At 50.6% G+C, this 70748-nt stretch overlaps 2 protein-coding genes across 2 annotated transcripts; one reads left to right on the top strand and one right to left on the bottom strand.

Annotated features, from left to right (window-relative positions):
• Positions 1 to 40502: 40502 nt before the first annotated feature.
• COX6A2 (cytochrome c oxidase subunit 6A2) lies at positions 40503 to 41294 on the top strand. The gene is made up of 3 exons (XM_081088602.1): positions 40503 to 40821; positions 40933 to 41069; positions 41165 to 41294. The coding sequence occupies exons 1-3, from the start codon at positions 40737 to 40739 to the stop codon at positions 41246 to 41248; spliced, it is 306 nt and encodes a 101-aa protein (XP_080944728.1). The 5' UTR covers positions 40503 to 40736; the 3' UTR covers positions 41249 to 41294.
• Positions 41295 to 42265: 971 nt separating this feature from the next.
• On the bottom strand, positions 42266 to 70316 carry ITGAD (integrin subunit alpha D; the record flags this gene model as incomplete). The annotated part of the gene is made up of 30 exons (XM_081089749.1): positions 42266 to 42364; positions 42840 to 42950; positions 43210 to 43311; positions 43462 to 43575; positions 43867 to 43944; positions 44049 to 44156; positions 44319 to 44397; positions 47995 to 48078; positions 48179 to 48258; positions 48369 to 48482; positions 52559 to 52700; positions 52935 to 53008; positions 53784 to 53915; positions 54174 to 54328; positions 55072 to 55247; positions 55332 to 55462; positions 56103 to 56312; positions 56404 to 56544; positions 56711 to 56853; positions 57090 to 57222; positions 58363 to 58436; positions 58627 to 58777; positions 58895 to 59048; positions 61998 to 62143; positions 63125 to 63255; positions 65734 to 65848; positions 65962 to 66032; positions 66160 to 66263; positions 68276 to 68381; positions 70286 to 70316. The coding sequence occupies 30 exons, from the start codon at positions 70314 to 70316 to the stop codon at positions 42266 to 42268; spliced, it is 3489 nt and encodes a 1162-aa protein (XP_080945875.1).
• Positions 70317 to 70748: the final 432 nt, after the last annotated feature.

Below are 70748 nucleotides of genomic sequence, written 5' to 3'. Positions count from 1 at the left end.
GCTCTTCTGGGGGCACAGGCAGGGCCTGATTCTGCGTTTCTCTCTGGCCTTCTGGCAGAGCTGGATGGATGTCTGGGCCGCTCTCTTGCCTGGTGCCTTGGTGCTGAGATTGGAGTCCTGGCACCCACTCTGTGCAGCAGGATGTGGCATGCTGGGCGAGTTTCCATCAGGGAACCTGGCTTGTTCCTGAGACATCAGGGTGTGGCCCAGGCCATGGGTGCTGGAGCCAGAATGGGACTTGTTGTGCATCTGCTGGACACTGTGGGTGGCATCCCGGACAAAGCATGCGCATGCTGGCCGAGGGGTGCCAGTGACAGGAACTGACCGCCCAGGATTTAGCCCAGAAGGTGAGCAGGGGCTCCCCTCAGCTTTTTTGAAAGGAGGCGCTGGGGATGTCACCTGAGGTTTCCTGCCAGGTGACCCAGGGCTGAGACAGGGGTCTTGCACAGGCTTCCTCTTGCTGGTGGGGATGGGCATCGGCCGGGTGGGACGACGCCTGAGATACACCTCCTCTGGTGTGCGAGACTTTCGTGCCACGCGGGCCCTCTGTGTCTGCTTCCCTTTCTGGACCTTCAAGGGTCTGCAGGGGCCCCGTTCTGGGTGATGATCCGCCATTGGCCACACCGCCTAAGACCTTCAGGTCTTTCCTCCTGGGCTGTGGACTTCTGAAGCTCCTGCTGTGCTGGGTTGGCTGGGGCTCAGATCTCAGACCTGGTGCAGAACCAGGGCACTGACTGCAGAGCTGGAGCACTCTCAGGAAAGAAATGCTGTTCACCCTAACTTCAGCTAGAGCTAAAAGGAAACCAATGCAATGATTTTCACCCTAACTTCAGAGAGTGCCAAAAGGAAACCAATGCATTTCATCCTAACTTCAGGGAGTGCCAAAAGGAATGCAACGTTTTTCAACCTAACTTCAGAGAGTGCCAAAAGGAAACCAGTGTTTTTCACCCTAACTTCAGCGAGTGCCAAAAGGAAACCAATGCAATGGTTTTCACCCTAAGTTCAGCGAGTGCCAAAAGGAATGCAACTTTTTTCAACCTAAGTTCAGAGATTGCCAAAATGAGTGCATCCTTTATCATCCTAACTTAGGAGAGTGCCCAAACCAATGCAATGTTTTTCATCCTAACTCAGGAAAGTGCCAAAATGAATGCAGTGTTTGTCACCCTAACGGCAGAGTGCCAAAACCAGTGCAATGCTTTTCACCCTAACTTCAGAGAGTGCCAAAAGGAAACCAATGCTTTTCACCCTAACTTCAGGGAGTGCCAAAAGGAATGCAACGTTTTTCACCCTAACTTCAGAGAGTGCCAAAATGAGTGCAGTGTTTTTCATCCTAACTTCAGAGTGCCAAAACCAATGCAATGCTTTTCACCCTTACTTCAGAGAGTGCCAAAAGGAAACCAATGCTTTTCACCCTAACTTCAGGGAGTGCCAAAAGGAATGCAACGCTTTTCAACCTAACTTCCGAGAGTGCCAAAAGGAAACCAGTGCTTTTCATCCTAACTTCAGCGAGTGCCAAAACCAATGCAATGCTTTTAACCTTAACTTCAGCGAGTGCCAAAAGGAATGCAACGTTTTTCACCCTAACTTCAGACAGTGCCAAAAGGAAACCAATGCTCTCATCATAACTTCTGCGAGTGCCAAAACCAATGCAATGCTTTTAACCCTAACTTCGGAGAGTGCCAAAAGGAAACCAATGTTTTTCATCCTAACTTCAGAGAGTGCCAAAATGAGTGCAATGTTTTTCCTCCTAACTTAGGAGAGTGCCAAAAGCAATGCAGTGTTTTTCATCCTAACTTCAGAGTGCCAAATGAATGCAATGTTTTTTATCCTAACTTCAGAAAGTGGCAAAAGAATGCAATGTTTTTCATCCTAACATCAGAGAGTGACAAAATGAATTCTGTTTTTTATCCTAACTCCAGAAAGTGTCAAAACGAATGCAATGTTTTTCACCCTAACTTCATAGAGTGTCAAAAGGAAAACAATGTTTTGGGTTTGTTTTTTTTTTGCAGAATTTTATTAGTATGGAATAACAAGTATATAAAACAGAATTTAATAAAACATTTCACAAAGCAAAGGCACAAAGTCATCAGAAGAGTCCCCGTCCCGATTTCTACTGCAATAACACAGCTCAGGGACACAGTTTGGCCTCAGGGCCACAGGCACTGCTGACAAACTGCAGACCTCACAGGGGGCCCTGGCCCAGGTTCCCCAAGGCAGACAGGGGCACCGCCGGTAGAGCTTCATCACATAGCTTCCTATTTCCATTAGACTTGAAGGCCACTATTGCAACTAAGTTTCCAATACAATGGATTAAGCCTTACAAAAAGAAATCTACTTCCTTCGCCCATTCTATAAGTACCAAGTACAGTTTCGTCTAAAACTTCCACTTGCCATCGCACACGTCCCCCAGTGAAAAGTGCAGTAACTGGGACCCTGTGTCAGCAAGCCTTGCTGGACTTGCCACCATCTGAACACACAGCAGCAGGGGGGCTCTGGTCCACCAGAAACAGCTGCACCAGGTGTGTCGCCGTCCCAGCTCCATAGTCTCCGCCAGGAGGCCTCGAGGCCAAGGAGCAAGTCTTGGCTGACAAGGGGCGTCTCACTGGCCGTCGCTCTCTTCAGAGGAAGAGGAAAGCTGAGGGTCCTCTTGGAGGACAGCCCAGGGGCCCTGTGACAGAGTCCCTCTGACTTGTCTGAGGTGAGGAGGGCTCTGAACAGCAGACCTGGGCTTCTCAGCAGGAGAGCTGGAGGGAGCTGTCACCAGCCAGCAGCTCCACTGGCCTCCATGGAATCTCTTAAATGCCATTCTGATGGGCTGGTATGGAATCCTGGGACTTGGTGGGACCTGGCAGGGCTGCAGGGTCTTGGCCAGAGGGCCCACGTGCGGAGGCTGGAGGTCTGCTGTGTGCGTGCTCTTCTGGGGGCACAGGCAGGGCCTGATTCTGCGTTTCTCTCTGGCCTTCTGGCAGAGCTGGATGGATGTCTGGGCCGCTCTCTTGCCTGGTGCCTTGGTGCTGAGATTGGAGTCCTGGCACCCACTCTGTGCAGCAGGATGTGGCATGCTGGGCGAGTTTCCATCAGGGAACCTGGCTTGTTCCTGAGACATCAGGGTGTGGCCCAGGCCATGGGTGCTGGAGCCAGAATGGGACTTGTTGTGCATCTGCTGGACACTGTGGGTGGCATCCCGGACAAAGCATGCGCATGCTGGCCGAGGGGTGCCAGTGACAGGAACTGACCGCCCAGGATTTAGCCCAGAAGGTGAGCAGGGGCTCCCCTCAGCTTTTTTGAAAGGAGGCGCTGGGGATGTCACCTGAGGTTTCCTGCCAGGTGACCCAGGGCTGAGACAGGGGTCTTGCACAGGCTTCCTCTTGCTGGTGGGGATGGGCATCGGCCGGGTGGGACGACGCCTGAGATACACCTCCTCTGGTGTGCGAGACTTTCGTGCCACGCGGGCCCTCTGTGTCTGCTTCCCTTTCTGGACCTTCAAGGGTCTGCAGGGGCCCCGTTCTGGGTGATGATCCGCCATTGGCCACACCGCCTAAGACCTTCAGGTCTTTCCTCCTGGGCTGTGGACTTCTGAAGCTCCTGCTGTGCTGGGTTGGCTGGGGCTCAGATCTCAGACCTGGTGCAGAACCAGGGCACTGACTGCAGAGCTGGAGCACTCTCAGGAAAGAAATGCTGTTCACCCTAACTTCAGCTAGAGCTAAAAGGAAACCAATGCAATGATTTTCACCCTAACTTCAGAGAGTGCCAAAAGGAAACCAATGCATTTCATCCTAACTTCAGGGAGTGCCAAAAGGAATGCAACGTTTTTCAACCTAACTTCAGAGAGTGCCAAAAGGAAACCAGTGTTTTTCACCCTAACTTCAGCGAGTGCCAAAAGGAAACCAATGCAATGGTTTTCACCCTAAGTTCAGCGAGTGCCAAAAGGAATGCAACTTTTTTCAACCTAAGTTCAGAGATTGCCAAAATGAGTGCATCCTTTATCATCCTAACTTAGGAGAGTGCCCAAACCAATGCAATGTTTTTCATCCTAACTCAGGAAAGTGCCAAAATGAATGCAGTGTTTGTCACCCTAACGGCAGAGTGCCAAAACCAGTGCAATGCTTTTCACCCTAACTTCAGAGAGTGCCAAAAGGAAACCAATGCTTTTCACCCTAACTTCAGGGAGTGCCAAAAGGAATGCAACGTTTTTCACCCTAACTTCAGAGAGTGCCAAAATGAGTGCAGTGTTTTTCATCCTAACTTCAGAGTGCCAAAACCAATGCAATGCTTTTCACCCTTACTTCAGAGAGTGCCAAAAGGAAACCAATGCTTTTCACCCTAACTTCAGGGAGTGCCAAAAGGAATGCAACGCTTTTCAACCTAACTTCCGAGAGTGCCAAAAGGAAACCAGTGCTTTTCATCCTAACTTCAGCGAGTGCCAAAACCAATGCAATGCTTTTAACCTTAACTTCAGCGAGTGCCAAAAGGAATGCAACGTTTTTCACCCTAACTTCAGACAGTGCCAAAAGGAAACCAATGCTCTCATCATAACTTCTGCGAGTGCCAAAACCAATGCAATGCTTTTAACCCTAACTTCGGAGAGTGCCAAAAGGAAACCAATGTTTTTCATCCTAACTTCAGAGAGTGCCAAAATGAGTGCAATGTTTTTCCTCCTAACTTAGGAGAGTGCCAAAAGCAATGCAGTGTTTTTCATCCTAACTTCAGAGTGCCAAATGAATGCAATGTTTTTTATCCTAACTTCAGAAAGTGGCAAAAGAATGCAATGTTTTTCATCCTAACATCAGAGAGTGACAAAATGAATTCTGTTTTTTATCCTAACTCCAGAAAGTGTCAAAACGAATGCAATGTTTTTCACCCTAACTTCATAGAGTGTCAAAAGGAAAACAATGTTTTGGGTTTGTTTTTTTTTTGCAGAATTTTATTAGTATGGAATAACAAGTATATAAAACAGAATTTAATAAAACATTTCACAAAGCAAAGGCACAAAGTCATCAGAAGAGTCCCCGTCCCGATTTCTACTGCAATAACACAGCTCAGGGACACAGTTTGGCCTCAGGGCCACAGGCACTGCTGACAAACTGCAGACCTCACAGGGGGCCCTGGCCCAGGTTCCCCAAGGCAGACAGGGGCACCGCCGGTAGAGCTTCATCACATAGCTTCCTATTTCCATTAGACTTGAAGGCCACTATTGCAACTAAGTTTCCAATACAATGGATTAAGCCTTACAAAAAGAAATCTACTTCCTTCGCCCATTCTATAAGTACCAAGTACAGTTTCGTCTAAAACTTCCACTTGCCATCGCACACGTCCCCCAGTGAAAAGTGCAGTAACTGGGACTCTGTGTCAGCAAGCCTTGCTGGACTTGCCACCATCTGAACACACAGCAGCAGGGGGGCTCTGGTCCACCAGAAACAGCTGCACCAGGTGTGTCGCCGTCCCAGCTCCATAGTCTCCGCCAGGAGGCCTCGAGGCCAAGGAGCAAGTCTTGGCTGACAAGGGGCGTCTCACTGGCCGTCGCTCTCTTCAGAGGAAGAGGAAAGCTGAGGGTCCTCTTGGAGGACAGCCCAGGGGCCCTGTGACAGAGTCCCTCTGACTTGTCTGAGGTGAGGAGGGCTCTGAACAGCAGACCTGGGCTTCTCAGCAGGAGAGCTGGAGGGAGCTGTCACCAGCCAGCAGCTCCACTGGCCTCCATGGAATCTCTTAAATGCCATTCTGATGGGCTGGTATGGAATCCTGGGACTTGGTGGGACCTGGCAGGGCTGCAGGGTCTTGGCCAGAGGGCCCACGTGCGGAGGCTGGAGGTCTGCTGTGTGCGTGCTCTTCTGGGGGCACAGGCAGGGCCTGATTCTGCGTTTCTCTCTGGCCTTCTGGCAGAGCTGGATGGATGTCTGGGCCGCTCTCTTGCCTGGTGCCTTGGTGCTGAGATTGGAGTCCTGGCACCCACTCTGTGCAGCAGGATGTGGCATGCTGGGCGAGTTTCCATCAGGGAACCTGGCTTGTTCCTGAGACATCAGGGTGTGGCCCAGGCCATGGGTGCTGGAGCCAGAATGGGACTTGTTGTGCATCTGCTGGACACTGTGGGTGGCATCCCGGACAAAGCATGCGCATGCTGGCCGAGGGGTGCCAGTGACAGGAACTGACCGCCCAGGATTTAGCCCAGAAGGTGAGCAGGGGCTCCCCTCAGCTTTTTTGAAAGGAGGCGCTGGGGATGTCACCTGAGGTTTCCTGCCAGGTGACCCAGGGCTGAGACAGGGGTCTTGCACAGGCTTCCTCTTGCTGGTGGGGATGGGCATCGGCCGGGTGGGACGACGCCTGAGATACACCTCCTCTGGTGTGCGAGACTTTCGTGCCACGCGGGCCCTCTGTGTCTGCTTCCCTTTCTGGACCTTCAAGGGTCTGCAGGGGCCCCGTTCTGGGTGATGATCCGCCATTGGCCACACCGCCTAAGACCTTCAGGTCTTTCCTCCTGGGCTGTGGACTTCTGAAGCTCCTGCTGTGCTGGGTTGGCTGGGGCTCAGATCTCAGACCTGGTGCAGAACCAGGGCACTGACTGCAGAGCTGGAGCACTCTCAGGAAAGAAATGCTGTTCACCCTAACTTCAGCTAGAGCTAAAAGGAAACCAATGCAATGATTTTCACCCTAACTTCAGAGAGTGCCAAAAGGAAACCAATGCATTTCATCCTAACTTCAGGGAGTGCCAAAAGGAATGCAACGTTTTTCAACCTAACTTCAGAGAGTGCCAAAAGGAAACCAGTGTTTTTCACCCTAACTTCAGCGAGTGCCAAAAGGAAACCAATGCAATGGTTTTCACCCTAAGTTCAGCGAGTGCCAAAAGGAATGCAACTTTTTTCAACCTAAGTTCAGAGATTGCCAAAATGAGTGCATCCTTTATCATCCTAACTTAGGAGAGTGCCCAAACCAATGCAATGTTTTTCATCCTAACTCAGGAAAGTGCCAAAATGAATGCAGTGTTTGTCACCCTAACGGCAGAGTGCCAAAACCAGTGCAATGCTTTTCACCCTAACTTCAGAGAGTGCCAAAAGGAAACCAATGCTTTTCACCCTAACTTCAGGGAGTGCCAAAAGGAATGCAACGTTTTTCACCCTAACTTCAGAGAGTGCCAAAATGAGTGCAGTGTTTTTCATCCTAACTTCAGAGTGCCAAAACCAATGCAATGCTTTTCACCCTTACTTCAGAGAGTGCCAAAAGGAAACCAATGCTTTTCACCCTAACTTCAGGGAGTGCCAAAAGGAATGCAACGCTTTTCAACCTAACTTCCGAGAGTGCCAAAAGGAAACCAGTGCTTTTCATCCTAACTTCAGCGAGTGCTAAAACCAATGCAATGCTTTTAACCTTAACTTCAGCGAGTGCCAAAAGGAATGCAACGTTTTTCACCCTAACTTCAGACAGTGCCAAAAGGAAACCAATGCTCTCATCATAACTTCTGCGAGTGCCAAAACCAATGCAATGCTTTTAACCCTAACTTCGGAGAGTGCCAAAAGGAAACCAATGTTTTTCATCCTAACTTCAGAGAGTGCCAAAATGAGTGCAATGTTTTTCCTCCTAACTTAGGAGAGTGCCAAAAGCAATGCAGTGTTTTTCATCCTAACTTCAGAGTGCCAAATGAATGCAATGTTTTTTATCCTAACTTCAGAAAGTGGCAAAAGAATGCAATGTTTTTCATCCTAACATCAGAGAGTGACAAAATGAATTCTGTTTTTTATCCTAACTCCAGAAAGTGTCAAAACGAATGCAATGTTTTTCACCCTAACTTCATAGAGTGTCAAAAGGAAAACAATGTTTTGGGTTTGTTTTTTTTTTGCAGAATTTTATTAGTATGGAATAACAAGTATATAAAACAGAATTTAATAAAACATTTCACAAAGCAAAGGCACAAAGTCATCAGAAGAGTCCCCGTCCCGATTTCTACTGCAATAACACAGCTCAGGGACACAGTTTGGCCTCAGGGCCACAGGCACTGCTGACAAACTGCAGACCTCACAGGGGGCCCTGGCCCAGGTTCCCCAAGGCAGACAGGGGTAGAGCTTCATCACATAGCTTCCTATTTCCATTAGACTTGAAGGCCACTATTGCAACTAAGTTTCCAATACAATGGATTAAGCCTTACAAAAAGAAATCTACTTCCTTCGCCCATTCTATAAGTACCAAGTACAGTTTCGTCTAAAACTTCCACTTGCCATCGCACACGTCCCCCAGTGAAAAGTGCAGTAACTGGGACCCTGTGTCAGCAAGCCTTGCTGGACTTGCCACCATCTGAACACACAGCAGCAGGGGGGCTCTGGTCCACCAGAAACAGCTGCACCAGGTGTGTCGCCGTCCCAGCTCCATAGTCTCCGCCAGGAGGCCTCGAGGCCAAGGAGCAAGTCTTGGCTGACAAGGGGCGTCTCACTGGCCGTCGCTCTCTTCAGAGGAAGAGGAAAGCTGAGGGTCCTCTTGGAGGACAGCCCAGGGGCCCTGTGACAGAGTCCCTCTGACTTGTCTGAGGTGAGGAGGGCTCTGAACAGCAGACCTGGGCTTCTCAGCAGGAGAGCTGGAGGGAGCTGTCACCAGCCAGCAGCTCCACTGGCCTCCATGGAATCTCTTAAATGCCATTCTGATGGGCTGGTATGGAATCCTGGGACTTGGTGGGACCTGGCAGGGCTGCAGGGTCTTGGCCAGAGGGCCCACGTGCGGAGGCTGGAGGTCTGCTGTGTGCGTGCTCTTCTGGGGGCACAGGCAGGGCCTGATTCTGCGTTTCTCTCTGGCCTTCTGGCAGAGCTGGATGGATGTCTGGGCCGCTCTCTTGCCTGGTGCCTTGGTGCTGAGATTGGAGTCCTGGCACCCACTCTGTGCAGCAGGATGTGGCATGCTGGGCGAGTTTCCATCAGGGAACCTGGCTTGTTCCTGAGACATCAGGGTGTGGCCCAGGCCATGGGTGCTGGAGCCAGAATGGGACTTGTTGTGCATCTGCTGGACACTGTGGGTGGCATCCCGGACAAAGCATGCGCATGCTGGCCGAGGGGTGCCAGTGACAGGAACTGACCGCCCAGGATTTAGCCCAGAAGGTGAGCAGGGGCTCCCCTCAGCTTTTTTGAAAGGAGGCGCTGGGGATGTCACCTGAGGTTTCCTGCCAGGTGACCCAGGGCTGAGACAGGGGTCTTGCACAGGCTTCCTCTTGCTGGTGGGGATGGGCATCGGCCGGGTGGGACGACGCCTGAGATACACCTCCTCTGGTGTGCGAGACTTTCGTGCCACGCGGGCCCTCTGTGTCTGCTTCCCTTTCTGGACCTTCAAGGGTCTGCAGGGGCCCCGTTCTGGGTGATGATCCGCCATTGGCCACACCGCCTAAGACCTTCAGGTCTTTCCTCCTGGGCTGTGGACTTCTGAAGCTCCTGCTGTGCTGGGTTGGCTGGGGCTCAGATCTCAGACCTGGTGCAGAACCAGGGCACTGACTGCAGAGCTGGAGCACTCTCAGGAAAGAAATGCTGTTCACCCTAACTTCAGCTAGAGCTAAAAGGAAACCAATGCAATGATTTTCACCCTAACTTCAGAGAGTGCCAAAAGGAAACCAATGCATTTCATCCTAACTTCAGGGAGTGCCAAAAGGAATGCAACGTTTTTCACCCTAACTTCAGAGAGTGCCAAAATGAGTGCAGTGTTTTTCATCCTAACTTCAGAGTGCCAAAACCAATGCAATGCTTTTCACCCTTACTTCAGAGAGTGCCAAAAGGAAACCAATGCTTTTCACCCTAACTTCAGGGAGTGCCAAAAGGAATGCAACGCTTTTCAACCTAACTTCCGAGAGTGCCAAAAGGAAACCAGTGCTTTTCATCCTAACTTCAGCGAGTGCCAAAACCAATGCAATGCTTTTAACCTTAACTTCAGCGAGTGCCAAAAGGAATGCAACGTTTTTCACCCTAACTTCAGACAGTGCCAAAAGGAAACCAATGCTCTCATCATAACTTCTGCGAGTGCCAAAACCAATGCAATGCTTTTAACCCTAACTTCGGAGAGTGCCAAAAGGAAACCAATGTTTTTCATCCTAACTTCAGAGAGTGCCAAAATGAGTGCAATGTTTTTCCTCCTAACTTAGGAGAGTGCCAAAAGCAATGCAGTGTTTTTCATCCTAACTTCAGAGTGCCAAATGAATGCAATGTTTTTTATCCTAACTTCAGAAAGTGGCAAAAGAATGCAATGTTTTTCATCCTAACATCAGAGAGTGACAAAATGAATTCTGTTTTTTATCCTAACTCCAGAAAGTGTCAAAACGAATGCAATGTTTTTCACCCTAACTTCATAGAGTGTCAAAAGGAAAACAATGTTTTGGGTTTGTTTTTTTTTTGCAGAATTTTATTAGTATGGAATAACAAGTATATAAAACAGAATTTAATAAAACATTTCACAAAGCAAAGGCACAAAGTCATCAGAAGAGTCCCCGTCCCGATTTCTACTGCAATAACACAGCTCAGGGACACAGTTTGGCCTCAGGGCCACAGGCACTGCTGACAAACTGCAGACCTCACAGGGGGCCCTGGCCCAGGTTCCCCAAGGCAGACAGGGGTAGAGCTTCATCACATAGCTTCCTATTTCCATTAGACTTGAAGGCCACTATTGCAACTAAGTTTCCAATACAATGGATTAAGCCTTACAAAAAGAAATCTACTTCCTTCGCCCATTCTATAAGTACCAAGTACAGTTTCGTCTAAAACTTCCACTTGCCATCGCACACGTCCCCCAGTGAAAAGTGCAGTAACTGGGACCCTGTGTCAGCAAGCCTTGCTGGACTTGCCACCATCTGAACACACAGCAGCAGGGGGGCTCTGGTCCACCAGAAACAGCTGCACCAGGTGTGTCGCCGTCCCAGCTCCATAGTCTCCGCCAGGAGGCCTCGAGGCCAAGGAGCAAGTCTTGGCTGACAAGGGGCGTCTCACTGGCCGTCGCTCTCTTCAGAGGAAGAGGAAAGCTGAGGGTCCTCTTGGAGGACAGCCCAGGGGCCCTGTGACAGAGTCCCTCTGACTTGTCTGAGGTGAGGAGGGCTCTGAACAGCAGACCTGGGCTTCTCAGCAGGAGAGCTGGAGGGAGCTGTCACCAGCCAGCAGCTCCACTGGCCTCCATGGAATCTCTTAAATGCCATTCTGATGGGCTGGTATGGAATCCTGGGACTTGGTGGGACCTGGCAGGGCTGCAGGGTCTTGGCCAGAGGGCCCACGTGCGGAGGCTGGAGGTCTGCTGTGTGCGTGCTCTTCTGGGGGCACAGGCAGGGCCTGATTCTGCGTTTCTCTCTGGCCTTCTGGCAGAGCTGGATGGATGTCTGGGCCGCTCTCTTGCCTGGTGCCTTGGTGCTGAGATTGGAGTCCTGGCACCCACTCTGTGCAGCAGGATGTGGCATGCTGGGCGAGTTTCCATCAGGGAACCTGGCTTGTTCCTGAGACATCAGGGTGTGGCCCAGGCCATGGGTGCTGGAGCCAGAATGGGACTTGTTGTGCATCTGCTGGACACTGTGGGTGGCATCCCGGACAAAGCATGCGCATGCTGGCCGAGGGGTGCCAGTGACAGGAACTGACCGCCCAGGATTTAGCCCAGAAGGTGAGCAGGGGCTCCCCTCAGCTTTTTTGAAAGGAGGCGCTGGGGATGTCACCTGAGGTTTCCTGCCAGGTGACCCAGGGCTGAGACAGGGGTCTTGCACAGGCTTCCTCTTGCTGGTGGGGATGGGCATCGGCCGGGTGGGACGACGCCTGAGATACACCTCCTCTGGTGTGCGAGACTTTCGTGCCACGCGGGCCCTCTGTGTCTGCTTCCCTTTCTGGACCTTCAAGGGTCTGCAGGGGCCCCGTTCTGGGTGATGATCCGCCATTGGCCACACCGCCTAAGACCTTCAGGTCTTTCCTCCTGGGCTGTGGACTTCTGAAGCTCCTGCTGTGCTGGGTTGGCTGGGGCTCAGATCTCAGACCTGGTGCAGAACCAGGGCACTGACTGCAGAGCTGGAGCACTCTCAGGAAAGAAATGCTGTTCACCCTAACTTCAGCTAGAGCTAAAAGGAAACCAATGCAATGATTTTCACCCTAACTTCAGAGAGTGCCAAAAGGAAACCAATGCATTTCATCCTAACTTCAGGGAGTGCCAAAAGGAATGCAACGTTTTTCACCCTAACTTCAGAGAGTGCCAAAATGAGTGCAGTGTTTTTCATCCTAACTTCAGAGTGCCAAAACCAATGCAATGCTTTTCACCCTTACTTCAGAGAGTGCCAAAAGGAAACCAATGCTTTTCACCCTAACTTCAGGGAGTGCCAAAAGGAATGCAACGCTTTTCAACCTAACTTCCGAGAGTGCCAAAAGGAAACCAGTGCTTTTCATCCTAACTTCAGCGAGTGCCAAAACCAATGCAATGCTTTTAACCTTAACTTCAGCGAGTGCCAAAAGGAATGCAACGTTTTTCACCCTAACTTCAGACAGTGCCAAAAGGAAACCAATGCTCTCATCATAACTTCTGCGAGTGCCAAAACCAATGCAATGCTTTTAACCCTAACTTCGGAGAGTGCCAAAAGGAAACCAATGTTTTTCATCCTAACTTCAGAGAGTGCCAAAATGAGTGCAATGTTTTTCCTCCTAACTTAGGAGAGTGCCAAAAGCAATGCAGTGTTTTTCATCCTAACTTCAGAGTGCCAAATGAATGCAATGTTTTTTATCCTAACTTCAGAAAGTGGCAAAAGAATGCAATGTTTTTCATCCTAACATCAGAGAGTGACAAAATGAATTCTGTTTTTTATCCTAACTCCAGAAAGTGTCAAAACGAATGCAATGTTTTTCACCCTAACTTCATAGAGTGTCAAAAGGAAAACAATGTTTTGGGTTTGTTTTTTTTTTGCAGAATTTTATTAGTATGGAATAACAAGTATATAAAACAGAATTTAATAAAACATTTCACAAAGCAAAGGCACAAAGTCATCAGAAGAGTCCCCGTCCCGATTTCTACTGCAATAACACAGCTCAGGGACACAGTTTGGCCTCAGGGCCACAGGCACTGCTGACAAACTGCAGACCTCACAGGGGGCCCTGGCCCAGGTTCCCCAAGGCAGACAGGGGCACCGCCGGTAGAGCTTCATCACATAGCTTCCTATTTCCATTAGACTTGAAGGCCACTATTGCAACTAAGTTTCCAATACAATGGATTAAGCCTTACAAAAAGAAATCTACTTCCTTCGCCCATTCTATAAGTACCAAGTACAGTTTCGTCTAAAACTTCCACTTGCCATCGCACACGTCCCCCAGTGAAAAGTGCAGTAACTGGGACCCTGTGTCAGCAAGCCTTGCTGGACTTGCCACCATCTGAACACACAGCAGCAGGGGGGCTCTGGTCCACCAGAAACAGCTGCACCAGGTGTGTCGCCGTCCCAGCTCCATAGTCTCCGCCAGGAGGCCTCGAGGCCAAGGAGCAAGTCTTGGCTGACAAGGGGCGTCTCACTGGCCGTCGCTCTCTTCAGAGGAAGAGGAAAGCTGAGGGTCCTCTTGGAGGACAGCCCAGGGGCCCTGTGACAGAGTCCCTCTGACTTGTCTGAGGTGAGGAGGGCTCTGAACAGCAGACCTGGGCTTCTCAGCAGGAGAGCTGGAGGGAGCTGTCACCAGCCAGCAGCTCCACTGGCCTCCATGGAATCTCTTAAATGCCATTCTGATGGGCTGGTATGGAATCCTGGGACTTGGTGGGACCTGGCAGGGCTGCAGGGTCTTGGCCAGAGGGCCCACGTGCGGAGGCTGGAGGTCTGCTGTGTGCGTGCTCTTCTGGGGGCACAGGCAGGGCCTGATTCTGCGTTTCTCTCTGGCCTTCTGGCAGAGCTGGATGGATGTCTGGGCCGCTCTCTTGCCTGGTGCCTTGGTGCTGAGATTGGAGTCCTGGCACCCACTCTGTGCAGCAGGATGTGGCATGCTGGGCGAGTTTCCATCAGGGAACCTGGCTTGTTCCTGAGACATCAGGGTGTGGCCCAGGCCATGGGTGCTGGAGCCAGAATGGGACTTGTTGTGCATCTGCTGGACACTGTGGGTGGCATCCCGGACAAAGCATGCGCATGCTGGCCGAGGGGTGCCAGTGACAGGAACTGACCGCCCAGGATTTAGCCCAGAAGGTGAGCAGGGGCTCCCCTCAGCTTTTTTGAAAGGAGGCGCTGGGGATGTCACCTGAGGTTTCCTGCCAGGTGACCCAGGGCTGAGACAGGGGTCTTGCACAGGCTTCCTCTTGCTGGTGGGGATGGGCATCGGCCGGGTGGGACGACGCCTGAGATACACCTCCTCTGGTGTGCGAGACTTTCGTGCCACGCGGGCCCTCTGTGTCTGCTTCCCTTTCTGGACCTTCAAGGGTCTGCAGGGGCCCCGTTCTGGGTGATGATCCGCCATTGGCCACACCGCCTAAGACCTTCAGGTCTTTCCTCCTGGGCTGTGGACTTCTGAAGCTCCTGCTGTGCTGGGTTGGCTGGGGCTCAGATCTCAGACCTGGTGCAGAACCAGGGCACTGACTGCAGAGCTGGAGCACTCTCAGGAAAGAAATGCTGTTCACCCTAACTTCAGCTAGAGCTAAAAGGAAACCAATGCAATGATTTTCACCCTAACTTCAGAGAGTGCCAAAAGAAAGCAATGCACTTCATCCTAACTTCAGGGAGTGCCAAAAGGAATGCAACGTTTTTCAACCTAACTTCAGAGAGTGCCAAAAGGAAACAAATTCACTTCATCCTAACTTGAGGGAGTGCCAAAAGGAATGCAACGTTTTTCAACCTAACTTCAGAGAGTGCGGAAAGGAAACCAATGCAATGGTTTTCACCCTAAGTTCAGCGAGTGCCAAAAGGAATGCAACGTTTTTCAACCTAACTTCAGAGATTGCCAAAATGAGTGCATCATTTATCATCCTAACTTAGGAGAGTGCCCAAACCAATGCAATGTTTTTCATCCTAACTCAGGAAAGTGCCAAAATGAATGCAATGTTTGTCACCCTAACTTCAGAGTGCCAAATGAACGGAATATTTTTTATTCTACCTTCAGAAAGTGCCAAAAGAATGCAATGCTTTTCATCCTAACTTAAGAGAGTGCCAAAACGCAAGCAATGTTTTTCATCCTAACATCAGAGAGTGCCATAATGAATTCTGTTTTTTATCCGAACTCCAGAAAGTGTAAATGAATGCAATGTTTTTCACCCTAAATTCATAGAGTGTCAAAAGGAAAGCAATGTTTTTCATCCTAACTTCAGCGAGTGCCAAAACCAGTACAATGCTTTTCACCCTTACTTCATAGAGTGCCAAAAGGAAACCAATATTTTTCTTCCTAACTTCAGTGAGTGTCAAAAGGAATGCAACGTTTTTCACCCTAACTTCAGAGAGTGCCAAAATGAGTGCAGTGTTTTTCATCCTAACTTCAGGGAGTGCCAAAAGGAATGCAACGTTTTCAACCTAACTTTCGAGAGTGCCAAAAGGAAACCAATGGTTTTCATCCTAACTTCAGCGAGTGCCAAAACCAATGCAATGCTTTTAACCTTAACTTCAGGGAGTGCCAAAAGGAATGCAACGTTTTTCACCCTAACTTCAGAGAGTGCCAAAAGGAAACCAATGCTTTTCATCCTAACTTCTGAGAGTGCCAAAATGAGTGCAATGTTTTTCCTCCTAACTTAGGATAGTGCCAAAAGCAATGCAATGTTTTTCATCCTAACTTCAGAGTGCCAAATGAATGCAATGTTTTTTTATCCTAACTTCAGAAAGTGGCAAAAGAATGCAATGTTTTTCATCCTAACTGAAAAGATTGCCAAAACACAAGCAATGTTCTTCATCCTAACATCAGAGAGTGCCAAAATGAATTCTGTTTTTTATCCGAACTCCAGAAAGTGTCAAAATGAATGCAATGTTTTTCACCCTAACTTCATTGAGTCTCAAAAGGAAAGCAATGTTTTACATCCTAACTTCAGCAGGTGCCAAAACCAATGCAATGCTTTTCACCCTAACTTCAGGGAGTGCCAAAAGGAAACCAATGCTTTTCATCCTAACTTCAGCGAGTGCCAAAAAGAATGCAACGTTTTCACCCTAACTTCAGCGAGTGCCAGAAGGAATGCAACGTTTTTTTACCCTATCTTCAGAGAGTGCCAAAATGAGTGTAATGTTTTTCATCCTAACTTCAGAGAGTGCCAAAATGAATGCAATGTTTTTATCCTAACTTCAGAGAGTGCCAAAATGAATGCAATGCTTTTCATCCTAACTCCTGAAAGTGTACCATAATGAATATGTTTTCCATCCTAACTCCAGTAACTGTTCCATAATGAATTCTATGTATTTCATTCTAACTTCAGAAGGTATGCCATAATGAATTCTATGTTGTTCATCCTAACTCTAGAAACTGTGCCATAATGAATGCTATATTTTTCAATTTAACCTCCAGAAAGTGTGCCATAATGAAGGCAATGTTTTTCAACCTAAACTCCAGAAAGTGCCATAATGAATGCTTTGTTTTTCATCCTAACTCCGGAAAGTGTGCCATAATATATGCTATGTTTTTCATTCTAACTCCAGAAGGTGCCATATTGAATGCTATCATTTTTATCCTAAATCCTGAAAGCTTGCCATAATGAATGCTATGTTTTTCATCCTAACTCCAGAAAGTGCCAAAATGAATGCAATGTTTTTCACCCTAAAGTCAGAGAGTGCCAAAATGAATGCAATGTTTTTTACCCTAACTTCAGATAGTGCCAAAACGAAAGCAATGTTTTTCATCCTAACTTCAGAGTGCCAAAATGAATGCAATGTTTTTCATCCTAACTTCAGAAAGTGCCAAAATGAATGCATTGTTTTTCATCCTAACTTAAGAGATTGCCGCAGGAAGCAAATGGAGGAGGTATAGATGGACGTGGCCCATGCCTTGTCTCAGAGCAGATAAGGGTGAGCAGCTGAAATGTGTAACATACAGCCCTAATAAGCAGAAGATATTCAGCTGGGAGACAGTTTGCAGCCGGGAAAGACAGAGGATTCCCGGAGAAAGGGGACAGTTGGAGACTGCGGCTGAAATCTCTCCCAGAGTGCCGGCTCAGCTGCAGAGAACGTGCCATCTTGAGTGGCTGTTATTGGGAGCATATACATCCAAAGACCTGGCATCCATGGCATCCAGAGATCGGTTACTAACCTGGAAACAACGGACCCCAAGCAGCATGAACTTAGAGGAACCCTGCTTCTCCCCACGGAAAGCAGAGAGAGAACTACATAACCAAACATCTGGAGAAAAGAGATCATGGTGAAAGAAAGAACCAGCCCACATATGAAAGAAAAACAGGCATCACCAGAAAAGGAAATAAATGAAATGGAGGAAATGGAGTCAAGCAACCTGTCAGAGAAAGAATTCAGAGAAATAGCCATAAGGTGGATGCAAAGAATGGAAGACAAATTCAACAATATGTGTAAGAACCAAGAGGAAATGAAGAAAAACCAAGAAGAAATGAAAAATAACATCACTGCTATAAAGAACTCAATAGAAAGCATCAACAGTAGACTAGAAGAAGCAGAGGACCACATCAGTGAGCTAGAAGACAAGGTAGGAAAAAATACGCAAGCAGAGCAGCTTCTAGAAAAAATAAATTAAAAAGCAGGACGAGAGCCTAAGAACTCTGGGACAACATGAAACAAAACAACATTTGAATAATAGGGGTGCCAGAGGGAGAGGAAAATGAGCAAGGAATAGAAAACCTGTTTGAAAAAATAATGACAGAAAACTTTCCTGATATTGGGAAGAAAAAATTCACACAAATTCCAAGAAGCTCACAGAGTCCCAAACAAAATGAACCCCAAAAGACCGACACCAAGGCACATTATAATTAAATTGGCAAACACCAATGACAAAGCAAGAATCTTAAAAGCAGCCAGAGAGAGACAGAAAGTTACCTACAAAGGATCCCCCATCAGACTAACGACTGATTTCTCAACAGAAACACGTCAGGCAAGAAGGGAATGGAATGAAATATACAAAGTCATGCAAACGAAGGGTCTGAATCCAAGAATACTGTACCCAGCAAGGCTATCAATCAAAATTGAGGGTAAAATCAGGAGCTTCACAGACAAAAAAGGACTACGGGAGTTTATTACCACCAAACCAGCAATGCAAGAAATGCTGAAGGGTCTGTTGTAAAAAGAAAAAATAGGAAACGAAGAAGGAACATGGGTAAAGAATAAAAATGGCGAGAAACAAGTATTTATCAATAATAACTTTAAATGTAAATGGGTTAAATGCCCCAATCAAAAGACATAGGGTAACTGAGTGGATAAGAAAACATGACCCATATAGCTGCTGTCTACAGGAAACCCACCTCAGAAAAAAAGACACACACAGACTGATGGTGAAGGGATGGAAAAAGGTTTTTCAGGTGACTGGAAGTGGAAAAAAAGCCAGGGTAGCAATACTTATATCTGACATCTCAAAGTGAAGGACATAAAAAGAGATAAGGAAGGCCACTTCATAATACTAAAGGGAGCAATCCAACAAGAAGAAATAACTCTGGTAAACATATACGCACCCAATATAGGAGCACCCAAATACATAAGAAATCTTCTGGAGGAGGTCAAGGGAGAGATTGACAGCAACACAATCATAGCAGGGGACCTTAACACCCCATTATCACTACTGGACAAATCCTCTAAACAAAAACTCAGCAAAGAAACATCAATCCTAAATGACACACTAGATCAGATGGAATTAATTGACATCTTCAGAACATTTCACCCCAAAGCCACAGAATATACATTCTTCTCAAGTGCACATGGGTCATTTTCAAAGATAGACCATATATTGGGTCACAGGCAAAGTCTCTTCAAATTCAAGAAGATTGAAATCATATCAAGCATCTTCTCAGACCACAATGGCATAAAACTGGAAATCAACTACAGTAAAAACAATCCAAAAAAATCAAACACATGGAGACTAAATAGCACGCTATTAAACAATGACTGGGTTACCAGAGAGATCAAAGAAGAAATAAAAAACATCATGGCAACAAACGATAATGAAAACAAAACAATCCAAAACCTATGGGACACAGTGAAAGCAGTCTTGAGAGGGAAGTTCATAGCTCTACAAGCCTACTGCAAGAAACAAGAAACAATGAGAATAAATTACCTAACCCTACAACTCAAAGAGTTAGAAAGAGAGCAACAAGAAAAGCCCAGTGTAAGCAGAAGGAAGGAAATAATAAAGATCAGAGCAGAGATAAACAACATAGAGACAAAAAACAAAACAAACACAGTACAAATGATCAACAAAACCAAGAGCTGGTTCTTTGAAAGGATAAACAAGATTGATGAACCTCTAGCCAGGCTCACCAAGAAACAAAGAGAGAGGACCCAAATAAACAAAATCAGAAATGAAAGAGGAGAAATAACAACAGACCCCACAGAAATACAAAGGATTGTTAGAAAATACTATGAACAACTCTACTCCAACAAACTAGACAACCTGGAGGAAATGGACATATTCCTAGAAAATACAACCTTCCAAAACTTAATCAGGAAGAAGCTAAAAATCTCAATAGGCCAATAACAATGGAGGAAATGGAAGCAGTAATCAAAAAGCTTCCATCAAACAAAAGCCCAGGACCAGATGGCTTCACAGGGGAGTTTTACCAAACATTCAAGGAAGAACTAAAACCTATCCTCCTCAGACTATTCCAAAAAATTCAAGAAGAAGGACCACTTCCAAGCTCATTCTATGAAGCCAGCATTACCCTAATACCAAAACCAGATAAAGACAACACAATGAAAGAGAATTACAGGCCAATATCCCTCATGAACATAAATGCCAAAATCCTCAACAAAATCCTAGCAAATCAGATCCAGCAGTACATCAGAAAGATCATACACCATGACCAAGTAGGATTTATCCCAGGGATGCAAGGATGGTACAATATCCGCAAATCAATAAACGTAATACATCACATAAACAAATTGAGAGAAAAAAAATAATCATATCAATTGATGCAGAAAAAGCTTTTGACAAAATTCAACACCCTTTTTTAAAATTTTTTAAAAATATATTTTATTGATTTTTTACAGAGAGGAAGGGAGAGGGATAGAGAGCTAGAAACTTCGATGAGAGAGAAACATCGACCAGCTGCCTCCTGCACACCTCCTACTGGGGATGTGCCCGCAACCAAGGTACATGCCCTTGACCGGAATCGAACCTGGGACCTTTCAGTCCGCAGGCCGACGCTCTATCCACAGAGCCAAACCGGTTTGGCAAACACCCTTTCTTGATAAAAACTCTCAGCAAGGTAGGAATAGAAGGATCATACCTCAACATAATAAAAGCCATACATGACAAACCCACAGCCAACATCATAATCAATGGGCAAAAACTACAACCATTCCCCCTAAAAACAGGAACAAGACAGGGATGCCCCCTCTCACCACTCCTGTTCAGCGTAGTACTGGAAGTACTAGCCGTTGCGATCAAACAAGAAGAAGAAATAAAAGGCATCCAAATTGGAAAAGAAGAAATAAAACTGTCCTTATTTGCAGATGACATGATACTGTACATAGAGAACCCTAAAGACTCCATCAAAAAATTATTAGTCTTAATAAATGAATTCGGCAATGTAGCAGGATATAAAATTAATGCCAAAAAATCCATGGCATTTCTTTACACCAATAGTGAGCTTACAGAAAGTGAGACTAAAAAAGCAATCCCATTTACCATCACACCAAAAAAATTAAGATACCCAGGAATAAACTTAACTAAGGAGATAAAAGACTTATATGCAAAAAACTACAAGACACTGAAAAAAGAGATAGAGGAAGACATAAACAGATGGAAGGACATACCGTATTCATGGATTGGTAGAATCAACATCATCAAAATGTCCATACTACCCAAAGCAATCTATAGATTCAATGCACTCCCCATTAAATTACCAACAGCATATTTCACAGATCTAGAACGAACATTCCAAAAATTCATCTGGAATAAAAAAAGACCCCGAATAGCTGCAGCAATCCTGAGAAAGAAGAACAAAGTTGGTGGGATCTCAATACCAGATATCAAACTGTATTACAAAGCCACTGTTCTTAAACAGCTTGGTACTGACACAAGAACAGACATATAGATCAATGGAATAGAATAGAGAACCCAGAAATCTACCCAAACCATTATGCCCAATTAATATTTGACAAAAGAGGCAAGAGCATACAGTGGAGTCAAGTCAGTCTCTTCAATAAATGGTGTTGGGAAAATTGGACAGATACATGCAAAAAGATGAAACTAGACCACCAACTCACACCATACACAAAAATAAACTCAAAATGGATAAAAGATTTAAATGTAAGATGGGAAGCCATAAAAATACTGGAGGAATCCATAGGCAGCGAAATCGCAAACATATGCCGAAGGAATTTCTTCTCTGATAATGCTCCTAGGGCAATGGAAACTAAAGAGAAAATAAACAAATGGGACTACGTCAATCTAAAAAGCTTTTGCACAGCAAAGGAAACCATCAACAAAACAACAAGAAGACCCACTACATGGGAGAACATATTTGCCAATGTTATCACCGATAAGGGTTTAATCTCCAACATTTACAGGGAACTCATGAAACTTAACAATAGGAAGATAAACAATCCAATCAAAAAATGGGCAAGGGACCTAGATAGACACTTTTCGAAAGAGGACATACAGAAGGCCGAAATACATATGAAAACATGCTCAAAGTCACTAATTATACGAGAGATGAAAATCAAAATGACAATGCGGTATCATCTCACACCTGTCAGACTGGCTATCATCAACAAATCAACAAACAAGTGTTGGAGAGGATGTGGAGAAAAAGGAACCATTCTGCACTGCTGGTGGGAATGCAGACTGGTGCAGCCACTGTGGAGAACAGTATGGAGTTTCCTCAAAAAACTAAAAATGGAACTCCCATTTGACCCAGTGATCCCACTTCTAGGAATATATCCCAAGAAACCAGAAACACCAATCAGAAAGGATATATGCACCCCTACGTTCATAGAAGCACAGTTCACCATAGCTAAGATTTGGAAACAGCCTAAGTGCCCATCAGCAGATGAGTGGATTAGAAAACTGTGGTACATCTATGCAATGGAATACTATGCTGGGGTAAAAAAGAAGGAACTTTTGCCTTTTGCAACAGCATGGATAGAACTGGAGAGCATTATGCTAAATGAAATAAGCCAGTCAGAGAAAGATAAATACCACATGATCTCACTCATTTGTGGATTATAGAGAACAACATAGACTGATAAACAGGGACAGATCCAAAGACAGAGAAACAGCGATCAGACTATTAATACCCAGAGGGAAAGTAGGAGAGGGAGGGGATAAGGGGAAGAGATCAACCAAAGGACTTATATGCATGCATAGAAGCCAGACCAATGGACATGGACAACGGGGATGAGAGCATGAGTGTGGGGGGGGGGGGGTAATGGGGGGGGGGAGATAAGGACACATTTATAATACCTTAACTAATAAAGATTTTTTTTTTAAAAAAGAGATTGCCAGAAGGAATGCAATGTTTTTCATCCTAACTTCAGAGAGTGCCAAAACCAATGCAATGTTTTTCATCTAACTCCAGGTGTGCCAAAATGAATGCTGTTTTTCATCCTAACTCCAAGTGTGCCATAATGAATGCTATGTTTTTACTATAACCTCCAGAATGTGTGCCATAATGAATGCTATGTTTTTACTGTAACCTCCAGAAAGTGTGCCATAATGAAGGCAATGTTTTTCAACCTAAACTCCAGAAAGTGCCATATGAATGCTGTTTCTTTATCCTAACTTCAGAAGGTGTGCCATAATGCATGCTATGCTTTCCATCCTAACACCAGAAACTGTGCCATACTGTATGCTCTGTTTTCATTCTAACTGCAGAAAGTGCCATAATGAATGCAGTGTTTTTCATCCTAACTTCAGAGAGTGCCAAAACCAATGCAATGTTTTTCATTCTAACTTCAGAAAGTGCCAAAATGAATGCAATGTATTTCATCCTAAATCCAGAAGGTGCCATAATGAATGCTATGTTTTTCACTTTAACCTCCAGAACGTGTGCCATAATGAATGCCATGTTATTCATCCTAACTCCAGAAAAATGCCAAAACAAATGCAATGTTTTTCACCCTAACTTCAGAGAGTGCCAAAATGAAAGCAATGTTTTTTATACTAACTTCAGAGAGTGCCAAAATGAAAGCAATGTTTTTTATCCTAACTTCAGAGAGTGCCAAAATGAAAGCAATGTTTTTTATCCTAACTTCAGAGAGTGCCAAAATGAATGCAGTGTTTTTTATCCTAACTTCAGAGAGTGCCAAAATGAAAGCAATGTTTTTTATCCTAACTTCAGAGAGTGCCAAAATGAATGCAATGATTTTCACCCTAACTTCAGAGAGTGCCATCATGAATGCTATGCTTTTCATCTTAACTCCAGAAAGTGTGCCTTAATGAATGCTATGTTTTTCATCCTAACTCCAGAAATTGTGCCATAAAGAAGGCTGTGTTTTACAATCCTAACCTCCAAAAGATGCCATGAAGGCTATGTTCTGGAGTCCTAACCTCCAGAAGCTTCCATAAAGTAGGCTGTGTTCTGGAGTCCTAACCTCCAGAAGCTTCCATAAAGAAGGCTGTGTTCCTGCAGAATTTGAACTTGGAACCACTGTGTGAGTTCTGGGGTGCATGACCCCTTTAAAGGAGAACTCTCTTTATAGGGTAAACTAGAACTGATGGGGCCCGAGGTGTCCAAAGTGAAGGTCCAGGAGACTTGTCTGTTGAGTTCAGGGGTGATTTGTGGCATTTCAGGGCAGGGTCGAAAGGCCCAGGGTTTGTCTTCTGCCCCATTTCCTTAAGTTCCTTCCCTCACAGGCTCCCCAGGCTCTTTCTCTGCTCCCGCAATAAAGGAAAACATGGTGAAGATTCACTTGTGCCCGGACACTGGGGCCTGAACATGGCCCTTGGCCTGGGCACTGGGGAGGGCGGCCCAAGCAAACATGTCTATTAGTAAAAGTTAGAGTGTATGGGAGCGAGATGGAGGTCTTCCCAAAGCACTACATGATCTGTGCCCGGATTACAGAGGCCCTCCTCTTTCTTCCTCATAGCTGCCGTGTTCCTGAGGTTGACCAGACCCAATGTCCAACGCTGCTGGGCTGTCCTTCCACAGTGAGCCCCATGCATTTGGTGCCCTGTCTCCAGATTTGGCCTTCTTTTTTTTAAATCCTCACTCCAGGTTATTTTTCCATTGATTTCTTAGGGAGAGAGAAAGAGAGAGGGGAAGGCAGAGAAAAATATCAATATGAGAGAAACACACCCATTGGTTGCCTCCCGCACGTGTCCTGAGCACGGCCTGGGTTGGGGAGAAGCCTGCAACCGAGGTACGTGCTCCTGACAACAACCAAACCCAGACTCTTTGGTCCGCAGGCCCACGCTCTATCCACTGAGCAAAACCAGGTGGATTTTGCCTTCTTTTTGTATATATATATATTAAATCATTATTGTTCAGATTATTACAGTTGTTTCTCTTTTTTCTCCCCATAGCTCCCTTCCACCTGGTTCCCACCCCACCCTCTGCCCTTACCCCCCACCCACTGTCCTCATCCATAGGTGTACGATTTTTGTCCAGTCTCTTCCCGCATCCCCCACACCCCTTACCCCCCCCCAACTCCCCACCGAGAATAGTCAGTCCACTCCCTTTCTATGCCCCTGATTCTATTATAATCACCAGTTCATTCCGTTCATCAGATTATTTATTCACTTGATTTTTAGATTTACTTGTTGATAGATGTGTATTTGTTGTTCATAATTTGTATCTGTACCTTTTTCTTCTTCTTCCTCTTCTTAAAGGATACCTTTCAGCATTTCATATAATACTGGTTTGGTGGTGATGAACTCCTTTAGCTTTTCCTTATCTGTGAAGCTCTTTATCTGACCTTCAATTCTGAATGATAGCTTTGCTGGATAAAGTAATCTTGGTTGTAGGTTCTTAGTATTCATCACTTAGTCACCTCAGAAAGGTGAAGGTGGAGGACTAGGGACTGGGCAGGTATTATGAGAAAGACCAGGAGGTGCATGGGAAAGGCTAGCCTCACATGAATGGGTTTACAAGGCTTTGAAAATCATAGCCTAGCCCCACTCCAGAGAGCCAGCCTTCTTTCCAACTTCAGCTGCTGAGGCCTCAACATGGAAAGAAAAATATGGTTCAATTGCATATAATAAATGAATAGATTCTGTTCTACCTTGATTCGTTACCGATCACTGCCCCATGTCTTTTTGTCTTACTGACCATCAGAGAGAGCCAGCAGTAAAGAACTGGCCCCTGTCTCACCTCCTCAAGAGATTTAAAACAACAAACGGTTTCTGTGGGCCAGGAGTTTTGGCTCAGCTTAGCGAGGCTCTTCTGGTTGTGATCAGGTGTCACCAGGGCTGATGCCATATCAAGGCTCGAGGGGGGAGGGTCCACTCCAAAGGTCACTGTCATACCTGTTGGCAGGCTTCCGGTCCTCCCTGGCTGTTGGCCAGAGACATCAATTCTTTGACATTTGGGTGAAACCTTAGGGCATCGTACAACTTGGCAGTTGGCATCAATGGGTCAAGCAACCAAGGGAGTGACAGAGGACACCCATGTGGAAGCTGCAGTCTTTGTAATGTGATTTTGGAAGTAGCATTTCTGCCACATTCTATTTGCTAAAAGGGAGTCACGAATCTAGTGCACACTAAGGGGCAGGGATTGCACAAAGGCATGATTCCCGGGAGGTAGGGATCATTGGGGCCATCTTGGAGGTTGCTTCCCACACTCCCAGAAAACTGTTGTTGACCATGCACATGCCTTGTGAACTGTCTCTGTCTGTCACATGTAACCTTCCCTAATTTCCACCCTATTTTCAGGGTTTGGCTACCTAAGGTGGTGGCAGCATTTTTCTGGGCTAATAACCCCAAAGAGTTGTGAGGAAAGGCTTGGCAAGAGTGAGGAGGTGGGGACATGAAAAAAAGTCAGAGGCAGACAAGAGCAGAGCACGGAGAACAGCTTCCGGAGCCTTCATCCTCACACTTATTGGTCACTCTGTACCAGTAGCTGCTCACATTTTCCAAGAAGTTGGGTACAAGGAACTAGATTCTCAGAAATAAGCAGATGTGAAAGTGTTTGCAACCTAGAAACCGTGAGTTTTTCAGCACCCTGGACAGTATATATTTTTACAAGTAAGAATATCACTGTATTTATTTTCCTACAGGTAATTTTTCTATTTCTTCAACATTTACTCCTCAAAATTAAAAGAACAAAAAAAATTCCTGAAGCTTAGAATTATATCACTTGGCTCTTTCTCTTTTATCCTCTCTCAGTTCGAAAGGCTTGCATCTCTCTTCATGGCCAGCGTCCTCTTGGATCTGAGGTAGGCACAACACATTCAAGCCTCAGCACAAATCTTTGTAAAGTCTGAAACTCTTTGGATACCAAGAAGTTCCCTGCATATTTTTTTCCAGCCCACCCATGCCGACCTCTTTATGCCACTCTTTACTCCTCCCCCAATCACTTCTTCTCTCTGGGCTTCCGTTTCTTCATCTGTAAAATGAGCAGATAGGATAAAATGGTCTTCGGGGCCCCTTCCAGAGCAACCCCTCGATGAATATTATTCTCCTAGGTGTAGGGGGCACACTTATGGCATGGGTTCACGCCTGCATTAAAACTTGCCTTTCCTGCAGTTTGGATGTCATTTGACTCTATTGTCCCCTTCATCTAATGAGCTTCTCTCGGCTGTAGATGTTGGAAAAGTAAACACCACATTTCCTACTTTCCCTTGCATATGAGGTTCTTCCATTTAGCCTTGAGAGCGGAGACCACCTCTGTCTTGTTCACTGCTGTATTAGCACAAAATCTAGCACTTGGAAGGTGTTCAATAAGTGATTTTGAATGAATGAAGTTACTCAGTATATCCCAAGGAAGCTGAGGAATGTCACAGCCAACAGAACCCGGAAGAGGCGAGGAAGGATTCTGATCTAGAGCCTCCAGAGGGAGTGCAGCCCTGCCCACACCTTGATGTCAGACTTCTGGTCTCCAGGACTGTGAGCGAATGAAGTTCTGTTGTTTTAAGTCGCCCAATATAGGGGAATTTATTATGACAGCCCTAGGAAACCAACGTCACTCCCAAAGTCCTAAACTTCCTGCTAAGCTGAGAATTCCTTGGTTCTCCTGCCATTCCTGACACACTCCACAGCTGTATGCCGGGGGGTGAGGAGGTAGAAAAGGAGCAGGATACAAGCACCCTTTCTTTTCAGGAAGGGGGATTGTGGAGATAGTGAGGAGTTATTGTCAACATTTCAAAAAGTCAAACAGAAGTCATACTTTTTCTTACACTCACCCGATAAGTAATTACCTTGGCCTGAGGTAACTACTGTCACCCCATTAACTTGATGTAACCAAAGCAAAGAAAGTTAGCAGGCCACCCAGCCAACTGGCCAAGGGTTCCCCTCCCTGCAGAAGCAGATGTCACAGAATCACAGGATTTTAGAGCTGGAAGGAACCTCAGAGTTTTGAGAAGGTTCACACGTTGATGACTCTTGTTATGACAGATACTGCATTGATTATCTATTGCTGTATAACAAATTATCCCCAAATTTAGCAACTCAAAACGACAAGTATTTATGATGTCACAGTTTCTGAGAGTCAGAAATCCAGGAGCAACTTAGCTGGCGATGCTGGCTCGGTGTCTCTCATGGGAGTGCAGTCAAGTTATCCTCCGGGGCTGTGGACGTCTGAAGGCCTGACTGGAACTAGAGGACCCACTGCCAACATGACTGTTGTCAGAAAGCCTCAGCTCCTCTTTGCCTGTTGGTTGAAGGCCTCAGTTCCTCCCCATGTGGGCTTCTCCACAGGGCTGACCACGGCCACCTGCTGGCTTTCCCCAGAGCGAGTGATGGGGGTTTAGGGAGCAGAGAAGGAGAGAAGCTGTAGTGTTTTTTGTTTGTTTTACTTTTCGAGACTGTTTATTAGGTAAGCATTTTGCATATATTATTTTTATGGGTAATGGTGGAGCTGGGCAGTATTGCGCCTTCTCCAAGCTGCAGGTGAGAACCACGATAGCATGGCTCTTTCCAAGGCCATGGCTCTTGCAGCCTGCAGACGTCAGCCCTCACATCTTCCTATGCTTATGGACCGGTTTGGTGAGCAACTGGGGTCAGGATTCCATCTGATGGCTTCATGGATTGGATCAATGAGGATAACCTCAAAGAATCTGTACATGGAATCTTCACCAACCCAGTAAGAATTCAGGACTCTCAGAGCCCCACAGTGGCACCCAGTTTGCTCCTCCGCAACAGACTGAAGACTTCGAGCAAACTTTAGCTGGTTACCGCCGTGACGGACAGGATTGTCTTAGGCCTCACCCTTAGAAGCTGGGTATTTGCAACCACAGCACACATGAATCTGATATCCTATACAATAAAAGACTAATATGCAAATCGATCAAACAGTGGAACAACCAGTTGCTATGATGCACACTGACCACTAGGGGGCAGACACTCAATGCAGGAGCTGCCCCCTGGTGGTCAGTGAGCTCCTAAAGAGGGAGCACTGCTCAGCCAGAAGCCGGTTCACGGGCTGCAAGTGCAGTGGCGGTGGCAGGAGCCTCTCCCGCCTCTGCAGCAGTGCTAAGGATGTCTGACTGAAGGCTTAGGCCCACTCCCTGCGGGCCTAAGCCTTCATCCAGACATCCCCTGAGGGCTCCTGGACTGCAAGAGGGTGCAGGCTGGGCTGAGGGACCCCCTTCCCCCCACAAGTGCACAAATTTCATGCACTGGGCCTCTAGTATGACATAACCTTGGTTGGCCTCGTATCCCAGCCTGTGTGCTTTATCAGGCTGGGTGGAGGCTGTGTAGCACAGAAAGCTGGAAGTACTTCTAGGAGTGCACCCTGAGAAGAAAACACATCACAGGCTACTGCTTCCTCCACAGGTCCTGGACGTCCTCGTAAGCTTCATCTTGCTGATGATGGCTGGAGCCAGGCAGAAAGGGGAGAAGCTGCAGCGTCTTTTTGAAAAACAGCTTTATTGAGACATACTTCACACACCATACCCTCCGCCATTTCAAGGGCACAATTCAGTGAATTTTGGTATATTCACAGAATTGTACAGTCACTACCATATCCTTTAGCTGTAACCCCACAATCGTCCTGGACACCAACCCTCACACATCTCTCGTATGGTTATTACCAGGGAGGAGAGGGTAAAGGGGGATAAATGGTGATGGAAAGAGACATGAGTTGGGCTGGTGAACACACAATACAATATTCAGATGATGTATTATAGATTTACTCCTTAATCCTATATAATTTTATTAACCAGTGTAACCCAAATAAATTCAATAAAAAAAGGAATGAAATACTGACACATGCTACAACATGCATGAACCTTGAAGACATCATGCTGAATGAAAGAAGCCAGACACAGAGGACCACAGGCTATATGATTCCATTTATACGAAATGTCCAGAATAGGTCATCTAGAGAAATGGGAAGTATATTAGCGGTTGCCTAGGGCTAGGAGGATAGGGAGTTTACTGGGCAAACTTTCAGAGGGATTTGCATTTTGAAAAAGTTAAGTGAAGTTTAACTTCTTCAAGGAGAGGCCTGAGTCTTTTCTTTTTTTTTTAATACATATTTTTTGTTGATTTCAGAGAGGAAGGGAGAAGAGAGATAGATAGAAACTCAATGATGAGAGAGAATCATTGATCGGCTGCTACCTGCATACCACCCACTGGGGATCAAGCCTGCAACCCAGGCAGTTCCCTTGATCGGAATTGAACCTGGGACCTTTCAGTCCACAAACCGACACTATTCGCTGAGCCAAGCCAGCTAGGGTAGGAGGGGCCTGACTCTTGAGCATCCCCAGGACATGGTGCAACTGAGAGGCAGTCAGGAGACATTCTGAACAGGAGGACTGTGGAACCTAGTGGGCCCATCAGGCTCAGTCTTTCCCTGGTCTTCAATTAATTGTCCAAGTCCACTAATGGGTCACCGACCCAAGAGGACTAGGTAGGGACAAGGTGAAGAAGGCATTGATGGTGGATTAAGGAATTGCACCAATTCCTCAGATGTTAGATTTACATGATGTGGCTGTTTTGTAACCCTGTTATAAAAGTAGTTGGGCTGGCCCTGGCCGGTGTGGCTCAATTGGTTGAACATTGTCCCATGCACCGAAAGGTCTCCAGTTCGATTTCCAGTCAGGGCACATGTCCAGGTTATGGATTCATTCCCCGGTCAGGGCATATGTGGGAGGCAACCAATCGATGTTTCTCTATCACATCAATGTTTCTCTCTCTCTCCCTCTCTCTTTCTCTCTCTCTGAAATCAATAAAAACATATATTTTTAAAAAGTTGGGCTGAAACTTCAAAATCATGTGTTTGGGTGATAAGAGGTTTAATCCCTTTGAGGGTTCTGGAGACCTGGCAGGAGCTCACCAGGACACCAACCCTCACACATCTCTGGTAAGGACTCAAGAACACTTGCTCTTTGCACTTAGCTCAGTAAAGTCTTACCACCGAGACTCCATCTTCACCATGATTCTGGCCTTGGTTTCTGAGCAACAACCTTGGGGCCATCCTGATTCTGCCACTTACTGCCTGACAAAGGGTCCGCTACAGCACTAGGACATTTCATTCATTTTGCAAATTATTATTGAATATCTACCATGTGCTAGGCACTGTTGTAGACACTTTCCTACCTTTTCCAGTATTCAAAAAAATGTCCTATGTACAGAAAAGTACATAAAACCTATGTGTGCATCTTAAAGAACAAAAGGCAAGATTCCTGTGCCCACCACCCAGGGCAAGAAATGTACCCAGAGCCGTCTTGGCAGTTCACACCTGCTTCTTTCCTGGGGCTATAACACTATCCCGACATTTGTGGTAATTTATTGCTTGACTTTATAGCTTCTCATCTACATATAGATTTCTAAGCGATATAGTGTGATGTTTGCTGGGTTTTAGACCTTATAGATATGGAATTGGACTGTATGTTTTCTCTCTCGTTTCTAGCTCTTGGCTGCTAGGACCAATGCGTCTAGGCTCGCTTGGCGCTCACATAGAGGCACGTGACATTCCCACACTGTGGGAAGCACCGCTTTTGAGAATTACCAAGACTGTCCTCAATTGCGTAGTTGGAGTCCCCCTACTGTTACAAGGGCCACTGAAGCTAAGGGGGAGTGTGACTGGCCCAGGGTCACTCAGGCAGCTGGTGGCAGAACTGAGCCCAAAATCGGGGTCTTTTCTGAATGGAGACTTGGCAGAGGCAGCACTAGAGCAAGATGAGAGGCGCACTAGCCTCTGGTGCAAAATGTAAGGGGACACAGACCTATTTGGCACCCAAGACAAATAAGACGTGAGTGCCACCTTTAACCAGTTACCTACAGCCTGTGCCAGCCGCCTGTCTGGGGTAAGGCGAGTGAAGGAGGGTCGTGAAAATATGAGGTCGAATGTTTTTATTTTAAAATTTGATATTTTATTCATCATCGATTTTTCACATTAAATTTTTGGTTGTGTGTGGTTTTTTTTTTTTTTAAGATTGCACTTAAATGTTGTTTATCTTGATTGCTGCTTGGGGCGCCCCCTTAAATTCTGTGCTAGAGGCCAGTGCCTCCCTCGCTTCACCCTAATCCCAGCCCGACCACCCAGCGTTCCTCAACCTCTTCGCCTTAACCCTCCAGCGCCTTCCAGCCCGGCCCCTCGCTGCCTCCAGCCACCAGGGCGCGCTGTCGTCCTGCTCCGCGCCTCACCCGGGGGAGGAGCGCAGCGGGAGCGGAGGGGTGGGGCGCGCTGGGGCGGGGGTGGGGCGCGCTGGGGCGGGGGTGGGGGTGGGGGTGGGGGTGGGGGTGGGGGGCGGGGCATGGAGCCCCCTCGGGCGAGGCTGGGTGAGAAGGCGGGGCCCTCAGCACCCGGACTGGGAGGCGGGGTTCACGCACCACCCACTCCCAGGCGGCTTTCGGAGCAGAGCGCCTCTGAGCCGCTGCGTCCCCTGGGGTGGGGGGTGGGGGCCTTCTTGGGTTGAGGCCCCTGCAGCACCACCCCATGGCCCTTCAGGAGAGTGGGGTGCGCCCCCAGGCGTCATGCAGCAGACGTGGGCTCGGCGTCTCACTGGGGCAAAGCTAGCCCAGGACAGCAGCCTGGACACACCCCTTTGCCCTTGTGGTGGTGACCTCATCCCCCCCCCCCCCCCCCCGCCCCCCGCTCCCCTCCAGCACACGGTGCTACCAAAGCTGGGAGGACTGCTCAGGCCGTTAGCTCTCCTCTGAGAAAGCCGTCCATCTGCTCCAGCTTCTCCGACTTCATCAGTGTCAGCCCATGGTCCTTGGTGCCGATTCAAGGCCCCCAGGAATCCCCTATTTGGGGTGCAATGAAGAAGGAAACTTCATTCAGCCCGAACAGCCCAGCTGTGGTACAGCAGCGGGTGAGAACAGCACGGCTGCGGGCAGCTCAGTGTCACAGCTTAGCTGTGAGGCCGTGAGGTGGCGCTGGGGTGCGGCAGCCCCGCCCCGCCCTGCCCAGAGGCCCATGTCCTTGGGGAGGGATGGGGGGGTCCAGCCAGAAAAAGCACAGGACTCAGTAGGAAGGGGAATTCTTTGCTCTCTGAGCCAGAGGGGAGCTGACTTAGAGAGACAAAAGTGTGTCCTGGTGGCCCCTTCCCCCGTGGTCCCGGAATCGAACCTGGGACCCTTCAGACCGCAGGCCGACGCTCTATCTATCCACTCAGCCAAGCCGGCTAGGGCCCCATCCCTTTTTAACAAAAGGTGAAATGTTCTTATAACCAGAGTCCAGACTCAAACTGTGATTAGACAAACGAAAGGATAACAATTATGACACAAAACATATGAAGAAGAAAACAGTCTGGAGGAAGGTCACCGTTTCATTCCGGTCAGAACACATGCCTGGGTTTCAGGCTCCATCCCCAGTAGGGGGCGTGCAGGAGGCAGCCGATTAATGATTCTCTCTAATCATTGATGTTTCTATCTCTCTCTCCCTCTCCCTTCCTCTCTGAAGTCAATAAAAATATTTTTAAAAAATCAATGGATGCTGTACACCTGAAACTATTACAAAATAATATTGAACATAAACTGTAACAAAAAAAAAGATTTAAGGGCTGTAAGTAATACTGTAGTTCCTTTACATCCTGTAACCCCAATCCACATACCTTACTTACTACCATTCCAACAAACAGCAACGATTTCTCACTGGTAGACTTATGCAGTGCATTTTTTTCATCATTCCAGTAGACAAAGACAATCCATATCATTTTGCCTTCACCTGGGAAGAACACCAATATATGTGGACTGTTATGCCCAGGGATATAGTGAAAGTCTCACTTTTCTCAGATATTGAAAATAAACGTAGATGACCTTAAATTTCCAAGAAATTCGACATTTTTTTCAAAACGTAGGTCTGCTTCTGACACTCTGGGACTCAAGATACTTTTCACTTATTACAACAATTGGCCTCCAGGGGGCATAAGGTCTCTAAAGACAGGCTTCGTCTTTGCCTACCTAAGGTAAAATATCTTGGACATTTAATATCAAAGGCTGGACTGTTAATTAATCCTGAACAAGTCAAAGGAAGTTCAGCTTTCTTTCTTCCCAAAACAAAGAAACAATTAAGAGGACTTTTAGGACTAACAGGTTATGGTAGCAATTGGGTACCAAATTTTTAACTTGTTGCTCAACCTTTATGTGCTCTACTCAACTCATACCCACGTGACCCGATCGAATGAACTCTAGGAGGTGAAAAAGCTGTAAATACCTAAAACCCCACTTAACTCCAGCTCCCGCTCCAGCTCTTGGGCAGCCTGACTATGATTTGTCATTCGTTCTTTTTTATATAAGGACAAAGGAAACACTTTAGAAATGATCACCCAAACATACCGTAATCACCATTGGCCTAAAGGCATTACAGTCAACATCTAGATTCCATAGCAAAAGGGCTGTCCCAGGCACAAAAGCCACCACAGTGGCCCTGTTATGCAGGCTCCTGACGGAATTGTCTGAACTGTTGATGCCCTAAATTCAGTTGAGACTCTTAAACTCTCACTATACTCAGGATCGCTCAATCAGCTGTTTAGCCTCATGTGAAGTACTGTACCCAACATTACTTTAGCTCAATAACATTCTTATTTTACTTTGTTTTGTTAATCCTCACCCGAGGATATTTTTCCATTGATTTGTAGAGAAAGTGGAAGGGAGGGGCAGAGACAGAGAGAGAGAAACATTGATGTGAGAGAGACGTGGCTCCAACCAGACCTGGGGATCAAGCCTACAACTGAGGTATGTGCCCTTGACTGGAATTGAATCCTTGACTTTTCAGTCCGAGGGTTGATACTCTAACCACTGAACCAACCCAGTTAGGGCCAATAACATTCTGAACACTGCTACTTTGCTTCCTTCCCACAGAACAAAGATGGCCATGACTGTGTTCTCGTACCCGATTATCTTCTGACTCCTAGGAATGATTTAAGAGAGACGCCTGCTGATCTATTTTGGTTTACAGATGGATTCTATTTAAAGGGGTGAACAGGGAAATTATCATGCTGGCTATGCCATTACCTCTTTAGTTGATGTAATCGAAAGCTTTTATCTGCCAGGAATAAAGTCAGCACAACAGGCTGAATTAATGGCATTACCTTGGGCCTATCGAGCATGTCAAACTCACGGCCGGCAGGCTGCATGCCTCGTTAAATAAATGTGAGTTTGACATGCTTGAAAGATCTGCCAGCAAACACGTGCTGACAGCTGCTGTGCTTTGGGAGTAGCACGTGACGTCGGCATGCAAGGGAAACATGTTCTGCTGATTCAGTCTCTAACCTCGGCCATGCCCATCTCTCCCCGACTTCTCACCTCAGCCCTTCCTTTCATGTTCTCTGAGGCACCAGCTCTCTCTCTCCGGTATTCAGCCCTCTCTTATTCCTCCTCCACCCACCCATCCCCAGCATTCCTCCCCATTGCCACTGCTACTGCCTGAAGTGCAAGTCCTTGTCATCGTTTGCCTGAATTATTGCCAAGGACTCCTAATCGTCTCCCTTCTCCCCGTCTCTGCTTTTTTGGTTCACCTTTCATATCATCTACTAGTTAGATTCCTTCCTTACACCCCAGACTCCAATACTAGTCTGACATCACTCCCCTTCCTGAAAGCAGCCTGCCCGACACCACCCCACTCCCCAGCATGGCCTGCGGAACAGAGCTCCATGCTTCAGCACAGCCTTCAGGCTCCTCTCGGTCTAGCATTGCCCAGCGTCACCGGTCATGGTCACTGGTCATGGCCTTTGACCCCTCTGTGCCCTGTACTTCTTTTAGTTCCCTCATTGCCCAGAGTGCCCTTCCCCCTTTTCTGTCACCAAAACTTAAGCTCCGTGAGAGCAGAGACTTTGGCACAGAGCCTGACTCACAGTAGGCACTTAGTAAGTGTTAGTTGAATCAAGGAACCTTCCCAGTTGCTCGTGTGTGTGTGTGTGTGTGTGTGTGCGCGCGCATGCATGTTGCGTGTGTTGTGTGTGTGTATGTTGCATGTGTTGTGTGTGTGTGTTCTATGCTAACTCAGGTTTCTTTTATCCTTGTTGTTCTCCCAAGATACACTTGGAAAGTTAACCAAAGTGATCACGAAAGTGACCACACCTGACCCAGGTCTTCCTGGCCACTTTGCCTGCCATTCAGCGACTCGATGGTTACTTCTTTTTTAAAAAATAATATATTTTATTGATTTTTTACAGAGAGGAAGGGAGAGGGATAGAGAGTTAGAAACATTGATGAGAGAGAAACATCGATCAGCTGCCTCCTGCACGCCCCCCCCCCCCCCCCCCCGCCACTGGGGATGTCCCCGCAACCAAGGTATATGCCCTTGACCGGAATCGAACCTGGGACCCTTCAGTCCGCAGGCCAACACTCTATCCACTGAGCCAAACCGGTCAGGGCTCGATGGTTATTTCTATGGTGATAACAGAGAAAAGCGACTGGGGACGATGCTGTTCACTTGGGCCAGGGCATCTCGTCCCCACACTTGTTTGTGGTAATGGGATCACCCAGTTGCCAGGATGCTCTCAAATTTCCAGCAGCATCGGCGAGAGTGCAGAAAGGCCTTCGGGTGTTTTCAAAAATCAGCACTTGTGGTGGCGAAATACTGGTTCAGAGAATATCTGAGATTAATAAGCCACCACCTTACGACCTCTTTACATACCACTGGCCCAGGGAGCACAGCACACAGGATGTGAGATGAAGGTCTCAAGAGACCAGCTGGTCTGAGTTACAGCCTGGGCTGGAGTGGCAGCGGGGGAGGCCACTGACAGGTGCACGGCTCAGCTAAAGTGTCAGTGTCCCCAGCATTACATGTGTCTTCAGAGAAATCGGGCCACAGCAGATAGGTTTATTTATTTATTATTTTATGTATACGTAATTTATTTCAGAGAGGAAGGGAGAGAGAGAGAGAAACATTGATGATGAGAGAGAATCATTGATTGGCTGCCTCCTGCACGCCCCACACTGGGGATGGAGCCTGCAACCCAGGCATGTGCCCTGACCGGGAATCGAATAGTGACGTCCTGGTTCATAGGTTGATGCTCAACCACTGAGCCACACCGACCGGGCAGCATATAGGTTTATTTCGATGCATAACTACACTACTGTATTATGAAATGGAAGAAGAAAATAAAAGTATAGGACAAAGACTCAACTACTTAACCTTTAGCAAGTTGGAATATATCTTCATGTGTAATTTATTTCTCTAACTTCATTTTAAGAAATACTAGACCCCTTCACTTTAAGTGCCCATTAAGTTTAATTCATTAAAACTCTATATACTCCAGAATGTTTATTAAAGACATTTATAGCTGTCATATCCACAAAAGAAGGAAAAAAAAAGGTTTCCAAAAAAGTTTCAACATGGGTCCCAGGACAGGGGAACAGAAATTGGAAATTTGCTGGAAAAGTTTAGAGAGACACTGCAGTTTCACCGGAAATGTATAACAATTAATGAAGACATAAAACCCCATCTCAAACTGGCTTTGTGTTATTTTATGTAACTGAAAGGTCTAAGATCTTTCTCAATTCTGGTACATCTTGATCCACAGATTCAAATACTATTAACAAGGCTAGACCTCCCTCCATCTTCCCGGTACGCTCTGAAAAATGGCTTCAGAATGTACTTCAGTCTGAGGCTCCTGGAGCTCCAAGTCCCGTTGAAGTGCTGTGTCTCCACAGTCCGAGAAAGAAGCCCGGAAATTGAAACCCAGGGTCCTGTGCCCCTCCCAAACCAAGCACTACGGCCAGGAGAACAGAATGCGCTGATTGGCTAGCCCTGGATCACGGGACCCTCTTAGCACTGGAGGAGGGAGTCAACCCCATGTGAACCTTGAACTGAAAATGAGAGAGGGTGGGTGATTGCACACAGAAAATCCAGCGCATTATTAGGAGAAGAAGCCACAGGTATGTTGGGCAGATGACACAGAAGGATAGGAGTCCACTCTCACAAGCATCTACCAGTGGTTGGCAAACTCATTAGTTAACAGAGCCAAATATCAACAGTACAACGATTGAAATTTCTTTTGAGAGCCAAATTTTTTAAACTTAAACTACATAGGTAGGTACATTGTTATTAACTTAATTAGGGTATTCCTAGGGCTTAGGAAGAGCCACACTCAAGGGGCCAAAGAGCCGCATGTGACTCGCGAGCCACAGTTTGCCAACCACGGGTCCAGTCCCTTCCAGGGGCAGAGGGAGCTAACTCCCCCTTTAGACCCTATCATACTATTGTCATCAGCCCACTGGGGGCTCCACCTTGATCGTCATCTCCAACTCCCTTTCCCATTCCTCGTAGCTAACCATGTCCTGAATCACCACTCAGCTGTCTTTCTGGAACAATTCCCATGTCAAGTATGCTGTCCTAGAGCCCCCAGAAACAAAATGCACATTTAGTAGCTCACATGCTGGGATTCTCTCTGCTCTGGAAAACATGCTCCCGATATGCAGCATCTCGGGAAGGAGGCCCGAGAGAACTGACATGGAGGCCTCCCTCCACCCCCTTCGCCTCCAACAACTGAGGAACGTTTGGAGGGGCTGGGATGCTGCCCACAGGGTCTACTTAACAACTGGTAAGTCTGCGCTTCTCTCTGCCTAAAGCAAAGCAACACCCAAACCTCCAGGAGCTGGAAGCGTTGGCAGCAGCCCAATTAATTGTGTGTGAGAACCTGAGAAACAACGTCCAGTACACACACTGCAGGGTCAGCGCCGCACTCTCTCTACACAAAGCCAGTTAAGAGAGGACCATGGTCAGCCTTGGAAAGCACAGGCGACTAAAGAGAAGCCCTGGGTACTCACAGGGGCACGGCAGGAGGTGACCGGCAGGGCCTGGTGGCGGCCCCAGGGCAGTCACCACGCACCAGCACGCAAAGCTCAGTGGGAACTTCCAAACTGAGACACAGGGATGGGGGTCCCCAGGGAACTGCTTGGCAATGACCAACAAACTCCGAGTGGAGAGGGGGGACCAAGAACCTTTTCAGGTAAAAGCACCCCTCTTCATTTTTTTATTTTTATTTATTATTTTTGATTCATCCTCACCCAAGGATATTTTTTTCCATTGATTTTTTTTTTTTAGAGATAGTGGAAGCAGGGGAGAGACAGAGAGAGAGAAATATCTATGTGAGACAGACACATTGATTGGTTGCCTCTTGTACCAATTGGGGGCTCTAGCCTGCAACTGAGATATGAGGTACGTGCCCTTGACCCTTGACCCTTGACTGGAATCGAACCTGGGACCTTCAGTCCTCAGGCTGATGCTCTATCCACCGAGTCAAAAGGGTCAGAGTCACCCTCTTTATTTCTCCAAGAGCCTTATCATAAGCGCAGAGGGGGTTGGAGGGAGCTGTGTGGAGGGAGATGCCAAGTAACTTTAACTGAAATTAGGCCCCATCTTCTCAGCAGTAATTTCAAAGCCCAACTGGGAAAAAACTATAGGAAGAGCTCCGTTATAGCTCAGCGAGGGCTCAGGGACAACTTAACACGACATAACATCTGACTGTTTCACAGGGTTACTAAAGAACCTTACTCGGGCAATGTGCCTTCCTCTTTTTCCTTCTGCATGTTTAGATTAGGCTCATAAAATCCCCTTTCCTTTTGTGGGTTCACATTAGGTGCGTCCGCTCTGGCTCGAAGCCGGAGGCCTCCTGCTGGACCGCAGCTCTCGGTAAACACGGGCTTGTGCTAGCAGAGCGCCTGCGCCTGCGGGTCTGCCGGGCCGAGGACCGCCGCCCTCTGGTGACCTTCGTGCCCCAGGCCTGGGGGGCTCTCTTCATTCCCTCCAAGGGGTCAGACGTTCCAGACTGAAATGATACACTGAGCAGGAGGCAGTGGTCAGATCTGTGGCTGTCCAGGATCTTCTGGATCCTCTTCCTATATTTGGGGATTTTCTCCAAGATAGATTCCGCCCCCCTAAGGCAGCAGCCAGAACTCAATTACCCGGACTTCCTCGAAACTAGAGCACAGGCCAAGGCCTGGGTGCTGCCAGTGGGGCCCGCGCGATTCTCGGGTCCAGAAGACAGCAAACCACAGGGCCAGCTTCCGAAGAGGCCCTTTCGAGAGGGGGTGAGAGTGGAGGAGCTGGCTTTCCCGGGCAGCACTGCTGACGTTTTGGCACCCAGCGTCCAGCGCGGGAACGTGTGGTGTCTGCCTGCAGCTGCCCCAGAAGGGTTCGCGTCTGCTATGCAGATGGCAGGCCTCCGTGGAGGTCCTGTGAGCTGCCCACGATTCGCAGCTGTTTGTCTTTTAGAAACTAGTTAGAGTGAGTTCTGCTCTTTGCAAAGAAGTGTGACTGCCCAAGCCGGTTTGGCTCAGTGGATAGAGCTTCAGGCTCCTTGGCCTGCGGACTGAAGGGTTCCAGGTTCGATTTTAGTCAAGGGCATGTGCCCAGGTTTTGGGCTTGATCCCCAGTAGGGAGCGTGCAGGAGGCAGCCAATCAATGATTCTCTCTCATCATTGATGTTTCTATCTCTCCTTTCCTCTCTAAAATCAATAGAAATATATTTTTTTTAAAAAGAACAGCGACTAATCTATTTATTGAGGTACTGTTATGTGCCAGATTCTAAGCTGGTATCTCCTATGTTACTTTATTTAAATTCCATAAATAGAATTTAACGTACAAATTATACATTTTACAGATTTAAGAAACTGATATTCAAAAAGACACAATTCGTTTTACAAATGTTTTTTTAAAATATATTTTATTGATTTTTTTACAGAGAGGAAGGGAGAGGGATAGAGAGTTAAAAACATGGATCAGCTGCCACCTGCACACTCCCCACTGGGGATGTACCAGAAACCAAGGTACATGCCCTTGACCCGGAATCGAACCTGGGACCCTCGAGTCCGCAGACCGAGGCTCTATCCACTGAGCCACACCGGTTAGGGCTCGACAAATGTTTACCAATGGCCGACAGTGCGCCAGTCACTGGGAACAGAGTGTTGAACAAAATCGCTCCCGCGCTATACAGAGCGGCGTATTGTATCTGAAACAACCCCCAAAGCAAAATAGGAGGCGCAGCGCAGCAGCTGTCTGCTCGGAAGGCCCCCAGGCCAGGCAGGCTGCATGTTAAATATAGAAAACCCCTAAAATAGCCGCCCAGTCACAGACCCAACAGGTGACTGGCCCCCGCGAGGGGAGGGGACAGGCGCCGGCGAAGGAGAGGGAAGGACAGACGGCGCTGCGGACCGGCTGCGGGCGCGATGGCTCTGGCTCTGGCTCTGCCGCTGAGGTCCTGCAGCCGCGGCCTGGCGAGCGCGGCCCAGGGCGGCCACGGAGGCGCCGGAGGTGAGTGGGCGCCCCCCCGACCCCCCGCGGCTTCCCCACCGCGCCGCCCGCCCGCAGGGCCCGCCAGGGGCCGCGACCCCGCCGCTGACCCCCGCCCTGTCCCCGCTGCAGCCGGCACCTGGCGCCTCCTGACCTTCGTGCTGGCGCTGCCGGGCGTGGCCGTCTGCACCCTCAACTGCTGGCTGCACGCGGGCCACCCGGAGCGCCCCCCCTTCGTGCCCTACCACCACCTGCGCATCCGCACCAAGGTAGCGGGGCCCCGCGGCTGGCGGGAGGGGCCTTGGGGTGGGTGGGGGGCGCGGGGCGCCCGGGGTGACGGCTCGCTCTCCCGCTCTCTCCGCAGCCCTTCGCCTGGGGGGACGGCAACCACACCCTTTTCCACAATCCCCACGTCAACCCCCTGCCCACCGGCTACGAGCACCCCTGAGGCCCAGGCGGAGGCCCCGCGCTCAATAAAGATGTGGAAGCCGTGGCTGCAGCTCCGTGGGGACCGGGGGGAGGAGGGATGGGGCGGGACGGGCGTCTCGGGGTCCGCCTGGCGCCCGCGCATGCGCACAGTGCGTGCTTCCCTCGCGTCTCCCCCCCCCCCCCTGCGCCCCGCAAGGCCCGATGCGGGCGGGGCTGGGAAGGCTTTCTCTGGCTCACGTGTTAATAACGTGTTAATAACGAGGGCTCCAGGCTGCCGAGGCTTTCGCGGTGAACGCGTGAGTCCGGCTAACGGAACAGCCCTGACTTCAAACAGGGTCTGCAGCCCCAGCTCCGCGTGGGAATGCTTCGCGTTCTCCACGGCCACCTGTACGGGCCTCTGCTGGTTTGGGGAGTGGGGTGCTTCCTTCTGGAAGCCTGGCTCTCCTAGCTTCTGGGAACCCATTCGAGGGGGGCACTGGGTAAACCAGCTCTGGGCATTGCACTCACTAAGACAGTCTGCTCTGCTCGCGGTGCATCGCCAAGGGGCACGGAGCCTGGGCTGAAACCCAGTACCGCCCCCCCCCCCCCAAACACACACACCTCCTCCCCTGACCCTACTCACACCACTAGAAGGCAGAGGCTGCCTTCACCCGAGAAAGAGTGAGAACATTGTCTCCACACACAAAGGGTTCGCCCGACGCTTCCGGGAACAGCACTCGTGCCCTGGATCGGAGCTCTTCCATTCAAGGAAAACGTATTTTAAATCCTCATTTAATGTGGCAATTCCCACAGATAAGAAAACCCCTGCTGGCCTCAGGCCTGCTTGGGTACAAGGGGCTTCTCACTGAAGGAGGTTGGCAAGGCCCTGGGGAGGGGGTGCAGCGCCCGGGGAGTCCCTCAGGCCAGTCCGTTCTCTGCAGAAGTTATCCCCAGGGAAGTGGGTATAGACTCTATATTGTCTATACTATACCTCTATATACTATAGAGGCTCAGCAAGACCAGCCCATGGGGGGGAAGTAAACAGAGAAGCAGGTTATTAGGACAAAGGCAAATTGGGGGCCTCCCCGCCGAACATGGCAGCGTCTTCGGGCTTGTCATCCATCATTTCTTTATACCGACGTTTGAAGAAGCCAAGCTATGAAGGGAAGTAAACAGAAGATCTGGGTAAGAGGGCAGGGGAGACGCTGGGCGTGAGGAAGGAGCCGAGCGAGAGGGGACCCAAGCTGACGGTACGGTGTGCAGAACACGATGTGAGCAAGCTGCACGTTCCCAGTCGCCGCTGTGTTCCAGGTCAGTGGTTAGACACAGCATCCAGAGCAGGAAGAGCACAGGTACTGTCTGTGGCCAGGCAGGCCTGGCACGTACCCTGGCCTCATTTCTGTCTTGCTGTAGCCACTCCGTGATGCAGGCATTATTATTATTATTTCAAAAATGGGGAACGAACCCAGAGAGCTTGAGCAGCTTGCCTGACATTAAGCGGTAAGGCGGAGCCGAAATGTACCCCCGGGCCGGCCTGACTCTGTGGTCTGCGCGCTTCCTGCTGGGCCGCCCGAGTGTGGGAGGCCTTGGGTCGGCTGCGGGTGGCCCAGGTGTGGGAGGGGAGCACTCACCTTGAAGAGCGTGGCTGTGATGAGAGCCAGCAGCAGCAGTCCTCCCACACAGCTGCCCACGACGAGGGGCAGAGGGTCATACACCTCATACTCTTCCAGCACCATCTCCATCTGAGGGGGGAGCAGAAAGCATCGGGCCTCTGGCGGCCCCGGCTCCTCCCGGCCTCTCCAACCTTTAACCTCCTCCCCGGCCTCCCCGGGCCAGACTCCACGGGCTGAGCCACAGAAGCCCTCAGGGGCTTAGGGACAACTTCCCCCCCAGGGATCTTCACCCCCTCCCTCCAGCCTTGTGAGTCCCCACCCGGCACACGGATTTAGCAGCATCAGAAGCCGCTCGCCAACCTGGCTGCTGCCAGCACACAGTCACTACCTGGGCTCTCAGAAACGCCTCCTGGCCCGGGAGCTGGGCATACACAGATCTGTCGAACGTGATTTCTGCCACACTCACGACCGATACCTTCTTCTGCAGAGTCTGCAAAAGGGCAGGAGGGCTGGCAGCTAGCTCTGGGGAAAGCTCAGGGTCAGGGAAATGCCTTCGCTCTCCACTGAGGCCGGGCACAGACATCCAGGGCCCACCGGAGGCGGAGGCTGGGGGCGGGGCTCTGCCGCTGGGCCCACCCACCTGTCTGACCCAGCCGAAGCTGAGGTTGCCCTTCAGGGTGAAGTCCAGTTCCTCCTGGGTGCCGAAGGAGGGCAGGTCACAGCGGAACCTCCGGCAGGCAGCAGCGGAGCAGTCCTAGGGGCAGGAGAGCAATGAAGTTAAGGAGGGCCTTAACTTAGGAACCACAAGTCGAGAAAAAGTGTCAGATTTGGGGTGAGGAACAGGTTAACAATTATAGGACATATACAGGATGGCCAAAAAATGTGTATATACTTTCACAGTTGATAGTTCAACTTTGAAAATGAACTGTATTTTAATAAACACTGCCCTCATACATTTTCGGGGTTACCCTATAGATAGCTCTGCATGCCCCTGTGTGCCCCGATGAGCGGCTGGTCCTATAGGGGAGCCCAGGGCCTTGCTCACCAGCACAAGACTCCGTGGAATCCGAGTCTGGAAGTCAGAGTGCCGGGGAGGTTCCATCTCTGACACACAAGAGAGATTCTGGTGAGAGAGAAACAGACACAGAATGATCCAAACGTCACCGGCGAGAGGGTGCGAGGCACAGTGGGGTCAGCCCTGCACGCGGAGGCGAGCCAGGCAGGCACCTGTGAGGAGGCCACCGCAGCCACATCCCACACAGCCACGCCGTTCAGCAGGACAGGAACCCAGAAGTGAACGCTGATGGCCAGATCCCGCTGACTCAGGTTATTCACCTGCAGAAAATCGAGACGACATTACGGTGGCCCCTGGAGCATCCCAAATCCCATTTCTTCCCTTTTGGCTCTAGCCCTCGGGTCCTCTCCACCTTTTCCCACCAACTTTCCATGTCAGCAGCACCGTGGGAGGGCAGACACGAATATTTCCTGGCCTCTCACATGATATCGATGCTCAGCTTCTGTCCTGCTCTTCTCATCAGAAGTGGAAAAGTTGAGGTACTTGGTGGATTCTTCCTTCCTGGAGAAAGAGGGCTTGTTGGTGAGACAGGGCGCTGGGACCGTCCGCAGGTGACCCAGGGTTCCCACAAGCCTCTGCGGCAGTCTCAGCGTCAGCTCCCCCCGTGTCCTTTACCCCCTTCACCAGAACTGCCAGCTCGTCCCTGGGTGCCCTGGCTCTCCCAGATCCCCATGCCTTTGCCCTAACTCACTCCCCTTCTGGAAATTTTCACTTAAAGGCATAACTTAAACATCACCTCCCATAACATTTGAACATTTCCCATGGGAAAAAGATGTTTACATGCTTTTTGTAGATTTTCTTTCTCTAGCCCCAATTTTCAATCTGTGCTGCAAGAATTTTTAAAACATGCAATATCTATTTATTTAGTCAGGAGCGCTGATCTCTTTTCCCTTAGATTGTAAAAAAAAAAAAAAAAAAAAATGACAACGGCCAACACAACGATAGCAAGCCGATGTGAATGAATCAAAATTACACCTATTTTTGGTCTTCTGGGGGTGCCACAGAACTTTAGTAATTAGTTTATGTGCCATGAGACAAAAAAGGTTGGAAACTGATGCTCTAGTAGATTAAGGTTGACTTCGGGTGAGGCTTGCTCAGGCTACTGTAAGAACACATAAGCCTAAGGAGACTCGCAGGAATGATGACTGGATCACTCAAAAAATGGAGCATGAGCGCCTCCAAAATGGGGATGAAGAAAATAGACATGACTATCCCGGGCAGTTAAATAAACGTGATGGAAGATGGCACATGGACACAAGCTCATGGACTGGACATAAATGTTCTTGGCTGCAGGTGGCTTTCCATCCTTCCATCCATCCTTCCATCTTTCCATTCATCCATCCATCCACCTATCCATCCATCCATCCATCCACCCATCCACCCACCCATCCAACCATCCATCCATCCTTCCATCCACTTATCCACCCACCCTTTCTTCCATCTATCCATCCATCCTTCCATCAACCTATCCATCCACCTATCCATCCTTTCATCCACCCATCCATCCATCTGTCCATCCACCCATCCATCCTTCTGTCCATCCGTCCATCTATCCATCCATCCATCCATCCTTCCATCCACCTACCCATCCATCCTTCCATCCATCCATCCATCCATCCATCCATCCATCCATCCATCCTTCCATCCAACCGTCCATCCATCCATCCATCCATCCATCCATCCATCCATCCTTCCATCCACCCACCCATCCAACCATCCATCCATCCTTCCATCCACTCATCCACCCATCCTTTCTTCCATCTAACCATCCATCCTTCCATCAACCTATCCATCCACCTATCCATCCTTTCATCCACCCATCCATCCATCTGTCCATCCACCCATCCATCCTTCTGTCCATCCGTCCATCTATCCATCCATCCATCCATCCATCCATCCATCCATCCATCCATCCATCCTTCCATCCACCTACCCATCCATCCTTCCTTCCATCCATCCATCCATCCATCCATCCATCCTTCCATCCAACCGTCCATCCATCCATCCATCCTTCCATCCACTTATCCATCCTTCCATCCAGCTATCCATCCATCCACCCATGGCCTCCTCCAGTAAACATTTACCCTGTGCCAGGCTGTGTGCTTGGCTCTGGAGAGTCAACAGTTAAGTCATAAATCTTGCCTTTGCAGACCCCACAGCTGTGGCTGTCACTTTGATGATTAAGAACATAGGAGCCAGCCCTGCCAGTGTGGTTTTGCGGTTGAGTGTCAACCCCTGAACCAGGAGGTCATGGTTTGATTTCCAGTTAGGGAACATGCCCGGGTTGTGGGCTCGTCCCCCAGCAGGGACAGTGCAGAAGGCAGCCGATCAGTGATTCTCTCTCATCATTCATGTTTCTATCCCTCTCTCCCTCTCCCTTCCTCTCTGAAATCAATTGAGAGAGAGAGAGAGAGAGAGAGAGAGAGAGAGAGAGAGAGAGAGAGCACACAGGAGCCGACTACCTACATTCACATCTCAAGTCCACCACTTCCCGCATGAGTAATTTAAGGCAAACTGTGTGGTCTCTCTGGAGCCCTGTAGTTTTTACTCTTTAAAGTAGGGCTGCTAAGAATAGTGGCAACCTGTAATGGAGGTGTGACGTGTGCAGCAGCGCATAAATGTGAGAAGTTGTTTCCTTTAGTATTGTTAGTCTTCCTCTCTGCTCCCCACCCAGACCCCCTTCTCTGCATCAGTTTTCCACCTTAAAATCTTCTCATTTTAAATCTCTTTTCATATTTGAGTCAGTCACTCAGCCTTCCCACTCCTTAGAGAAGATGTTGTCTGGCCGCTGGCATCAGCTCTGGACCATCTAGGTTTCGCTCCTGGTTCTGCCACTTGCCAGCTGAATGTCAGGGCAAGTTATTTAACCCCTTGATTTCTTTGTTGGTAAAAAGGGGGTAACACTATATCATAGAGTTGCTAGAAAGGTTAAATAAACATAAATACATGTGAAGTGTTTCAATGCCTGGCACATCATAAGCACATATCACTGTAAGCTCTTATGATAAGTTTTAGTGTTTTCCCATAGACATAAGGGGAAAATGCGCAGATGGACAGACAATGACATTGCTTGACCCCCACCGTCATTCCCCTAAAAATTCACACATCAGCAGCAAACTGTCCCATGGCAACATCGCAAGTTCCTACCAAGTCTCTAAGCCTCTGGAGTTTAAGCAGGTTGTGGATTTCTTGCCCTGCTTCCCGCTTGGCCTGCCCCTACTCCTCCACCCTCATCACCCAGAGCAGCGTCCCTGCACTGGCCTTTCTTGTGGCCTGCCTTGGCCTTGGACTGTTAGAGGCCTTCCCCACGGTTTCTCACACCTCCGCTCTCCTCTCCGTTTTGTGAAAACCTGACCTTCCTTTGCTCTGTGTGGGGAAAGACCATATCCTGCCTCCGGGTCTCAGAAGAGCCCCAGTCTCAGTCTAGTAGCCTAGCGTTGCCACACTCCTGTTTAGCACAAAGGACAGGACTGGCTCCAGGTTAAAGGGAGGCTGCATCTCCGAGAGAGGAGGTGGCACACAGCAGCAGCCAGGGGTGTGCGTCCCCCGAGCAGGCCAAGTCGTCAGAGAAGAAGCAAGAATTATGCCACAGGCGCACCTCAGAGATATTGTGGGTTCGGAACCGGACCGCCTCTATAAAGCAAATATTGCAATCGAGTCCTTTGAGGCTTTTGGTTTCCCAGTGCCTATCAAAGTTATGTTTCCAGGAACACTGTAGTCTATTAAGTGTGCAATAGCATTACGTCTAAACAATAAACATACCTTAATTAAAAAAAAAAATCCTTGCTAAAAAATGCTAACCATCCGAACCTGTTGGAAAATGGCACAGATAGACTTGCTTGACCCGAGGTTGCCACAAACCTTCCATATGTAAAAAAACACAGTATCGGTGAAGTGCAAGAAAGTGAAATGCAACGAAGATATGTCTGCATGTGGTATTGTGGTGTAAGCATAGGGCGGGTCACAGATATTTACATGTGAGGAATCAGAGGGACTAGGTTAGGTACCCATCCCCAGAAGAGCAGGCCCGGCTGCAGGGGGAGGCACTAGCCTTGGAGGAAAGTCAGGGGTCCAAGGGAAGGGCCAGGGATTAGTCACCTGCTGATCACTGTGTAGACGGCATATTTCACTGGGAGCTCCAACTGGAAGGTGGTCCTGTTGGTTGCAGGCTTATTATTCTCACTGGAGAGAGAGGGGAGCCCAGTTGGGAAGGAAACCAAGAGAGGAATCTCTGGCTGGTACAGGAGACGGGGAAGGACGCACCATACCTGGTCTGGCTTACCTGCTTACATTGGCCCTCAGAAGCAACGTGTCTCCCAGGGTGGCCTTGTAGAAAACATCAAATGTGACTATGAAGGTGCCCTGATGGAGAAGAAGAAGGAATGGGGAGAGGGAAGGTTATGGGGGACTGAGGGAAGGAAGTGGGCCAGGACAGTGAGAAGAGTGATGAGGATTTGGGGGTAAGCACTGACCTTACTGCCCTCTCGGAAAATGGGGTGGTTGATGCTACAGCTACTGCTCCTCAGGCTCTCACTCCCTGTGGGCACCGCCTCACATGCCAGGTGTAGTGGGCGCTGATGGGGTTGCTTCCAGAGGGGGAGAAAGAATTCAAAACAGTTACCCACGTACATATATGGGCTTGATATATGCCAGGGGTGGCATTACAGAGCAATAGAAGAAAGGACAAACTTTTCGATTATCCTGGGAAAATTGGCCCATACAAAACAAACAAACAAACAAACAAACAAACAACGAAATTGGATCCCTACCTCACTCCATACATTAAAATAAATTCCAACGAAAAGACTTAAATGTCAAAAGGCAAGATTATAAAGCTTTTAGAAGATAATATAAGGGAGTATTTTTTTTTCATTACCTTGAAGGAAGGAAATATTTCTTAAATAAGATCCACACATAAAAACACTAAAGGAGGACCTCTGGTCAAGATGGCAGAGCAGGTAAACTCTGTGATCACCTCCTCCCATGGCCACATCTAAAGTACAGGCAAACTACAGAACAAGCATCACTGAGAAGCACCCAAAGACTAGCTGACTAGAAGTCCTATAACTAAGGCCATACAGGAGAAACCACACGGACACTGGAAGGAGGGGTGCAGACATGGAGCAGGCTGGTCCCAAACCTATGTGTGGTGGTTAAAAATCAGGAGGGATATTTTGGCTGTGGGGGTCCCTTCTGAGGAGCAAGGAGTCTCAGCCGCCCACCAGGCTGCCCCGTCCAGGAAGAAAAGCACCCTTAACTTCTGGCTGTGATAACCAGCAGGGATTGTGGCTGAGTGAGATGGGAAACACACAGATGGAGATTGAAAACAAAAAAGAACCAGTCAAAAATAAAGAATACAATAATTGAAATGAAGAATACCTTCGAGAGGATCAACAGTAGTTTAGATGAAGCAGAGGGTTAAATTAGCAGTTTGAAAACAAGGTAGCAGAAAACACACAGTTTAAGGGGCCTCTGGGACAACACCAAGTGCACTAGCATTTGCATCATGGCATGCTGGAATGAGAAGAGAGAGCAAGAAATTGAAAACCTATTTGAAGAAATAATGATGGAAAACATCATTATTGTATGTAATGGAGGAGGAGGAGGAGAAGGAGGAGGAGGAGGAGGAGGAGGAGGAGGAGGAGGAGGAGGAGGAGGAAGCAGGGAGGAGGAGGATAAATAAAAATACGAATAATAAAATGGAAATAACTACATACCTATCAATAATGACTTTATTTAAATGTTTTGGTGACTGGATAAAGAAGTTGAAGGGATTAGCTAAAGAACATAGCAGCAATAACTTTAAATGTAAATGTGTTAAATGCTCCAATCAAAAGACATAGGGTAGCTGAATGGATAAGAAAACAAGATTCATCTGTATGTTGTCTACAAGATACCCACCTCAGAATGAAAGACACAGACTAAAAGTAAAGGAATGGGAAAAGATATTTTATGCAAATGGAAATGAAAAGAAAGCTGGGGTAGCAAAACTATACTAGACAAAATAGACTTTAAAACAAAAGCTATAACAAGAGATAAAGAAGTACTCAGCAATGCCAGGTCTGGGCATTTATTTAAAGAAACCCAACACTACTTCAAAAAGACACATGCATTGGCCTGGCCGGTTTGGCTCAGTGGATAGAGCGTCAGCCTGCTGACTGAAGGATCCTGGGTTTGATTCTGGTCAAGGGCACAGGCCAGGGTTGCAGGCTCCATCTGCAGTAGGGGGTGTGCAGGAGGCAGCCGAGCAATGATTCTCTTTCATCATTGATGTTTTTGTCTCTCTCTTCCTCTCCCTTCCTCTCTGAAATCAATAACAATATACTTTTTTATTTTTATTTTTTTTTCCTTTTTTTTTATTGCTTAAAGTATTACAAAGGGTATTACATATGTGTCCATTTAACAATATACTTTTTTAAAAAAGACATATGTATCCATACGTTCATTGCAGCATTGTTTACCATTGACCAAGATATAGAAACAACCTAAGTGTCAATTTGATGGATGAATGGATAAAGAAGACGTGGTACATATAAACAAAGGAATATTACTCAGCGACATAAAAGAATAAAATCTTGCATTTGCAACAGCGTGGATGGACATAGAGGGTATTATGCTAAGTGAAATGGGTCAGACAGAAAAAAATAAATGTCATGTGATTTCACTTGCATGTGGACTCTAAAAAACAAGCAAACAAAACAGAAACAAACTTAAAGCTACAGCGCATTTTGATGGTTTCCAGATTGAAGGGGGTTTGGGGGGATGAATGAAAAAAGGGAAGAGGCCCTGGCTCTGTGGATAGAGTGTCAGCCAATGCAACAAAGGGATGTGGATTCAATTCCTGGTCAGGGCATGTACTTGGGTTGCAGGTTCAATCCTAGCCCCAGTCGGGGAGGTTACAGGAGGCAACCAATCACTGTGTCTCTTGCACATCAATGTTTCTCTCCCTCTCTCTCTTTTTCTCTCTCCCCCCTTCCTACCTCCCTTACACTCTCTCTAAAATTCAATGGAAAAAATATCTTCTGGTGATGAGTAACAAAAAGAAAAGGAGGGCAGGAGATTAAGGTATACAAATTGCCAGCTATAAAAACAGTCATGGGGATGTAAGGTACAGCATGGGGAATGTGGTCAATAATGTAATCACCGTGTATGGTGTCAGATGGGTAGTAGACTTATGGAAGTGCATACTTTGTAAATTATATAAATGTCTAATCACTATTCTGTACACCTGAAACTAATATAATATTGTGTCAACTATGATTAAAAAATGAAAAATTATTTAAAAATATACTAAAGATTTATAAAAATCAACCGCAATCAAATTAAGACATTTATTAAAAGACACTATAAGGAGACTGAAAAAAACAAACAACAGAGATATTTATTAGAAAAGATATTTGAGCACATGTAACTGGAAAAGGAGTAGGAACCAGAATACGTATAAACTCTTACAACTCAATAAGAAAGAGGTGGCCCTGACCAGTTTTGCTCAGTGGATAGAGCGTCGGCCTGCGGACTGAAGGGTCCCAGGTTCGATTCCGGTCAAGGGCATGTACCTTGGTTGAGGGCACATCCCCAGTGGGGGGTGTGCAGGAGGCAGCTGATCAATGTTTCTCTCTCATCGATGTTTCTAACTCTCTATCCCTCTCCCCCTCTTCTCTGTAAAAAAAATCAATAAAATATATTTAAAAAAAAAAAAGAAAGAAAGAGGTGGACAACTCAATAGAAGAATAAGAAAAGGACTTGGACAGGAACTTCCTAAAAGAAGACACCCAAGTGACCAGGAAATATATGAAAAGTTGTTCAACTTTATTAGAGAAATGAAAATTAAAACTGCAAGGAAATATCATTACTCACCCACTGGATAGATGAAATTAAAAAATTGGACAATGCCAAGTGTTGGAGTGGAGGAAAGTCACAAGAACTCTCAAACAGTACTGATAGAGTGTCAACAGGCGAAAATGGTCTGGCTTTACTTATGAAAATTGAAGACACACATACCCAATGATCCAGCAATCCCACATGTGGTACATACTTTCAAATATTAATGCATAGGCACACCAGAATATATGATCAAGAATGGTCACGGCCAAAATCAGGAAATAACTCAAAATGACCATCAATTATGGAATAAGTAAATAAACTGTGGTATAGTCATACAAAAGGGCTTCTATATAGCAAGGAAAGTGTTCCACAGCCACAAGCAACAACATGAATGAATCTCACAAACATAGTATTAAAGAAAAGGAGAAAGACAAAAAGTAACAAGCTTCTATTCAAATAAAGTTCAAATACTGGCAAAATTGAACAGTATTAGGGATGTACTCATGGGCGGTAAAAACGATAAGAAATACCAGGAGTTGATCGTCACAAAGTCAGATAGCGATTACACTGGGGAGAGAGTGAGGTTATGAGGAGGAAGGTGCATATTGAGAGGGTTTCTGGGGGTGCTAGCCCTCTTTTATTTCTTGACCTGGATTTATTTCCCACAGGGGTGCTAATTGCATAGACATTTACTTAATATTATTTGTTAAAGTATATATCTGCTTTATACACTTTTCTGTGTGTTTTATATTTTATCATAGGAGACATAAAAAGAACCTACTATAACCCAGGGCAGGGCAAAGGTCCCAGCCAACCAGAGCCCAAGGGAGCTATTTACCTGAGTAACTAACACTCGTCGATAGGACAGCCCTGCTGGGTAGTAGAAGTTGATCACAGTTCTGTAGGAATCCTCACCCTCATTCCACACAGCCACTGTCATGTTGAGTTCTAGAGAGCTTCCCACCACCAGGGCCTGCAGGCTGAAGGAGGCAGTACAGCACTGGAGAGAGATCCACTGGAAAGGGTTTGGAATGGGATCAGGGGCAGGGGCAGGGGCAGGGGCAGGCACTGGGAACTCATGAGCTATTAGCTGATAACGTTGCAATCATTTCTCGGTTATGACGCCAGCCAAAGGGGGACACAAGCGCTTCTCATCCTGCTGGTAGGAGACCCAAAAGCTTGGGTGCCCGGATACGGCAGGAGCTGGCACTCACCCCGAGAAGCTGAGGTTGACATTCAAGTCCCCTTCACAGAGGTGATCTTGCCCACAGTTCTTCTTAAAGGGGAGCTGCAGCAAAACAGTATGTCTCTTTCCATCCACGTCTTAATCCTCCACCTCCCTCATGAAGAGCTCTCCTCAACATTGACTATTACTGAGCCCACACCCTGCACCAGGCACTGTGCTAGCCACTGGCACGGAGTGGGGTGGTGGCAGATGGGCAGTTAGACTATGAAAGAAGCTACGACAGATCCTTGGCTTCGAGGAACATAATGTTTAGCTGAGAAATCAAATCTAACTCACACTGGAACAACTATTCAACAGACGTTGTTAAGAGTCGATACTGGGACAGGTTTTGGGTTGGATGGGGTTGGAGAGGTGGGAAAGGTAGAAACTACAGGTGGATTAGACCTGGTTCTTGCCAAGAGAGCCACAGAGGTGGGTGCAGATGGCTATGATTCCAGCCATGCGACAAGTGGCACGTCACCATGACAGGCTACGAGGCCAGGGGAGAAGAGACAGTGTGGATTCCCAAAGAAAGGGAGAAGAGACTGGGGCTTTAGGGACTAAAGATGGCTGAGGTGGAGAGAAGAAAATGTCTTCCAAATCAGAGATACAACATGGTCACAGGCACAGGGGTGGGAGCGAGGCAAGTTAGGAAGGATCTGCAGAACGAAACCAGAGTTGATGCATGTGTAGGTCCCAGCGGACAGGGTCTCGGAATCGGGCGGTGCCCTTTCAGACCTGATGTGGTCGGTGGGCGATTGGGAGCTACTGGAGTTTCTTACGCACATGGGGACACGTGGACGGCCACCCATCCCTGGGACTTCATCGCGAGACTCACAGAAGCAGTGAAGAGGTCCTGGGAGCCCACAGCCAGCACCGGGCGGAGGTTCTGGGTGGAGGGGATGGGCTGCCCCACCAGGGAGAAGTTGACCCGCAGGACGATGGGGCTCACCACATCCTCCACACAGCCCTGAGGGGGATGGGCTTTTCAGAACCCACTCTCTGCCGCCCTACTTTCCCACCGGGGGCTTCTCCACTGGACTCATTTCCCACTGTCACACACTGCCCTCCCCACGCTGTGGAGCAGCCTCTCTGACCCCAACTTCCCTCTCCCCAGCCCCAGGCCCCCTCCCCACGCCCACTTCCCACCTCACTCAGCGGGGACAGGGAGGCCAGCCCTGGGCTCCCCTCCCTCTCCCTCTCCCTCCCCAGAATCCAAAGTCCTCACTGATAAAAACAACTTCAGGGTTTCACAGTACTCTCCCAGCCCCAAGATTTTCCTTCGCGTCAAAGTCCAGTTCTTGGTCTCTTCAAAAATGGCGCGAGAAATCAGACGGCCTGGGTCCAAGGCCAGGTCATACCTGACGGAGCTGTGGACGTCCCCTGAAGCAGAGGAGGATGGAAGGTAGAATGTGAAACGTTCCAGCAAACGTTCTTTCATGTGTTCATGCAGCAGGTATTCATGTCGTAGCTGTTCCAGTGTGAGTTAGATTTGATTTCTCAGCGAAACATTATGTTCCTCGAAGCCGAGGATCTGTCATAGCTTCTCTCATAGTCTAACTGCCCGTGTCCCACCACCCCACCCCTTGCCAGTGGCTGGCACAGTGCCTGGTGCAGGGTGTGGGCTCAGAGCAGTCTCTATGGTCTATGTGGATTAAGGGGGAACGGGCCGAGGAGAGGCTGGAGTCGGGGAGGGGCCAGTTCACTGTGGAGAGGGGCTCTGGTCTTCACAAAGAAAGGCAAGGGGAGAGCTGAGGGGTGTTAAGCAGGGGCATGAGGAGGCCAGGTTTGCATGTTAGGGCTAATCACTAGGAGGAGGATGGGAAGGTGCAAGAACAGACGTGGGAAGAGCTCCAAGTGGAGTAGGAAGCAGAAGGGCGGCCTCCAGGCAGGCAGTGGCTGGGCAGGTGGAGAGGGGTGTGCAGACTCCAGAGTGATGCTGGAGACAGGCCTTTGGCCTGGGCCGGGGAGACGGGGAGAGAAGGGACCCAGGTTTCCAACACCAGCAGAAATGGATATGCAAGTGAGATTTGGCTTCAGGGCCCCTCTGTCCTGAGGATAGGGCTGGGGCCTTGGGGGTTGGGGCCTTGGGGGCTGAGGGCCTGGGTCCATGGGAGGAAACTCACCTAGCTGGTCAGGTGAGCTTTTGTGGATAGTGAGACAGACTGTGGCGCTTGCAGCTTCCAGGCGGGAGGGCGCCTCTTCCAGGCACTGGTACTCAGGCTGCCCCACCTCGGAGGGGGCAAATCTGATGGCCACGCCCACGCTCAGCACTGGCCGGCTCCTGGGGGCACGCACAGGGCTGAGGAGAGGACTCTGCCTCTGGGAGGACCAGGAAGGGTAGGTCGGACGCACAGCCAGCAGGGAGGGATGTGGGAGCTGTCACCTGAGCAGCAGCACGTGACCTCGGGACCCCACAGCCAGGTCTGCCAGTCCATCCTGGGTGAGGTCCTGACCTCCGCTCAGCGACTGCCCTAAACTCTGGAACTGGGGGGAGAGCTGGGAGCCTGCGATGCGCTGGCCGGGAGGGGAGAAGTAGAGGTCAGGGGGAGGCGATGGAGAGATATGACAAGAAAGATTTGGGAAGGAGGCTGCAGCGAATTGGATCTGAGTGGAGAAACGGAACAGAAGGGATGGGGGTGGGATGGAAGGCAGGCAGAGTGAGGTTCTCAGGGACCCTGGGCAAAGAGAGGGGAGCGCTTTGGGGCCCACTCATCATGAGGGTGCAGGTTGACGCCAAAGTAAAAGCCTAACAATGGGAACACAATAGAGCCCGTTATTAATTTGTGTGTTTATTCATAAACGTGTGATGAACGGACTCCCATTGAGCTATAGCTACACGATGCCTATGGAGGTGATTTGTTATTTAATGTTTCATAGGAGGAAACGAAAGCTAACTCAGCCCTTTGCCTGAAGGCGCACAGCTGACTGGCTGGCCAGGCGTTTGACAGGGGCCTGCAGGCTCTTTACCATCAGCCCCCACAAAGGCTGCCTGAAGCCTGTTGGAACCACAGGAGAGGAGGCAATCTTCGCAGGGGCTGGCGGACGACCGGAAATGCGGCGCTGAGAGGAGGAGGGGAGGGCTCCTGCCAAGGCAAGTGTGGGAGCAGCAGCAGGTGACTCTAGGAAATGCGAAGGGGGCTGAGGAGGGCCTCACCTGGCTGTGGGAGGGGCTGATGCCCGGCCCCGAGGCTCCGTGGAACAGGTACACAGCACCCCGGTTCTCCTCCTCCCCCGGGGCCCCGATGGCCACGTCCGTCAGCTTGTCCCCATTCACGTCCCCCATGGCGGTCAGGGCTGCCCCAAAGCGGCCCCAGGGGTGGCCCTGCTCCCCACGGAGAATGGCCCAGCACTGCCACCTGGCCCTCTGCAGAGCAGAAACAGTGCCAGTCCCAACCCAGGCAACCCCTCCACCCCACACCCAGGCCCCACCCAGCCAGGCCTCCTCAGCCACTCACCCCCCGGGGCAAGGGGCACACAGACACCTGGCCCCCCCGGGTCGGCTCGTAGTAATGGGGAGCCCCGATGAGGACCAGGTCGGAGCTGCCATCTCTGTCCACGTCCACAGAGCAGAGGGAGGCCCCGAAGTAGGAGCCAATCTGGAGGGCAGAGCCTCACGTCACCCTGTCTGCCCTGGCGCAGGGCACCCTCTGGCCAGGTCCCGCCTCTCCCTGGCACCAGGACCTCCCCCCACGAGCCCCGAACCCCTTCGTCTGCTCCCTCCTCCCTGGAGAGCCCGCCACCCTCTGGTCCTCCACACCCAACCTGGGTCCCTGTGACTTCAGCCTTCGGCCTCCACTGCCCAGCCGCCTGGGTGAAGATGACGGCCTTCCCGGTGTGCTGATGGCGGGGGGCCCCCAGGACCAGGCTCTGCACCCCCTTCCAAAGGGCCAGCTCGGTGGAGTAACCTGAGGGGGCTGGGCCTCAGCTCAAAGGCCACACCCCCCAACCCCCCCAACCCTGTCCCCTGCCCCCCACCCGTCCCCTGCCCCCACCTGTCCCCTGCCCCCACCGTCCCCTGCCCCCGACCTGTCCCCTGCCGCCCGCCCCCCACCCCTGCCCCCCGCCCCCCACCCCTGTCCCCTGCCCCCCAGCAGCTCATCTCCCGCCTGTCCCTGTCCGCACAGCCAGAGCCTGTTCTCACCCAGGTAGGAGTCCGCCATGTCCAGGTTCTCCTGAGACATGTTGATGAAGGTGGGAGGTTTCTTGTTTGGGGGGTACAGGAAGGCACCTCCAGACCAGCTGAAGCTCCCCACAGCGCCCAGAACTGGTCCGTCCTGGGAAGGAAGGTCTGGGCTGAGCCGGGGGGCAGGAGAAACAGCAACTCCAAGGCGGCCTCACCCATTGTTTGGAATCCCTCTTCCCCATCCAGGGCCCCTGCCCGGTCAGCCCCATCGCCTCTCACTGCCCCAGAGTTAGGTCCTCTCAAACCCAAGTGTGCAGCCGCCACCCTCCAGGGGAACCAAGATGGCACCCGTCACCAAGCCCCTGAGGGTGGCATCTAGGATCCACCCCAGTCAAACCTGTGGAGTCCCCTCTGTTCCCAAACACACCAAGCCTTGCGGGAACACCTCTCTCCCTCCTGCTGGGACTCAGCGCCTCCCTCTGGAAGTGGCAGCCTCCTCCCTCCTCTGGGTGTTGCTCCTCCCTCGGGAAGCCACGGGCATTCCCTGCTCCACACAGACCGTTTGCTGGTAAACTTTTGATTGTGGATAATTGAGAACATTTACAAAAGTAGAGAGAAGTGTATAACGAGCCCATAGTACCCATGGCTCAGCTTAGGGATCAATTCATGGCCAATCTCATTCCATTTCTATGTCCGCCTCACTCTCTCCACAAATTGTCGGGAAGCGAGTCCCTCTGGACATATGGACCACACACCGACCTTTGGATAAGGCGTGCGATGTTGTCATGTCTGGGTCTGCGTGGTCTGGCCCTTCCCACCGCCACGGCCATCTCCTTCCGCACTGCCCTGCGTGCACTCTGCCTGGCTCTGCTGCCCTTCCAGCTCCCTATTGCAGTGACATTGCTCCTGCCTCAGGCCCTTTGCACGTGCTTTCCCCTCTACTGGAGCCATCTCTCCCCACGTGTGTCCAGGGTTGGCCCTTTCTCATCGCCCAGCTTCAGTTCCCACTCCCCGGGTCTCCTCTGAGCACCTCCCTTGCTCTGTCCCGACTCCCACAGTCTGAAAGGTGTTGTTTCTCGGTTGTCACCTCCCCCAAGAGAGAAGGAGCTTCGGCTAATCTGTTCTCTGCCGTGTCCCCAGCACCCACACATGCCCTGAACGTCGGGCCCGAACAGATGCTGAGCTGGAGGACAGGGTCTGCTTTCTGTATACTTCTGGGTCCCAGTTGCCAACCAAGGGCTGGCCCAGGGTAGTGCCCGAGGCCCGCTTGCCAACTGCGTGCTCCACCCACCTTTGTGAGCGCCGAACTGAAGCCTTCTTGTGACATCTCATACTGGAAGGCGCTACTTGTCCTCGACTGGGTTCCTGTGGGAACAGGTCGCTGAGGCTCCCGGAGGCCAGGAGACCGCAGGGGCTCGGAGCGGAGGAAGGAGGGGAGCCTGAGGCTTGGGTTCAGTTTTGGGTGAGCTGTGACCAGGGATGGACCTCAGACCCGCAGGGGACAAGTGGGTGGGGGCACCTTCGGTGCTGAGACCTCAGCTCTTTCCCCGTTTACCCTCCACCGCGAAGATCTTCTCCTGCAGCTGCTTCTGGATGCTGCCGAGCGCTGCAAAGTTGTTCACCTTGAACACGTGGTCCCGCGCGGGCGCGGAGCCGATGGTGTCCAGCTCCCGCCTGGCGGCCGTTTCCTGGAAAGCGCCTCCCACCTGGGCAGAGAGGCGGCTGAGGAGGAGCGCCCGCCTGCTGCCGCAGGGTGGGGGTGGGGGGGTAGGGGGGGACAGGTGCAGGCCGAGCCTGGGGCAGTCCACAGGGAGGGTACGCACCCCAATGGCATAGCGGACGATGCCGGCTCTCTCGGCCTGGGGGATGACATCACTGTACTCGAGGGGGTCTTTGTACTTCTGTCCATCCGTGATAACAATGAGGATCTTCTTGGCACTTTTGCGGGCCCCGTTCCTACTGTGAAATAGGTCCTTCCTGCCAGGGAGGTGAGGGAGATGGCTGCTGAGGGGGACCGACTCCGGGAGGAAATGGTCTCTGGCACCAGTAGCTCATCTGGAGGGCGGGGGATTCCTGGTGCCCCAGGCTGCCAGGTGTGTGAAGAAATCCACCCCTTTTTGAAAACCATGCTGACAATGATCAGTAAGGCCAATAACGAAGATTCGCAGGTCCCCTGCTCCTAGAATTCCACCCACGGTGGCGTCTCACTCCCAGGAGGCAGCGTGGTGCGGGCGGGAGCTCTGCGGGCGAGTTACCTCGGCTCTCTGAGCCTCTGCTTCCCTCCAGCAAGGTGAGAACCACGACTGTGCCATAGCTGGTCTCCCACGATGGCCCCAGGGAGCCCCACCCGACCCCCTTCCCATACTGAACCCGGCCTGGGACGTGCTCTACTCGCCCGCATGCAGTGGAGGAGACACCGTGCCCAGCCTTGGTAGCTTTTGCCCCTTGGGGAGCCCTTGAACCCCATGAGAGAGGTCTAGCTCCCCTGTTGGAGTGGCCACATGGAGAGGCCCAGCCATCCCGGACGAGCCCCACCTTGCAGCCACGGGAGGGCCGCTCTCGTGTTCCAGCCCAGGCGCCCTCCGACCAGCCCCACGAGGGACGGAGAGCCTGTGTGACATGGCTGAGCCCCGGATCATGAAGATAATAATAAAAGAGCTGCAGTTTAAGCCACCAAAGTTGGGAGTCATTAGGCAACAACAGATAATGGAGACAGATGGTATCGGGTGATTCTGAGGCCCCAATAAGGCCAGGCTTTGACTGCAGTGAGCGGCCTCTCGGGAAGCGTTAACTCTGTGGAGCTGCCGCACACCATTCACACTGTGGCCGTGTGCTCACATCCGCGCGCATGTAACGCCGGAAACAGCCCTCGTCCAACATTAGGGAAGGCGTGCAGCACATGACCCAGAGCCCTGGAGAAGCACACAGACATTTCAGAGGAAAGCAGGAAAAGCTGTGGAGGCAGGTGGACGCGATCCACACAGCAGACGGAAACAAGGCAGACGGAAGCAGTTTCCACCCGGTCGTGACCATGTGAAATGTGTCGGCGCACAGACGGGGATGGGAGTCACACTGCTTTGCAGGTGGGATTCTGTTATCCGTTTGTACTTATTTCCTCTTGTTGCAAAAAGCTGTGAGGGACCCCAGCCAGGTGGCTCAGTTGGTTGGAGCATCGTCCATACAGCAAAACGGTTGTGGGTTCGATTCCCAGTCAGGGCACATGCCCAGGCTGCAGGTTTGATTCTGGTTGGGGTGCGAGTGGGAGGCAACCAATCAATGTCTCTCTCTCTCTCTCTCTCTCTCTCTCTCTCTCTCTCTCTCTCTCTCTCTCTCATCAATAAACCTATCCTCGGGTGAGGATTAAAAAAGTAAAATACAGTGAGGCGTTTGGCTAGAGGGACAGTGGGTCCCCCAATATTTCCTTAAAGTTATTGCCCTTTTGTCTTTTTTGTAATAAAATTCCTACTCCCCACCCCAATCCCAGTCCGTGGCAGGAAGGAGCGGAGTCAGCCTGAGGCGGCTTGGCTCTGGGGAGCGGCGGGCTGTCTGCTGTCTGGGAGAGAGGAGCCGGGCGGAGGGAGGAGCAGGGCGGAGGGAGGAGCCGGGCGGAGGGAGGAGCGGGGCGGAGGGAGGAGCGGGGCGGAGGGAGGAGCGGGGCGGAGGGAGGAGCCGGGCGGAGGGAGGAGCGGGGCGGAGGGAGGAGCCGGGCGGAGGGAGGAGCCGGGCGGAGGGAGGAGCAGGGCGGCACTGAGAGAACCTCACCGTGGCCACCCCTGGACGGAGCCCCAGAGAAGAAAGGGACGACGGACCAGGACAGAAGCTTCACTCGGGGACGGAGGCTGTTCTCATGATTGTCCGTCCCCAGGGGTCAGTGGCCAGTTCTGAGCCACAGGAGTGAAGAGGGGGCATTTGGAGAAGCACCCCTCTCTCCGGCACCACCCCCAGAGCCGCGCCCTGGAGTGTGCAGGCAGCAGAGCACCCAGGACACTCAGCCGCTCTCCCACGAGAGCCACGTCTTCCGTGCCGGCCTCGCACCTGGGCCCTCTCCCCGCCTCCACACCCGGTGCTGACAGGTGCCCGGCCAGCGCCCAGCCGTAGGGCCGGGCCACGTGTTATCCTGTGGCACATGTTAGTAATGCATCACGTGTGCTGGCTTTAAAGATAAAGCAAACAACACCAACAGATACAGGACAGAACACCAGCACCAGCTAATGAAGAGGGCACGCGTGGGTGAGGAAGGAGGGGAGGGCGGGAGCGGGAGAGGCACGGTGCCTGCGGCGAAGGGGGCGAGGGCGGCGGCTCCCAACCCTGCCGCTGATCCAGCACCTTCCCTGCAGGAGCTCCTCGCATGTTACCTCGTTCCATCCTAAACCAACAGGTGAGTTTACTCATTTGAAATGTACCGAGACAGAAAGGTCAGTAACGCCCAGGGTTGCCCAGATAACCAGTGGGGAGCCAGCACGGGAACCCAGATATGTCTGAACCAAAGGCCAGGAGCTGGCTGCCCCAGGCGGGCTCCGGGTCCAGCCCATGCAAGGCCAGGCAATGGGAAAGGGGACAGAGGAGCCCTTCCTGCAAGGGGCGAGGGAGGGGGAGGGGAGGGGATGCGGGGAGCAGGAGGCCCGAATTGCTCCAGGAGGACTCTGCCTGCAGTCCCTCCCTTCCCTTCTGCATCCCTTTCCCGAGCCTCCCTCAGCTGGAGGAAGGGCTGTCCCGGACCCAGGGTGAGGCGGGGATCCCGCAGGCAGCAGGGGGGTGGGAAGCGGGGATCCCGCAGGCAACAGGGGGGTGGGAGGCGGGGATCCCGCAGGCAGCAGGGGGGTGGGAGGCGGGGATCCCGCAGGCAGCAGGGGGGTGGGAGGCGGGGATCCCGCAGGCAGCAGGGGGGTGGGAGGCGGGGATCCCGCAGGCAGCAGGGGAGCTTACACCACTATCTGGATGGCTGAGGCTGTATAGGTCAGTCCTTTCAGCTGGACGATGGGATCCAGCAGGCTCTGAGGGCCCGGGCTGTCCTGGAACTGGGTGAAGGTGAAGTGGGTCTCCATGATGTTGGAGTACTGCATCAGTGAGAACTGCGGGCGAGAGGGGCCTGGGCTCAGGAGCTGTTGTTTTGGGGTTTAGTACGCTTTTTATTTCAGAATAATTTTGGGCTTGCAAACCATGGTCTGTGTTTTTTTGTTTTGTTTGTTTGTTTTCCATTTTAAGCACTTTTATTTTTTAAAAAAATATATTTTATTGATTCTTTACAGAGAAGAAGGGAGAGGGCTAGAGAGTTAGAAACATCGATGAGAGGAACATCGATCAGCTGCCTCCTGCACACTCCCCACTGAGGATGTGCCCGCAACCCAGGTACATGCCCTTGACTAGAATCGAACCTGGGACCTTTCAGTCCGCAGGCCGATGCTCTATCCACTGAGCCAAACCGGTCAGGGCTTGGTCTGTGTTTTTCAGGCCCAGCAAAAATATACTGAAACCCACAAGAAAAGAAAATGACCCCAAAAGACAACCGGAAACTCAAAATCCAATAATGCTTCTTTCATCGTCTGCAAAGAATAACCTTGCCAACCACAATAATTGTTAAACTTACATCTTCAAAAATGATAACACATGAAATCAATTTGTAGCTGTGTTTCCTCACTCCTCAAGAATTTGTACATACACATTCACTAATTACTGGGAGATAAAATAATAAGATGAAGAAGGCATGAATTAAGAATTATACAGAATCATCAATGATCTGGCCAAGTTACTTTCAGTCACATTTCACAGCAGAATTATTTTACAAAATTTTCAATGCTTTTAAACAGCAAAAACATTATATTTTCTGTGGCATGTGGGAACCTATTAAATGCAATGGGGGGTGGGGACCTCCTAGGGTGAGGATGCAAATTGGCCTGCGCTGGCACCTTACCTTGACCCTGGACCCTGGCCTCATCCCGGCACAGGCCTGCCGGGCCAGCCACCCCAGCGATGCCACGCCCCCTCCCGGGCTGTGGTCCCCAGAAGCAGACCCTCCCACCCCACTCCTCAGGCCTAGGGGACCCAGTCTTCACCAGGGTGCTGTTGCCCTTGAACTGGCCCATCACGGCTCTGACAAAGTTCTTCATCTGCTTAAAGTCACTTTGGCCAATGCTGCCCGAGCCATCGATGAGGAAGACAATGTCCATCTGTTGGTGCGGACACTCTGTGGAGAGGGAGGGAGGAACCAGAGATGCACGTGTGGGTGCCAGCCACCTCCGCGGACCCAGAAAGCCTTCCCTCTCCACAGACGCAGGGGTTGTCCTGGGCATAGGAATCAATTCGCACCCGGTTTCCACACCCTCCACGGAGGAGACCCACGTCTGTGGCCCCAGCCCCGCTCCCCTCAGCGGAGTCCCTGTGGCTCCCCTCTTCCCACAAGGCCTGCAAAGGGGAAGGAGGAAGTAGAGAACAGGGGCCCAGGGGGTTCCTCAATCATTTAGTTAACAAATATCTATTGAACACACACTCTAAAGATGCCATCGAGGTTAGGAGAAGGCAGTTTAGCAAAGTGGTCCAGAGTGTGCACCCTGGAGCCAGCCTGCTGGGCTCAAGTCAGCTCCACCACCTGCCAGTGGTGGATTCAGGCAAGTTATGTAACTCCACCGGCTTCAGTTTTCCCATCTGTAAAATGGGCACAAGAAGAGTGCCTCCCGCGTGGGATCATTGCCAGGATAAGAAGAACTGATGTGAACACAAAGTGTCTGAGGTAGGGGGTGCCCCCAATGAGCGGTCGCTGTTACCCCCATGGGCACCACAGGCTGGCGTGGCGCTGGGCCCAGGGAAGGACACACTTGCAGCTGGGGCTGCCACCAGGCCCGATCCCTACCGGGACGAAGCGCTCATCCCAGCCACAGGGAATTCGCTGTCCAGGGCTCCCGGTGGAGTCCCTCCCAGGAATCATGCCAGTCCAAACGGGAGCTGTCTTGCCCACCATTACACCTCCTGTTCCTGGAGGCAGCCTGTATCCAGCCACGTTCCCAGCTCTGAGCTCCCAGCTCCCAGCTCCGAGCTCCGGCTGAGGCCTCTGATCCGATGCCTCTGCGTCCACCCTCTCCCTCTGCGCAGTCCTGCTTTCCTCACACTCAGGGGCATTGCTCCCGAGACCATTCCCAAGTGAGCCTCAGAGCCTGTTCAGGGAGATGCACTATAAGATCAGAGCTTCAAAATAGATGCCGTCCCTGCCCTGCGGAGTCCACACTGCAGGGGAAAGCCAGGCCTTCAGCAGGTGACAAATAAGACATTTCAGATTGTTTCCACACTCGTGCGGGGGGCTGTGGGCTGTCTGCCAGACCTAGTTGCTGCCTCCACTGTGCCCACATCCTGTGCTGCCCCGGGCTGGTGGGGGCCAGGGACCCAGCGCTGAGGAGTGAGGCTGAGCTGAGGCCGCTCCTCCCGCTCAGCCAGCTGGTGCAGAGAGCAAATGGGAAATCACATCCCCGTTCTCCCCAGGACTAGGACATCCAGCCCCACTGGCCACTGGCAGGCTCAGAGGCCCCGGGCCCCCTTCTCACGTTACCCCCGCCCCCAGCTGGGAGCTGGTGTTCCTGTCACCATATCTCACACTTGTGCCCACTTTCTCAGCTGCATCTCGAAAGCACCCCCACACCCTCTCCGCCAATACGAGCTCCCTCGTAATTCCCTTCTGTCCTGCTCCTTTCATGCGATCCCCTGGCCTCCAACAGCAGCCCCTGCTGTACCGCGTCTTCTGGAAAAGGACCCGGCCAGGCAGGCTGTGCCTGACGTCCTCCATCCCTAACAGTGGCGCTCACCTCGGACCTGCTTTCTCGGCTGTGGTGGGGGTCACCCTGCCCAGCACCCAGGATCTATCTCGTGAGGATGCAACTAGGTCGGGCGCCCTCCACTGCCTGGACGCTGCCCCGCCCCTTCCCTTCCAGGCAAACGCCTCACCTGCAGGTTTACCGCCCGCGGCCCATTTCCTCAGGCCCCGGAGACATCCGGGAGGCATTTACCTTCGAGCATTTAAATGCCCCATCCCCGCCGGGCTGCACAGCCTCCGGGCAGGGCCGGGCACCCGAGAGCGGACACCCTCCTCCACGCTCTCACTCTCTGTAGACTCTGCGGCCTGCGGGGTTCCTGCTGCTGCTTCACCTTCGGCTAAAAGCCCGCCACGTCTGGCGTCACGGCTTCCCTGACCCAACGCACTGTCCTCGGTCACGTCCTCAGTCAGTACCGGAGAGGCCGCCCTGCCCTGGGCCCGCCCTCCCCTCGGCCACGGAGGAGGCAGCGTGGCCTCCCTCCTCGCCACGGAGCCCTCGGCTAGGTCAGGCTGCGCTCTGTCTATTTAATCCTCACAAGCACCTTGGTGATTTAGCGCCATCTTACCAACGAGGAAACCAAGGCCCCGAGAATGAAGCAATGGCCCCGGGACACAGGAGGTGACCACGGGCAAGAGCCGCCTGCGGTGCCCAGGCCCATGCCCTGTGCACGATGCCAGTGCCGGCGCCCTGTGCACCCTCCCACGGCCTGCCATTCGCTGCCCTTAAGGGGGAAGAGTTCATCTGGGGACTCGGCAGCTCAGCACCGAGGCCGCCTCAGCAGGAGGCGGAGACCAGGCCTCATGCCTGCCCGCTTCTTGGTGCCAGCACGTGGCCCCACAGCACTGCTGCCCTAGGAGGCCTACCTGGCTGGGCAGCGGGGACTCTCCGGACAACCTGCAGCTGGGAGTCCAACAGGAGGCAGGAGCCTTCCACGTGCATGTTCTCCCCGCAGGCTCTGTGCATGGTGGGGCCGCAGGCCTAGGTGCAGAGGCCGGTGTAGGCAAGAGGCCCAGGACACTCCCGCTCTGGCCCCTCCCCAGCCTCCGCTGGCCCCTGCCCCTCTTGCCCCTGCTGTGACCCAGGAAACTCACCAACAGCCAGGGGCGGTGGACGGAGGCCGCGAGGGACAGGCCGAGGGACATGTTCACAGCCTCTAGGGGGACTGAGGGCAGACACACATGGTCACACTCAAGGCACACCCTCATTTTCAGGGAGAATCTGGGGTGGAGGCTGAGAGGGGGGACTCGGGCACGGAGAGTCGAGGCCGGATTTCGGGCGGAATCACTCACTGTGCAGTGAAAGGGGCTGACACAGGCCGGAGGCAGCGTCGCAGTCGTACAGCCGTCCGGTCTGGTTGGCTCCCACCACCTCCAGGGGAGCTCCCACCACGAGTCTGGAGGCACAGCCATGACACACGTCACAGGGGGGGTGGGGCACAGCGTGCTCCCAGGGGGTAGGGATGGGGGGGGAGGAGAAGTGAAACTTTGCTCTTGGCATTTGGCACTTGTGAGGCGACTCAAAAATCAGGGCCTAAGTTCAACCCACAAATGGGAAGGACCACATGGGGCATCGTGTGTGTGTGTGTGTGTGTGTGTGTGTGTGTGTGTGTGTGCATGAATATATGTGTATTTATTTACACAAATGGTTTGGTTGTTTTTGGCGTGTGTTTTTTAACATTCGCCAAAAATAAAACTGTTCACAACAAAACAGCATTTCCCAACAGTGGGTAAGTAACCTTTGTTTCTGGGGTGCCATCATTCTTAGTCACCCCAAGAAACAGATCACCTCAAGTTCAATGGAAAATTTTCTGAAGTCCTAGTTTTCAAAACAATCTGATGATTCTGTAATGAATTATACAAAAATATAATAGAAACAATTTAAATTGGACAATTTAAAACAGCTATAGCTATATCAGAATCCATAACTATATCTATCCTATATAATAAAAGCATAATATGCAAATCGACCGAACCGAGGAATGATCAGTTGGCGGGGGGTGGGACCGGTGAGCAGGCAGCATCAGGCCAGCCAAGCTCATGCCAGTGGGCAGAGGGAGGGAATGGTGATGGGGGAGCATGGTGGTGGAGGGGCGATGTGGGAGGGGGCTGGCACCATCCCCTGATTGGGCCATCCGGTCGTCTCCCACAGAGGGAGGCCGGGCAGCAGCAGCGGCAGGGTGATGAGGGTGGCACCGTCCTCTGATTGGCGGCCCAGTCACCTCCCACAGAGGGAGGCCAGACTGCACTTAGGCCCTCTCCTGAGCCATCAGGAGGACATCCCCTGAGGACTCCTGGACTGTGAGAGGGTGCAGGCCCCAGGCTGAGGGACCTCCCCATCCCCCACTGCACGAATTTTCATGCACCGGGCCTCTAGCAGTCACATAAATGCAATGGTTTCTTTGCAAAACTTGAGAGAAGAGACTTTTTTAACTTTGGAAAAAAATTTACCACCACCAGCAACTCCCCCACTTAGATGAGAAAATCAGAGAAATACTGGTGTGTTTTAATTAATTAGCCGAGCAGGGCTTCGTTAAGCTGGTATTTAAAGTGGCTTCCCTGGAGCCGTTCCTGTAGGGAGCGCTGAGGCCCCTGAGTGTCTAAGATGCTGGTGGGAACCTGAACGGCCGGCTAGACCCGGAGCAGCCTGGCCTGCTGGTCTCCAAGCACGAGCCAACTTTTAGCCAAACTATCAGTCTGCGCGCTCGTCTTTATCCCATTCCTCACACGTAGGCTCCGTCTTTTCAGTATTTGGGCTATCATTCAGCAGAAACCAGGAAAAACAATAGCCCTGTAACAATGGGAATCTCACCCAGTGTACACTATTTCCTTTATTATAGATGCGGTGAACAGTGGCCAGTCAGTAGCTCTATATTCTTTTTTTTAAGACGGAGGGGCCTGAACACACGTGGTGGTGAAGGGAGTGGGACGGTGGCTGCCTTGGGATTTGTGGGGCACAGAGTGCTCCCGGGGGGCGGAGGGGGAGGAGAAGTGAAACTTTGCTCTTGGCATTTGGCATTTGTGAGGCGACTCAAAAAAGCAGGGCTTGTTGGGTGCTGAGCGATCAGCAGGGGCCCGGCCCCCAGGGGCCCGGGGGTGGGGAGCTGGAGCTGCTCTCCGTGTTGATCTGGGTAGGGTTACCTGGCACACACAGCAAAAGTATTGAGCTGGGCCTTTCGGATTTCTGCTGTTCAGTCTGTGTGTTACATTCCAAAGCGAACAAAGAAAAAACAAAACTCAGTGCAGGAGGGCGGATTCCAGACCTCTCCCCCACGGCCATGCGTCGCCCAGCGTGTGGCCCGGCCTGGGATTGTGAATCGGGGTGTCCGCACCTCGCTGCGCTTGCCCCGGGACACCTGGGCACAGCCACCGCTGAGGCGGCGGGAGGCGAGGGGAGTGGGGGGCCTACCTAGATCTGCCAAACTGGGCCACACTCTGCCCAAAGCCAGCGCCGTCCTCCTGGAAGACCCTGGGCGTCTCCACATCCAGGTTGAATCCGTGACAAGCAGCCAGAACTGAGGGGATGTGGGGCCGAGGGGCAGGGAGGAGGGTCAGAGAAGCCCCCCTCTGGATTCCCCTTCTTGGAATCTTGATGCCCACCCTCCCGCAGCCTGGGTTTCCCATCTGCCCGTCTTCGTTGTTTCCTGGTTTGCCGGCTGTGTGGCTCCTGTCTCCCTCCCTCCCTTAGAAATAATCAGAGCGCACTGCGAAGGACAGGGAGGCAGAGGGGACCCTCGGGACCGCAGAGGGCATCCAGAACCCGCATCAGGCCCGGCACCGCCTGGGATGTTGCATCAGGAACGCCTTTTAAAGACAAAGCGGCCACAGGGTTTACTGTCTACACGGGGACCTTCTGAGAGTGAAAGGAACACCATCAACACTGACACCAGGGACGCTGGGGCTGCCCCGCAAACCAGGGCATATGGTCACCCTGCTCTACCTTCTCCTCATCCAGAGGCCCTGGGGGCCAGGTTGGAGAACACACTTAGAATTCTGGGATTAGCCCTGGCCGGTGCGCAGTGGCTGGAGAGCTGGCCCGCGCACAGAAGGGTCGTGGGTTTGATTCCCATTCAAGGGCACATACCTGGGTTACGGGTTCGCTCCCTGCCCCTAGTGGGGCGTGTGTGGGTGGCAACCAGTCGATGAGTCTCTCTCACATCAACATTTCTCTCTCTCTCTCCCCCACTCCCTCCTCCTTTCCACTCTCTGAAAAGCAGTGGAGACATACCCTCAGATGAAGATAAACAACAGAAGCACAAACAAACAAAAAAGAAGTCTGATTCATTATTTGAAGTCATACGTGTCCTTGCCCCTCTCCCTTGGCGCCAGGCTCTCAGAGGGCCAGGACTGTGCTGCCCTGAATGGGAGCCTGGCACAGTGCCTGGCCCTTAGCCGGGGATGAACGCTGCCTGTTGACTGACCCAGAACTGGACACCAGCCCAGCCAGGAGGCCGGCCCTCTCTCCGGGCCCTTCACTGGCCACAGGCTCTTCTCTGGTGGCTACGCTCGAAAGCTTCAGGGAAACCCCTACATTTCACGGGCTTTTTCTTGCTCCCCCATCCCAGGCAACCACCCTCCCTCCCCATCCCTCCTAGAGCTCCGAGTCCTCTCTGTACTGAGGACCCGACTTTAAGCCCAAGGCCAGGGAAACTCCAGGGAAGCCAAGCCTCAGGCTGGGCCGAGACAGGGAGGGCCCAGACCCTCATGCCCGGGCTTCGGGGAGGAGGACAGGAGTTTGGGGACCTGGGGCCTACGATGGCCACGTGGGGGAGCCTCACGTCCTAGGCCTTCCTGCCAAAGAATGGCGGCCCCAGGATCTGACAAGGAGTCCGTCAGGGTGACGTCAGCGAGAAGCGGGCGTGTGAGCCCGGGAGTGAGGCCCTTAGAGACGCGGCCCTTCCCCAGGGGCAGCCATCACTGGCGCTGGCGCCAGAGCTGCCGGACCTCCCCCCTTCTCAAGAGAAGCCGGAATCGGGATTTCTGTGTGAAGTCGGGCTTTAAGACACACACATGACCGATTTTCAAATGACTCCTGGATGTGGGCCTGACACCGTTTCCAACGTCCAGAGTTTTCTCTCGGCGGCAGTGAGTGCCAACCCGAAACCAAGATTCAAGGGAGACGCAGGACCGGGTACCCAGGTGGTACCCAGCCGTCCCCTCTCTGCTGGCTCCTGTGGCCTCCCCTCCCGGCTGCTGGGGCTGGCTCCTCTCACCCCCCAGCGCCCGCACAGGCCACCCAGGGGAGAGGGCCTCTGCCCGAGCAGCACCCAGCGCCCCTCTGCCCACCTCGGCTCAGGTCTCACCCTCCCCAGACTGCAAGCCCGTCCTCCGTCCGCACCCCATGGACCAGCCCTCCCCTGCCTTCAGCTCCCGGGGGAGCTGCCCCCAGGGCTTCTCCCAGCTCCGGGGCCCCACTCACCGCCCAGGAAGAGCACAGCTCCAAAGGCCATCGCTGAGCAGCCGCTGGAGGAGGACCGTGGGGCTGAGCAGCTGCTGAATCGCAGGGCTGAGCACCAGCTCGCTGAAGGCTGCTCGGTGAAGAGTTAGTAACTACTCAGGGCCTTGAAGTGGGAAGAGAAGGCACATTGAGGAAGTCCCTGGTTCACCATAGAGCAGAGGCAGGGGCAGAAAGCCAACACCACCCTGGGGGACAACCCCCAAGTTCTCCCCCTCCACCACCTCGAGGGCCTGGCTGACCCAGAAGACACGCCCCCCCCCCCAAGCCCTTTAGACCCAGCCGGTGCCTCCGAAACCAGGTGGCATATGAGCCCTAGGACATGGGTGTGAGCTGGAGAGGGGCAGACCACCCCTCAGGTCTAACCTACACCACTCTACACTTGACATTTAACCTACATCTGAAGTGTTAGAAATAACTGTCATGA

The sequence above is a fragment of the Myotis nattereri genome (genome assembly GCF_964212035.1).
Source record: "Myotis nattereri genome assembly, chromosome: 4".
Lineage (NCBI taxonomy): Eukaryota > Metazoa > Chordata > Mammalia > Chiroptera > Vespertilionidae > Myotis > Myotis nattereri.
The sequence above is the reverse complement of the archived record's forward strand: the minus strand, read 5'-3'. Positions and strand labels throughout refer to the sequence as shown.

Coding starts and splice junctions, on each gene's coding strand:
- COX6A2 (XM_081088602.1), top strand. CDS start 40,737: ATGGCTCTGGCTCTGGCTCTGCCGCTGAGGTCCTGCAGCCGCGGCCTG. Junction 40,822..40,932: donor CGGCCACGGAGGCGCCGGAG/GTGAGTGGGCGC, acceptor TCCCCGCTGCAG/CCGGCACCTGGCGCCTCCTG. Junction 41,070..41,164: donor ACCTGCGCATCCGCACCAAG/GTAGCGGGGCCC, acceptor CTCTCTCCGCAG/CCCTTCGCCTGGGGGGACGG.